The sequence below is a fragment of the Oncorhynchus masou genome, chromosome 12, assembly GCF_036934945.1.
Source record: "Oncorhynchus masou masou isolate Uvic2021 chromosome 12, UVic_Omas_1.1, whole genome shotgun sequence".
Lineage (NCBI taxonomy): Eukaryota > Metazoa > Chordata > Actinopteri > Salmoniformes > Salmonidae > Oncorhynchus > Oncorhynchus masou.
Window position 1 is genome coordinate 83,985,808 of NC_088223.1, and position 71,632 is coordinate 84,057,439.

The 71,632-nt window shown below is 42.7% G+C and overlaps 3 protein-coding genes across 6 annotated transcripts in view; 1 reads left to right on the plus strand and 2 right to left on the minus strand.

The window, feature by feature from the left end:
- Positions 1-6,740, minus strand: part of slc22a5 (solute carrier family 22 member 5) — a 9,231-nt gene extending 2,491 nt beyond the window's left edge. The window contains exons 1-10 of the mRNA XM_064979258.1: positions 6,308-6,740; positions 5,813-5,916; positions 5,370-5,524; positions 4,486-4,657; positions 4,223-4,349; positions 3,514-3,611; positions 3,050-3,264; positions 2,026-2,208; positions 148-283; positions 1-42 (exon numbers count right to left, since the gene is read on the minus strand). The exon at positions 1-42 is cut by the window's left edge and continues 2,491 nt beyond it. Coding sequence (XP_064835330.1) covers positions 1-42; positions 148-283; positions 2,026-2,208; positions 3,050-3,264; positions 3,514-3,611; positions 4,223-4,349; positions 4,486-4,657; positions 5,370-5,524; positions 5,813-5,916; positions 6,308-6,700 — 1,625 coding nt within the window. The 5' untranslated portion in view covers positions 6,701-6,740. The remainder of the gene's footprint in view (positions 43-147; positions 284-2,025; positions 2,209-3,049; positions 3,265-3,513; positions 3,612-4,222; positions 4,350-4,485; positions 4,658-5,369; positions 5,525-5,812; positions 5,917-6,307) is intronic.
- Positions 6,741-11,243: 4,503 nt separating this feature from the next.
- slc22a21 (solute carrier family 22 member 21) lies at positions 11,244-30,195 on the plus strand. Of its 3 annotated transcripts, none has more exons than XM_064982259.1 (10): positions 11,244-11,701; positions 12,670-12,773; positions 13,175-13,329; positions 13,471-13,642; positions 13,887-14,013; positions 16,557-16,654; positions 25,013-25,227; positions 25,483-25,665; positions 27,434-27,569; positions 28,054-30,195. In XM_064982259.1, the coding sequence occupies exons 1-10, from the start codon at positions 11,303-11,305 to the stop codon at positions 28,121-28,123; spliced, it is 1,659 nt and encodes a 552-aa protein (XP_064838331.1). In that variant the 5' UTR covers positions 11,244-11,302; the 3' UTR covers positions 28,124-30,195. The 3 variants fall into 3 exon arrangements, 2 of the variants coding, with proteins under 2 accessions (XP_064838331.1, XP_064838332.1); XM_064982260.1 differs by having other exon boundaries at positions 25,510-25,665; XR_010457162.1 differs by lacking the exon at positions 28,054-30,195 and having other exon boundaries at positions 25,483-25,729; positions 27,434-27,524.
- A 643-nt stretch (positions 30,196-30,838) lies between these two features.
- On the minus strand, positions 30,839-45,376 carry LOC135550957 (organic cation/carnitine transporter 2-like). 2 transcript variants are annotated; one of them, XM_064982257.1, is made up of 10 exons: positions 44,711-45,376; positions 35,308-35,411; positions 34,857-35,011; positions 34,566-34,737; positions 34,208-34,334; positions 33,919-34,016; positions 33,091-33,305; positions 32,663-32,845; positions 32,369-32,504; positions 30,839-32,205 (listed from the first exon to the last, which is right to left on the minus strand). In XM_064982257.1, exons 1-10 carry the CDS (start codon positions 45,101-45,103, stop codon positions 32,127-32,129), a joined length of 1,662 nt encoding a protein of 553 aa, XP_064838329.1. In that variant the 5' UTR covers positions 45,104-45,376; the 3' UTR covers positions 30,839-32,126. The 2 variants fall into 2 exon arrangements, with proteins under 2 accessions (XP_064838329.1, XP_064838330.1); XM_064982258.1 differs by having other exon boundaries at positions 32,116-32,205; positions 32,700-32,845.
- Between the last annotated feature and the right edge of the window lie 26,256 nt (positions 45,377-71,632).

The following is a 71,632-nucleotide window of genomic DNA, read 5'->3' on the forward strand; positions in this document are numbered from 1 at the left end:
TTCTTCAGGATATTGGCATTCCGTGGCTCTTTTTTGCACAAACTGTGAAGATATTAAAGTTGGATTTAAAATTCATATTTGTTATTATCATAAAATACATTTAATTGAAATGAACATTCCAATGCTGTATTTCAGAGTAGGGCATACCCTTTGCATTGCTGCATATGCTCTACAGTCTCTGGTAGCTCTTTGCGGAATGTCTCAGGCAGGAAGAGGTTCACAGCGGACGAGGTGACAGTCAGACTTCCCATTATAATGTAGGGGAGGTACTTGTTAATGCTCCCTGAGAACACCAAAGAACATTGTCCATGAAGACAGAGAGACCTTATTAACTGATGAAAATATTTTTTATGAAAAACATTCATTGTAAAACATGATTTTGGGTACAATGAATGCATGGATGACGTGCAATGAAATTGTAATGGGGTTTGTACTCTGTAAGTATCCAATTGTGTATACAGGGCATTTGGAGAGTATTCAGACCCTTTGACTTTTTCCAAATTTTGTTACATTACAGCCTTATTCTAAAATGTATTAAATGTGTTTTTTCCTCATCAATCTTCACACAATACCCCATAACGACAAAGCAATAACTGTTTTTTTAGACTTTCGTCGCTAAAAAAAAAATTTAAACATTTATTCAGACCCTTTAATCAGTACTTTGTTGTTGCACATTTGGCAGTGATTTCAGCCTCGAGTCTTCTTGGGTATGACGCTACAAGCTTGGCACACCTGTATTTGGGGAGTTTCTCCCATTCTTCTGTGCAGATCCTCTCAAGCTCTGTCAGGTTGAATGGGGAGCGTCGCTGCACAGCTCTTTTCAGATCTCTTCAGAGATGTTCGGTCCGGTTCAAGTCTGGGCTCTGGCTGGGCCACTCAAGGACATTCAAAGACTTGTCCCGAAGCCACACCTGCATTGTCTTGGCTGTGTGCTTAGGGTTGTTGTCCTGTTGGAAGGTACATTTTGGCCCCAGTCTGAGGTCCTGAGCGCTCTGGAGAAGGTTTTCATCAAGGATCTCTCTGTACTTTGCTCTGTTCATCTTTCCCTTGATCCTGACTAGTCTCCCAGTCTCTGCCGCTGAAAAACATCCCCCGCAGGATGATGCTGCCTCCCATGCTCCACCATAGGGATGATGCCAGGTTTCCTCCAGACATGACACGTATTCAGGACAAAGAGTTCAATCTTGGTTTCGTCAGACCAGAGAATCTTGTTTATCAAGGTCTGAGAGCACCTTTAGTTGCCTGATGACAAACTCCAAGTGGGCTGTCATGTGCCTTTTACTGAGAAGTGGCTTCCATCTGGCCACTCTACCATAAAGAACTGATTGGTAGAGTGCTACAGAGATGATTGTCCTTCTGAAAAGTTCTACCATCTCCACAGAGGAACTCTGGAGCTCTGTCAGAGTGATCATCGTGTTCTTGGTCACCTCCCTGACCAAGGCCCTTCTCACCCGATTGCTCAGTTTGCCCGGGCAGCCAACTCTAGTAAGAGTCTTGGTGGTTCCAAACTTCTTCCATTTAAGAATGATGGAGACCACAATGTTCTTGGGAACTTCAGTGCTGCAGAAATATTTTGGTACTCTTCCCCAGATCTGTGCTCCGACACAATCCTGTCTCGGAGCTCTACGGATAATTCCTTCGACCTCATGGCTTGGGTTTTGCTCTGACTTGCGCTGCCAACCCGTGGGACCTTATATAGACAGGTGTGTGCCTTTCCAAATCATGTCCAATCAATTGAATTTACCACAGGTGGACCCCAATCAAGTTGTAGAAACATCTTAAGGACAATCAATGGAATCAGGATGCACCTGAGCTCAATTTTGAGTTTCATAGCAAAGGGTCTGAATACTTATGTAAATAAGGTATTTCTGTTTTTTACTTTTAATACATTTGTTTTTCCTTGATGAGGAAAAACATTAATTTAATCAATTTTAGAATAAGGCTGTAACATAACAAAATGTGGAAAAACTCAAGGGGTCTGAATACTTTCCAAATGCACTGTATAAACACTAGGTGTGATTGTACCTAGGTAGATGACGTATGGGGCTGCAATAGTCCCGATCCGAGCAGCTGAAGAACAGACCCCGACGCCAGCACTCCTGACAACAGTAGGGTAGATCTCTGCGGTGTAGATGTAGACCACGGTGAACGACATTGTGAAGGCAAACTTCCCAACCATCTCCACAGCTATAGCAACACCTTGCAGATCTACAGGACAGAGAAAGACATCGAGATACATGTGAGCATACAAGCTTTTTTTCAGAGTGTGATTGACCTACGTATTCACCCAGTGCTCAGCAGATCTTCCCCATTCTCTGTATGAGGTTGGCGTGCCCTGGGAAGAGGGGAGGGGTGAATGTGCATGCAGTTCAAATGCCAGTAGTAGCAGTTCTGGTAGCGAATCAGAAGTTGCTCAAGCGTGCCCATTTCGCCAAGATCTGCTCTCCTTCTCCCTGGGCATGCCCTTCTTAAATTTTATGCTTCTGTTTGTGAACTTGTTGATAGGATTGTTAATATTGCATTGTAACTTGTTGTGAGGGATCACTGCAGGACTGCTGTAGGAGCGCTGACGCTGAAGATGTTAACTGTTGTGTATGGAGCTCTCCGTTTTCAACCTTGAATATTGATTGAATCATTTAGGCTATGTAAGGCTATTAAATACATCAATAAAACAAGCTGTACTTTGCAGTCTCTGTTTGCTCATTTCCATGCTTCACACAGGATGTATTGAACCTGTGTGCTTATTAGTAATATTGTTTTTCATCACAGGACCTCACCTTCATAAAAAGGTGGCAAAGTTCTGCATCACAGTTCTGCATCACAGTTCTGCATCACAGTTCTGCATCACAGTTCTGCGGTCACATTTTCGTTTGTTGATTTACAATTATTACAATTAAAACACTATATCTGTAGAAAAAAATATCTAACTTGATTACCAAGTAGTCACGTAGGTAATCAGTTACGTTATTTTTGATTATCTTTTATCGTCTAGCGATTTGATCTTATATAACATTATACAATTTTAAACAATCAAAATTCAAAGTCTTACTCTCAGGGATGAGTTGGATCATGAAAAGCATTCCTCCTCCTATTAAGAGGAAAGCTGACAGTAGGGGTCTTCTCTGACAGTTCCTGAGGAGCACTGTAGATACTACATATGCTGGGACTTCAGTAAGAGCTGATAAGAAACTATTTAGATAAGGATCTCCACTCAGATTGGATGTGTTTAGCGAGAGTCCATAATATCCCATGTTTACTGCCATCCTGAAAAGATACAACACAGATGGCTTGAATGAAACTCAAAACGATCAAGTAAACACCAGTTTATTCATTACAAATTATTGTGTGTGTGTGTGTGTGTGTGTGTGTGTGTGTGTGTGTGTGTGTGTGTGTGTGTGTGTGTGTGTGTGTGTGTGTGTGTGTCAAAGTGCTTCAAACCAAAACATTATGCTATAACCTAATATGATATAAATCCAATCTATTATTATTATTATTTCTGATAATAACACTCACCATAAAAACAAACACATCAATGTAACACATCTGATGTTGCTGGTTCTCAGAACGTCAATCATGCTATATTTGTTTTTCGGTGCAGATGCCACGTCCAACTGTTGAAATTATGAAATAAGCATCCATTAAGTACAGTAATGAGCCTAGTTTATACCTGGTTCTAATATGTGCCCTGATCTTGTCCACACTCTGATTGTGCCCATATTTTCAAACATGCGTCTACACATGGTATTAAAATTTGTCTCTTGTCCATCCACTATGTCTGCAATGTGACCAGATTTCCTGGTTCCTTACTGTATGCAAGTTATTTGACAGGTATTCTTAATATAATAAAATAATATTTATTTTGAAACATTGATGCCATAAGTCAATGGTGGCACCTGTCAATGATTTTAGAGGGAGGCTATATGCATGATTTAAATGGTTTCAGTGTCCAGATCTGTCTACACTTGTAAGACATCCAGACACATGTGCCCCTGACTCCCTCTGGAGGTGGTAAGGAAGATCGAATCACAATCAGATCACAATATGTCCTTTGATTGTCTACACCTGTCTAAAAATGTTGACACAATCAGATCGGAACAAAGGATGCATGTTAGCACCAGGTGTAAACGGGCTACAGAGATGCTCTTTGGGCCATGTTGTTTCTTTCTTATAAGCTGAATTACTGAACTATATTTATTTCACAAACACAAATGGTGAAACTGACCTTAGTGTCTTTAAAGATGACCTCTGGTGCTGTGACTCTGTTTCTCTTGGCAGCGTCTCTCAGTATGGCCTCAGCCTCCTCTACTCTTCCCTGAGAGTATAGCCAACGTGGAGACTCTGGGATGAACCTGACAAAGACAGTGTTTATAGTGAGGTGAGTAACAGTGCTTGTATTTTTATGGCGTTATATTTTTGGTTAAGTTTTATAAATACTTCTTTAGACATACAGAATATTATAACATACAATTTTTACTGAGAACATACCACCACAATGGGATATACACTACGGACACACTGGACAGGATTATGAGAAGTGTTCTCCATTCCCTCATTGCGTAAGCGATCCAGGGCAGTGTCATGTAGCCGATACAGTAGTGCAGAAAAGCCCCCAGAGTAGTGAAAACTTCACGCATGGACTTACTCAACACCTCTGTTCCTGTTGAAGAGAATTTATATGAAATTATTATTTAGATGTTTTTTAAATGTCTGCTGAGATCAAGTTTAGTCTATGATTTAGCAAAACAATTGAACCAAATATTATCCCATCTTTGTCCTCTTTTAAAAGTAAATAGGCATAGATGAGGTCCTAGTGTAAACAGTACTTGATTTGTCAAGGGGTACAACAAGGACGTCCACTCTCTCCTCTATTGTTCAATTTCTAAACCTTAATCAGATATTTAGCCTTGTTAGAGTAGTCCTTCTATTCCACAAAAATAAATAGGCTAATAAACAAATGAACAGGGCATTTAAAGTCACGTATGGTTTTACTCCAAATACGGTATATGTAATCTGAGATTTCTACATGCTGTCATTTGTTATATGAATATTACTTGGCACAAAGTCCAACGAATAATCAAACATCAAGCTAATTTCACTGAGGTTTACAATGTCTACTGATTCATTCACTACCAGCCATTCTGTAGGCATGCTGTTCGAAAGAAACACCATTAGTGACGGAAGCAATGCCTAGCATAACTTTCAAATGATACCTGGGTGTTATGGAATGTACTTGATGGCCAGCTAATTAAAGTTGACTGTGGTCTGTATTTATGATCATGGTCACCGTTACATTGCTACAAGTTATTCAATGAATTTCATAGATTATAACAGTTTGTGTTTGTATAAAATTAGTTAATGTCAATGCTTACCTAGTACAAATGCACTGATATAGAGGGATATCTGAGAGGCTCCAACAAATGTGAACATAATGCAGAAAACCTCCCATGAGGGAGAGAAGGCCTGAATGAGCACAGAGACCAACTGGGCTACAAGAGAGCCGAAAATAACTTTCTTCCTCCCAAACCTAAATGGAAAATAAAATAATGTTCAATGAAACAAACATTTCATAGAGAAAAACAATTTAAAAAATGTATCAGACATAATCAATCCGGTTACCAGTTACGAATGATCAGGTTACCAGTTTTGATTGAATAGGGTTGTCGATGTAAGACAAGTCTATGCTTTGACAGCAGAGGGCGCTACAATCATAGGACAGCAGTTTAGTCGGCAGAGGTAACAGATAATGTATGACTTTCCACATGCAATCTACAGGTCGAGGACGGAACACAGTGATTGCAGGGAGAAACAGTACCTGTCAGAAAGCTGTCCAGACAACAGGGATCCAATCAGGAAACCCACAAAAAGAGTCGACGAGGCAAAAGGAGTTTTCCACTCATTGTCACATACAAGGTCCCACTGCAGGAAAACAGACCCATTATTCCTGAAGTGACAGCACCTGTGGCAGCAGAAGGCTCTAGTAACAAACCCATGCTGAAAAACAACATTTAATTTGCCCCAAAAGTGTAAGAGAAGGACCGGAGCTGGGGATGTTGCACATTTTCACTGATGCCAATGGAAGTTTCAGGCAATTACCAAAGCCGTTAACACCTCCCCAGTGACGATGATCACTCAACAATTCCCAATACTGTAATTCCAAATCAAATGTCAGTGGCATGCATGTTTGATTAGATACACATGATTCTGGTAATTATCTAAGCAAGAAACATACTAGGTGTAGTACTACCAATTCACTACTTCATGGCCAAATGTTTGTGACACATGACTGCCCTGGGCAACATATACTCACCTCAGTGACTATGGTGGACTGGTATATATCTTTGCTGTAGCTCCATCCATCCACACAGTACTCCTGCTCCACCCCAGTGAGGTTGACGTCCAGGCCGGGGATGTAGCCCAGAGCAGACAGGTTTCTGACCACATCCAGCCTGTATCTGCTGCACTTGCTCTCCTTCTCCTGTCCGTTCACCACCTCTATGGGAATGATGGCCTTCCTCCATGCCTCGCTCAGGTTGCCCGTGTCTGGGATAAAGCAGTGGTGCGGGGGAGTTGCTCCAACAAATACAATGAACAGACCAAAGAATCCAGTGGAGATGAAAAGTGTGTTCAGAAGAAAGAAAGTCCTATAGAAATAAGGTCCTTTCTGACCCAGGAAGGCAGTAACGTCATCATAATCCCCCATTCTTATGGCAGTAAGAGGAAAAGTGGAGCACCTGGAACGGTTTGATACGTGTGTCTCAGATATGTGGAGGGAAGTGAAGAGTTAAGTTCTCTTCTAGCAAATGCTCAACAGGACAGAATTACAACTTCCAAGCTGCAGTATACAGACATGGGTAAGTCCAGGGCCCCTTAACAACAAGCCACAGAGCACAGCTGTTCCATTCGCCCCGTCCCAGAGAGTTGATCCCAGTGTTAATCCCCAGCAGGGAACGGTTGTATCCACCTTTCTCTGTTCAAAAAGTGGTAGAGAACATAACCTGTTAAACATCAGTGAATGACTTCTAACTCATATTTCTGATTGAGCTGAAATACATAGTTGATCATCAAAGACATACTGACCATATTAAAGTGGCAGTTCAGTTAAATATTAGATGTTTAATGAGGTCGAAATAACAGTCTGAAATTGTGAAAATTATGATAATGCCCTTTTTGTGTAAGAGCTGTTTGGGAAAAAATGTCTGGAATTTCAGAGTTTTTGGCCCAGATCATGACAATCTGATCTGATCATTCTGATTATTATTCATATTTTATTTGCATATGTATCCTCCTACTTTGATGGGGTAAGTGGGGTAGGCCCTAGTGCATGAGGTGTCAAACTCATTCCATGGAGGCTCTAGAATCTGCAGGTTTGAGTTTTTTTCCTTTTAATTAAGACCTAGACAACCAGGTGAGGGGAGGTCTTTACTAATTAGTGACCTTCATCTATCAAGTACAAGTGAGGAGTGTGAACCTGCAGACACTCGGCCCTCCATGGAATGAGTTTGACTCCTGTTCTAGAGTCTAGACCCCTCAACCTCAACTCTGGACCTCGAAGCCATTGCCACTGTGTTTTTTAATTGTTCCCCTCCAATCAGGGACTGATTTAGACCTGGAACGCCAGGTATTTGCAAATTATTATCAGGTAAAACAGAAAACCAGCAGGCTCTGGACCTCGTAGGGTAAGAGTTGAGTACCCCTGGTCTAGGTGATCCTATCCGCCACTCAAGGCTGTGTATGTAAATATATTTTAAATATGTATTGATAAGTCTACATGATCAGACTGAGCATTTCAATGGCAAAGGAGGCTCAGGGAAATAAATGATAAAAAATATATTTGTAGTTATTTTCATTAAATTAACAAACACGGTGATTTATTATACATACAGTGATGATGTCAAAATAAGATGTTAAAGACTGCATGGGGGTTTAACTGCCATTTTAATGTGTATATAAAGTTAGTCCTGGTACTAAATGCCTTGTATCATTTTCTTTAAACATCATTCCTTTCTCTCACAAATACCTCCAGGAATTGCATGAGATTGTACTGTGAACGGCTTAGATAGCATTAAAAATTGACAAACTTTTCTAAAGCTGACAAGTTGAAATGTAATTCACTGTATGTCAACACATGTAATTCATGGCACAATAATGTACTTCAGTAAAATACATAATGAATGGTTGGTAGCATACTGAACATTTTTGTCTATTCAAATAGCTAATACTTCCAGAAAACAAGGTGGTTTTGAAGTCGCCATTGGAAAAGCTACATCTAGGGTTAGGGTTAGTTAGGGCACCAAGCTTTGATATCAAGGAATTTCAACTGTACTTACATTCTTGTTTCTTGTCTTTTTTTGAGATCGTACTCAATCATATGTGCTCAGTCGGGTTACAGACCTGATTTAACCTCCCTAGCTGGAGTGTGGAGATTTTTATTCTCTCTTACAATCAGTGATTAAATTAATTAATAGCTGACAAGATTATTTCCCTGGGTAATCAATTGTTGAAGTACATCAACATCATTAGAGTTGTCCCCTGACTCAACAGATTTGAGTTGATTGTGGAAACCCTTTTTCAGGGGGGGTCAGAGTGCTGGGAAGGAGCCTAATTGTTATCTGTTTAAACAACTCTTCAACTGATTCTCTACATTGAGGTGACTCCCGCTGATGGAATGTAAAGACCCATGTTCTTAGCACCAGATATAATTGTTCCTTGAATTATGTTTATTTCGATATCCAATAGACACAACATATAGTAAATACATGGTAGCTATCTTTGACATGTGGAAGTGATGCTTTTGACTGTTGACTGGTTCAATCAACACCAATGAGAGGGCAGATAATGAATGGACTTCCTTGAGTAGCAATATGACTAGTGTAACGGCTTGGTTGATCATTGATTTGATGGACTTTGTTTATGTATTGTGCCACATCAGCATTTGCATACTATTGGTCTTCAAACAAAAAGAGACTGTTTCGTTGTATAATGCCAAATGTTAATTATTTCATGTTTTTTGGGGTCATTTAGAGGTATGTCCCTTTAAGTTATTCTACTTGTATTGGAATCCTGTCATTTGCTTTTCTAAATTTTGAAAAATACAAACAAAAAGACATCTAAAAACATATCACTTGTCATAGTACATTTCATAAAGTCATGTTATATTACATCGACAGTTCAGTTTGTTAGATCCCCTCAAGTTATCCCCCTAGAGTCCATTGACGCACCGATAATCAAAGTTACATACGGTATGTAAAAAAAAAAATGCACGAACATGATGGTGTTCTCCGTTTTATCAATATTTTATACTTCTTTTGATACCTAAAGGGGTCCTAAAATTCTAAATCATATAGCTAAATGATCCATATGTAGTATGACCATCTTAAAACAATATCATATGCCAGCTTAGCACCTCGCTCCCCAACATCTTAAAATCTTGCACGTCATTATTACATTTGAGTAATTTAGCAGATGTTCTTATCCAGAGTGACTAACAAGAGCAATTAGGGTTTCACATGTCAGTGCCTTGCTCCAAGGGCACATCTGCAGAAGTTTCACCTAGTCGGCTCAGGGATTCAAACCAGGAACCTTACAGTTACTGGCCCAATGCTCTTAACCACTAGGCTACCTGCCTCACTACAAATATTACATAACGCTATACATAATAGAAGAAGTGTTTTTCCTTTGTCATATATAATCAGATATGTGGATTAGGTCATTATGGGGTCGTTACTATAATTATCACTTACAAATATATTATACAATCAGGGTTTTATCTTTCCTGTTTGTTCAGGTCTTATGTAGTCCTAACCTTTTCTCCCTTTGGCACAACCTGGGGACACGATGCAGTTATATTAGGATGAACTCATAAAGGTGTTGTGACCTTGAATGTCAGGACATACCCTTTTGACTGGATCTGCTCCACTGCTCTGCTAGCTCTTTGCGGAACATCTCCAGCAGAAAGAGGTTCACAAGAGATGAAAAGTTGACAGAAGGGGTCTCCTTCTGAAAGGCCATGTAGATACGAGATATGCTAGGACAAAACCCTAGTTGACAGTATGGCCCCTGATTGGCAGTTGGCGTGAGTTCCTGAGAAGCAAAGTAAAGAAGCCAGCTGTTACCTCAGAAACATCTTTATTACAGGTTCTCTACTCCATTCCTTTGCTTACCCAGTACACATGTAGTGGCATTATGGGATATCACAGAGGCACCAACAGAGAAGGAAACAACACAGAAGACCTCCCACGAGGGAGATAAGGACTAGATGAGGATGAGGAAAAACACAGCAGAAAGAGGGACGAAGAGGACTTCCAAAGTGGACATTGTATTGATACAGTACAATAGATACTTAAGGTTATTTTAAATATTATATGATCTACCCTTGAGCAGTGTAATCTAATCATGAATTTTATCTCAAATTACTGTGCATAACAGACTTAATGCCGTATATATAACTGTCAGACAGCTGGCCTGGGACCAGGGAACCAACCAGAAACTCAAAGTACAATGTCGAGGAGGCATTAGGATCTTTCTGCACCTCTTTAATGATTCCGGGTGAGATATCATGCTGACCACATGGTCATCCTAAACACAGACAGTGGTCAACTGTTCAGAAGAAAGAAAACCCTCCAGAAGTAAAGTCCATTCTGCCCCAGGAAAGCAATGACTTCAGTGTAATCTCTCATTCTTCTGTCAGTGTGCTTGGTAAAGAGAGAGGAGAACATTTGAATTTAACACATCTAAAAAAAAAAAATTGATACCACTCAAATAAATGCATAGGAAAAGGTGAACGCATCACTTCAGTCACCAACAGTTCTTTGGAGCAGCATGCTGGATATATTAGCCAAGCATAAAACAAGCATTTCCCTTTAATCTTTAACCTTTAGTCATTGTACACAGATTAGGTTCGAGATACACCATACAACCGCTCTTACAGTCTCCAAAAGAATGCCATTTACTTACACAACCTGGGGAGGTCTTATCATAACTATTTAGAGTTATGAATGCAATGATAGCTCTGTGAAAATGCATTATGTGTAAATACACATTTGCCTGTATTATTAGACTCCGTGAGTGTTATAGATTTACCTACCCTCTTAAAGATGATGGATTTAGCTGATGCAAAATGAAACCAACAGCTAAATACCAGGGTGAGAGAACAAGTGAGCCTTGAGAAATAACAGGGTCATATGTCGCTCTTTTGACGTTGGAGTTCACATGTGAGGTACTCCAACCCCAAATTACTCCCCCTATAAAGGACAAGCTGTTCTCTCCACTGGGCCGCACTAATAACCCACTTCCAATCTTTATAATGACTGAGAATGGCTATGAGGATAACACTGCCTTTCTTGGGGAATGGGGACCGTTCCAACAGATGGTGTTCTTTCTCTTATGTTTGAGTATCATCCCTAACGGCTTTACAGGTATGTCTATTGTGTTCATCGGTGATACACCATCCCACCATTGCCTCATACCAGCAAATGCGAACATTACTGGCGAATGGAGAAATCACAGTATTCCTTTGGAGGAGGAAAGCGGGACTGTTGTGCTCAGTAAATGCGCCAGATACAAACTCGATGTCATAAAGAGTTTCTCAGAAAGAGGTTATGTCCCAGGAATTGATGTCAACGTTTCTGAAATACAACACGAGACCTGTTTGGATGGCTGGGAATACGATCGGGGGACGTACATCTCCACTATTGTGTCCGAGGTATGATTAGATGCGACGGTTAAAACGGGTGGGGTTTTTGTTTTATTTCGGTTGTCTGTCTGGATACGATGTTTTTTAATGGGAGTCAAACATTGTTGCAGCGAGTGAAACAGTGTTGCATTGCTTCCACTCACTTTATAGCTAGCTATACTGTGACACATTTTGTGGGAGTAAAATGTTGTTGCAGCGAGTGAAACAGTGTTGCGTTGCTTTCGCTGTAATTTTGTAGCTATTCCGTGGCAAATTAACTAAGTACTTGGCAAAGTATTAATTTATGCATCACTGCACAGTTGTTAGCATATTCCATCATCAACGTTTGGGAATGTAGGCTATTCACCATACGGGTTCCAACTGCATATTGCATAGGCTATACGATGAGCTCACGTTCTGAAATGTTTGCCTTCACAAAAGGCTATTGATCTCAGATGAACAGGCATCCTCCATGTGGTCCACAGTAGGCCTAGATGAAGAACGTAATTGTACAACCTACCAATAATCCATAACGACAAATTACTTGTTTTTTAAACTAAATCTATTCACCTGATCTTCCCAAACTTCTCACCTATATGTTATTTTTTTTACGATTTAGCCCAATGATTGTTCATATTGCCCAACTACTATGTCCACTGTATGTCCAATTATTTTGCCCATCATTCTGCAGTGATGGGGCGGCAGTGTAGCCTAGTGGTTAGAGCATTGGACTAGTAACCGAAAGGTTGCAAGTTCAAATCCCCGAGCTGACAAGGTACAAAATCTGTCGTTCTGCCCCTGAACAGGCAGTTAACCCACTGTTCCTAGGCCGTCAATGAAAATAAGAATTTGTTCTTAACTGACTTGCCTAGTAAAATAAAGGTAAAAAATAAATAATTCATTATCCCTTATTGTGTTCATTTTATCGGCCTAATGCTCTCTCTCTCTCTCTGTGTGTATGTGTGTGTGTGTCTGTGTGATTGTTTGTATGAGTGTAGTGGGACCTGGTGTGTGCTGATAAGTGGAAGAACCCATTGACTTCTTCTGTGTTCTTCTGTGGTGTCCTCACTGGCTCCTTCCTCTCTGGCCAGCTCTCTGACAGGTAATGGATGGCCTGTAGTCCCAAGTGGCACACTTTTCCCTACATAGTGTGCACTATTTTGACCAGGTCCAATAGGTCTCTGTTCAATAAGAGTGCACAATCTAGGGAAAATGGTGCCATTTGGAACAAACCCTGTCACATGTTTAGCTTTGCTGTCATCTTTATTTTGGACACTTCCTCCCCAATGCTTGGCTATGCGTTTTCTGTTTTTCATAATTTCCTTGGAGATTAGTTTTAGCAGTAAGCACAGACAACTTTTACACAGTGTCCCATAAAAACATTTTATATCCTTACTTTATTGGAGGATCATTTAGAATTCTTCACCTGATTGAAGATGTTTAGGAAAAGCCTACTCATAATCTGCATGTGGATGATTTCAACCTAACTTTTATTTCTCTCAGGTTTGGGAGGAAAAATGTTCTCTTTGCCACCATGGGAGTTCAGACTGTGTTCACATTTATCCAGGTCTTCTCTCCAACCTGGGTTGTATTCTGTGCCTTATTCTTTGTTGTCGGGATGGGGCAAATCTCAAATTATGTGGCTGCATTTGTGCTAGGTATCTTTATTTATCTTGATCATTCATTCATGATTTTATCCAATGTCATTATTACACAGTTGTTACTGTGCACAATGTTTTCTTTACGCCCGATGCACCATTTAACTTCTCATACAATTTAGAAATTCTTCTCATCTACAGGAACTGAAATTTTATCTCCATCCAAACGGATAATCTACTCCACTCTTGGAGTTTGTATGTTCTACACCATTGGCTACACGCTCCTTCCAGCAGTGGCCTTCTTCATCAGAGACTGGAGGATGCTGATGCTAGCCCTCACCCTCCCAGGCTTCCTTTATGTCCCTTTTTGGTGGTAGGTGTGTGTAATATACTGTATGCAGGGTATTCAATCCTTCACTAAAGCCCATTCAATTACTTGACTTTGATATAGCATGAGTGCCAGTCTGTCTGTGCTATCATCCTAACTCCATGTCACTCATTGTCATGCCAATTCATTTTGGCTTGATAGTAACGGCAAGGGAGTTTGCAAGAGCAGAAACAGATCTGGGACCAGGCTAGCTTTGATATGAACCTGGTTATTTTTTGTGATGTTGCAGGTTCATCCCAGAGTCTCCCAGATGGCTGCTCTCTCAGGGAAGAGTGAAGGAGGCTGAGGCCATACTGAGAGATGCTGCCAGGAGGAACAGAGTCACAGCACCAGAGGTCATCTTCCGGCCTGTACAGGTGATTTCTTCACTCCCAATCCCAGATCAACCTTTAGCTTTTACCGTTATGCACATACTGAAGCTCTGACAATATTGTGAAGGTAATAACAATAAGGCTATAGCCATGCTCTCTAGATTATGTGGAATTCTTACCATATTGATCACATAGAATCCTCTCAGTCACACAAAAGTAATTTTGTGTGAACTCACATAAACCGCCACAATGACAGCCTATGGACCTGGTCAAGATTCAAAACACTCTTATGTCATTGGAATTGTTCCGCTACTTGTTCATTCATCTCTCTCCATTTGTGTGATTTATGATTATTAGCAGCCTACTGATAAGAACAAAAAAATAAAAGAACCCCATGGTGTTTGGAATGTCTGTCTGTCTGTTTACTAATCTCACTGTGAATTCGACTAGTCCAGTCAAGGTTTCTCACTGTGAACTCGACTAGTACAGTCAAGGTTTCTCACTGTGAACTTGATTTGTCCAGTCAAGGTTTCTCACTGTGAACTCGACTAGTACAGTCAAGGTTTCTCACTGTGAACTTGATTTGTCCAGTCAAGGCTTCTCACTGTGAACTCGACTAGTACAGTCAAGGTTTCTCACTGTGAACTTGATTTGTCCAGTCAAGGCTTCTCACTGTGAACTTGATTTGTCCAGTCAAGGCTTCTCACTGTGAATTCAAATAGTCCAGTCAAGGCTTCTCACTGTGAACTCAAATAGTCCAGTCAAGGCTTCTCACTGTGAAGTTGAATAGTCCAGTCAAGGCTTCTCACTGTGAACTCAAATAGTCTAGTCAAGGCTTCTCACCGTGAACTCGACTAGTCCAGTCAAGGCTTCTCACTGTAAACTTGATTTGTCCAGTAAAGGCTTCTCACTGTGAACTCAAATAGTCCAGTCTAGGCTTCTCACTTTGAACTTGAATAGTCCAGTCAAGGCTTCTCACTGTGAACTCGAATAGTCCAGTCAAGGCTTCTCACTGTGAACTCAAATAGTCCAGTCAAGGCTTCTCACTTTGAACTTGAATAGTCCAGTCAAGGCTTCTCACTGTGAACTCAAATAGTCCAGTCAAGGCTTCTCACCGTGAACTCGACTAGTCCAGTCAAGGCTTCACACTGTGAACTCGACTAGTCCAGTCAGGGCTTCTCACTGTGAACTCAACTAGTCCAGTCAAGGCTTCTCACTGTGAACTTGAATAGTCCAGTCAAGGCTTCTCACTGTGAACTTGATTTGTCCAGTGAAGGCTTCTCACTGTGAACTCAAATAGTCCAGTCAAGGCTTCTCACTGTGAACTTGATTTGTCCAGTAAAGGCTTCTCACTGTGAACTCAAATAGTCCAGTCAAGGCTTCTCACTTTGAACTTGAATAGTCCAGTCAAGGCTTCTCACTGTGAACTCGACTAGTCCAGTCAAGGCTTCTCACTGTGAACTCGACTAGTCCAGTCAAGGCTTCTCACTGTGAACTTGACTAGTCCAGTCAAGGCTTCTCACCGTGAAGGTTTCTCACTGTGAACTGATAGTCCAGTCCAGTCAAGTCAAGGCTTCTCACTTTGAACTTGAATAGTCCAGTCAAGGCTTCTCACCGTGAACTCGACTAGTCCAGTCAAGGCTTCTCACCGTGAAATCGACTAGTCCAGTCAAGGCTTCTCACTGTGAACTCGACTAGTCCAGTCAATGCTTCTCACTGTGAACTTGAATAGTCCAGTCAAGGCTTCTCAAGCTTTTGTTTCTGAGTTTCTAACCTTTTCTGGAGGTATCATGCATTGCATTGCAGGCCTACAGGTAGCTAGTACTTTCCTCCAGGGAGTTGTAAGACAAAGGAAAGGAAAGGGGGGATACCTAGTCAATTGCACAACTGAATGCATTCAACTGAAATGTGTCTTCCGCATTTAACCCAACCCCTCTGAATCAGAGAGGTGCAGGGGGCTGCCTTAATGGACATCCACGTCATCGTCGACCGGGGAACAGTGGGTTAACTGCCTTGCTCAGGGGCAGAATGACAGATTTGTACCTTGTCACCTTGGCCTTTATTAAAGCATCTCAGAGTACAGGTACTGATCTAGGATATTTAATGGACACGGTGACCTGATCCTAGATCAGCACTCCTACTCTAAGATTATTAATGAATACAATCCAGTGTGTTTGACCTGATGTGGTGTACATGACCTGTAAAATTACCTCCAGGCTAACTTGTGTTATGTGTATTTGCGTATCTTATCTGGGGTGGCAGGGTAGCCTAGTGGTTAGAGCATTGGACTAGTAACCGGAAGGTTGCAAATCTGGTACAAATCTGGTACAAATCTGTCTTTCTGCCCCTGAACAGGTTGTTAACCCACTGTTCCTAGGCCATCATTGAAAATAAAGAATTTGTTCTTAACTGACTTGCCTAGTTAAATAAAGGTAAATAAAATATCTCCTTCACTTCCCAATGTGGCTTGCTGTCACATAAATTGTATAACTGTCCTTTGAAACTCTTGGCTGGGCCTGTAGGTCAACCCATTGCACAAGTTTAATTAAGCATGCCTGTTGTGACAAGTGTGCTTTACTGTACTGCAGTTAGAGGCCAAGGCTGGGAAGTTGGTGGTCCACAACATCTGTGATCTGGTGAGGTCCAGCAACATCCGTTGGGTGTCCATCACGCTGTGGCTGGTCTGGTGAGTCTTGTCCATCCCCTGACACCCTGCATCGCCAATAACAAACAAAACACCTCTGCCCCATAAACCCAGATACGTGGTCAAAAATGCTTATATAACTGACTTTTTTATCCTCATCTTGGTTTCCAACCTCATACAAGAATTACTCCCACACAGATAATGTTATCTAGGGGTTCCCACACAGATTCTGTTACCTCGGGGTCATTCATTTTGTTGAAGTTTTGGTCGACTAAATGCCTTTTACAGTCTGACTTCTTGTATGAGGAGCTAAGTAATGGTGCTTGAATTGTTGCTTTCCTTCACTGCACCGTTATGACAGAGGGTTTCATTCCCTGCACCGTTATGACAGAGGGTTTCATTCCCTGCACCGTTATGACAGAGGGTTTCATTCCCTGCACCGTTATGACAGAGGGTTTCATTCCCTGCACCGTTATGACAGAGGGTTTCATTCCCTGCACCGTTATGACAGAGGGTTTCATTCCCTGCACCGTTATGACAGAGGGTTTCATTCCCTGCACCGTCATTCCCTGCACCAGTTTCATTCCCTGCAACATAACAGAGGGTTTCATTCCCTTCACCATTATGACAGAGGGTTTCATTCCCTTCACCATTATGACAGAGGGTTTCATTCCCTGCACTGTTATGACAGAGGGTTTAATTCCCTGCACCGTTATAACAGAGGGTTTCATTCCCTTCACCATTATGACAGAGGGTTTCATTCCCTTCACCATTATGACAGAGGGTTTAATTCCCTGCACCGTTATGACAGAGGGTTTCATTCCCTGCACCGTTATGACAGAGGGTTTCATTCCCTGCACCGTTATGACAGAGGGTTTCATTCCCTGCACCGTTATGACAGAGGGTTTCATTCCCTGCACCGTTATAACAGAGGGTTTCATTCCCTGCACCATTATAACAGAGGGTTTCATTCCCTGCACTGTTATGACAGAGGGTTTCATTCCCTGCACCGTTATGACAGAGGGTTTAATTCCCTGCACCGTCCCTTCACTGTAATGACAGAGGGTTTCATTCCCTTCACCGTTATGACAGAGGGTTTCATTCCCTTCACCGTTATGACAGAGGGTTTCATTCCCTGCACCGTTATGACAGAGGGTTTCATTCCCTGCACCGTTATGACAGAGGGTTTCATTCCCTGCACTGTTATGACAGAGGGTTTCATTCCCTGCACCGTTATGACAGAGGGTTTCATTCCCTGCACTGTTATGGGTTTCAGAGGGTTTCATTCCCTGACACTGTTATGACAGAGGGTTTCATTCCCTGCACTGTTATGACAGAGGGTTTCATTCCCTGCACTGTTATGACAGAGGGTTTCATTCCCTGCACCGTTATGACAGAGGGTTTCATTCCCTGCACTGTTATGCAGAGGGTTTCATTCCCTGCACTGTTATGACAGAGGGTTTCATTCCCTGCACTGTTATGACAGAGGGTTTCATTCCCTGCACTGTTATGACAGAGGGTTTCATTCCCTGCACTGTTATGACAGAGGGTTTCATTCCCTGCACCGTTATGACAGAGGGTTTCATTGCCTGCACCGTTATGACAGAGGGTTTCATTCCCTGCACTGTTATGACAGAGGGTTTCATTCCCTTCACCATTATGACAGAGGGTTTCATTCCCTTCACCATTATGACAGAGGGTTTCATTCCCTTCACCATTATGACAGAGGGTTTCATTCCCTGCACCGTTATGACAGAGGGTTTCATTCTCTGCACTGTTATGCAGAGGGTTTCATTCCCTGCACTGTTATGACAGAGGGTTTCATTCCCTGCACTGTTATGACAGAGGGTTTCATTCCCTGCACTGTTATGACAGAGGGTTTCATTCCCTGCACCGTTATGACAGAGGGTTTCATTCCCTGCACCGTTATGACAGAGGGTTTCATTCCCTGCACTGTTATGCAGAGGGTTTCATTCCCTGCACTGTTATGCAGAGGGTTTCATTCCCTGCACTGTTATGACAGAGGGTTTCATTCCCTTCACCATTATGACAGAGGGTTTCATTGCCTGCACCGTTATGACAGAGGGTTTCATTCCCTGCACTGTTATGACAGAGGGTTTCATTCCCTTCACCATTATGACAGAGGGTTTCATTCCCTTCACCATTATGACAGAGGGTTTCATTCCCTTCACCATTATGACAGAGGGTTTCATTCCCTGCACCGTTATGACAGAGGGTTTCATTCCCTGCACTGTTATGACAGAGGGTTTCATTCCCTGCACTGTTATGACAGAGGGTTTCATTCCCTGCACTGTTATGACAGAGGGTTTCATTCCCTGCACTGTTATGACAGAGGGTTTCATTCCCTGCACCGTTATGACAGAGGGTTTCATTCCCTGCACCGTTATGACAGAGGGTTTCATTCCCTGCACCGTTATGACAGAGGGTTTCATTCCCTGTTATGACAGAGGGTTTCATTCCCTGTTATAACAGAGGGTTTCATTCCCTGCACCATTATAACAGAGGGTTTCATTCCCTGCACCGTTATGACAGAGGGTTTCATTCCCTGTACTGTTATGACAGAGGGTTTCATTCCCTGCACCGTTATGACAGAGGGTTTCATTCCCTGCACCATTATGACAGAGGGTTTCATTCCCTGCACTGTTATGACAGGGGTTTCATTCCCTGCACCGTTATAACAGAGGGTTTCATTCCCTTCACCATTATGACAGAGGGTTTCATTCCCTGCACCGTTATGACAGAGGGTTTAATTCCCTTCACTGTAATGACAGAGGGTTTCATTCCCTTCACCGTTATGACAGAGGGTTTCATTCCCTTCACCGTTATGACAGAGGGTTTCATTCCCTGCACCGTTATGACAGAGGGTTTCATTCCCTGCACCGTTATGACAGAGGGTTTCATTCCCTGCACTGTTATGACAGATGGTTTCATTCCCTGCACCGTTATGACAGAGGGTTTCATTCCCTGCACTGTTATGCAGAGGGTTTCATTCCCTGCACTGTTATGACAGAGGGTTTCATTCCCTGCACTGTTATGACAGAGGGTTTCATTCCCTGCACTGTTATGACAGAGGGTTTCATTCCCTGCACCGTTATGACAGAGGGTTTCATTTATGCAGAGGGTTTCATTCCCTGCACTGTTATGACAGAGGGTTTCATTCCCTGCACTGTTATGACAGAGGGTTTCATTCCCTGCACTGTTATGACAGAGGGTTTCATTCCCTGCACTGTTATGACAGAGGGTTTCATTCCCTGCACTGTTATGACAGAGGGTTTCATTGCCTGCACACCGTTATGACAGAGGGTTTCATTCCCTGCACTGTTATGACAGAGGGTTTCATTCCCTTCACCATTATGACAGAGGGTTTCATTCCCTTCACCATTATGACAGAGGGTTTCATTCCCTTCACCATTATGACAGAGGGTTTCATTCCCTGCACCGTTATGACAGAGGGTTTCATTCCCTGCACTGTTATGACAGAGGGTTTCATTCCCTGCACTGTTATGACAGAGGGTTTCATTCCCTGCACTGTTATGACAGAGGGTTTCATTCCCTGCACTGTTATGACAGAGGGTTTCATTCCCTGCACCGTTATGACAGAGGGTTTCATTCCCTGCACCATTATGACAGAGGGTTTCATTCCCTGCACTGTTATGCAGAGGGTTTCATTCCCTGCACTGTTATGCAGAGGGTTTCATTCCCTGCACTGTTATGACAGAGGGTTTCATTCCCTTCACCATTATGACAGAGGGTTTCATTGCCTGCACCGTTATGACAGAGGGTTTCATTCCCTGCACTGTTATGACAGAGGGTTTCATTCCCTTCACCATTATGACAGAGGGTTTCATTCCCTTCACCATTATGACAGAGGGTTTCATTCCCTTCACCATTATGACAGAGGGTTTCATTCCCTGCACCGTTATGACAGAGGGTTTCATTCCCTGCACTGTTATGCAGAGGGTTTCATTCCCTGCACTGTTATGACAGAGGGTTTCATTCCCTGCACTGTTATGACAGAGGGTTTCATTCCCTGCACTGTTATGACAGAGGGTTTCATTCCCTGCACCGTTATGACAGAGGGTTTCATTCCCTGCACCGTTATGACAGAGGGTTTCATTCCCTGCACTGTTATGCAGAGGGTTTCATTCCCTGCACTGTTATGACAGAGGGTTTCATTCCCTGCACTGTTATGACAGAGGGTTTCATTCCCTGCACTGTTATGACAGAGGGTTTCATTCCCTGCACTGTTATGCAGAGGGTTTCATTCCCTGCACTGTTATGACAGAGGGTTTCATTCCCTTCACCATTATGACAGAGGGTTTCATTCCCTGCACTGTTATGACAGAGGGTTTCATTCCCTTCACCATTATAACAGAGGGTTTCATTCCCTGCACTGTTATGACAGAGGGTTTCATTCCCTGCACTGTTATGACAGAGGGTTTCATTCCCTGCACTGTTATGACAGAGGGTTTCATTCCCTGCACTGTTATGACAGAGGGTTTCATTCCCTGCACCGTTATGACAGAGGGTTTCATTGCCTGCACCGTTATGACAGAGGGTTTCATTCCCTGCACTGTTATGACAGAGGGTTTCATTCCCTTCACCGTTATGACAGAGGGTTTCATTCCCTGCACTGTTATGACAGAGGGTTTCATTCCCTTCACCGTTATGACAGAGGGTTTCATTCCCTTCACCGTTATGACAGAGAGTTTCATTCCCTGTACTGTTATGACAGAGGGTTTCATTCCCTTCACTGTTATGACAGAGAGTTTCATTCCCTTCACTGTTATGACAGAGGGTTTCATTCCCTGCACTGTTATGACAGAGGGTTTCATTCCCTTCACCATTATGACAGAGGGTTTCATTCCCTGCACTGTTATGACAGAGGGTTTCATTCCCTTCACTGTTATGACAGAGGGTTTCATTCCCTTCACTGTTATGACAGAGAGTTTCATTCCCTTCACTGTTATGACAGAGAGTTTCATTCCCTGCACTGTTATGACAGAGGGTTTCATTCCCTGCACTGTTATGACAGAGGGTTTCATTCCCTGCACTGTTATGACAGAGGGTTTCATTCCCTGCACCGTTATGACAGAGGGTTTCATTCCCTGCACTGTTATGCAGAGGGTTTCATTCCCTGCACTGTTATGACAGAGGGTTTCATTCCCTGCACTGTTATGACAGAGGGTTTCATTCCCTGCACTGTTATGACAGAGGGTTTCATTCCCTGCACTGTTATGACAGAGGGTTTCATTCCCTGCACCGTTATGACAGAGGGTTTCATTGCCTGCACCGTTATGACAGAGGGTTTCATTCCCTGCACTGTTATGACAGAGGGTTTCATTCCCTTCACCATTATGACAGAGGGTTTCATTCCCTTCACCATTATGACAGAGGTTTCATTCCCTTCACCATTATGACAGAGGGTTTCATTCCCTGCACCGTTATGACAGAGGGTTTCATTCCCTGCACTGTTATGCAGAGGGTTTCATTCCCTGCACTGTTATGACAGAGGGTTTCATTCCCTGCACTGTTATGACAGAGGGTTTCATTCCCTGCACTGTTATGACAGAGGGTTTCATTCCCTGCACCGTTATGACAGAGGGTTTCATTCCCTGCACCGTTATGACAGAGGGTTTCATTCCCTGCACTGTTATGCAGAGGGTTTCATTCCCTGCACTGTTATGCAGAGGGTTTCATTCCCTGCACTGTTATGACAGAGGGTTTCATTCCCTTCACCATTATGACAGAGGGTTTCATTGCCTGCACCGTTATGACAGAGGGTTTCATTCCCTGCACTGTTATGACAGAGGGTTTCATTCCCTTCACCATTATGACAGAGGGTTTCATTCCCTTCACCATTATGACAGAGGGTTTCATTCCCTTCACCATTATGACAGAGGGTTTCATTCCCTGCACCGTTATGACAGAGGGTTTCATTCCCTGCACTGTTATGCAGAGGGTTTCATTCCCTGCACTGTTATGACAGTTGGTTTCATTCCCTGCACTGTTATGACAGAGGGTTTCATTCCCTGCACTGTTATGACAGAGGGTTTCATTCCCTGCACCGTTATGACAGAGGGTTTCATTCCCTGCACCGTTATGACAGAGGGTTTCATTCCCTGCACTGTTATGCAGAGGGTTTCATTCCCTGCACTGTTATGCAGAGGGTTTCATTCCCTGCACTGTTATGACAGAGGGTTTCATTCCCTGCACTGTTATGACAGAGGGTTTCATTCCCTGCACTGTTATGCAGAGGGTTTCATTCCCTGCACTGTTATACAGACAGGGTTTCATTCCCTTCACCATTATGACAGAGGGTTTCATTCCCTGCACTGTTATGACAGAGGGTTTCATTCCCTTCACCATTATAACAGAGGGTTTCATTCCCTGCACTGTTATGACAGAGGGTTTCATTCCCTGCACTGTTATGACAGAGGGTTTCATTCCCTGCACTGTTATGACAGAGGGTTTCATTCCCTGCACTGTTATGACAGAGGGTTTCATTCCCTGCACCCGTTATGACAGAGGGTTTCATTGCCTGCACCGTTATGACAGAGGGTTTCATTCCCTGCACTGTTATGACAGAGGGTTTCATTCCCTTCACCATTATGACAGAGGGTTTCATTCCCTTCACCATTATGACAGAGGGTTTCATTCCCTTCACCGTTATGACAGAGGGTTTAATTCCCTGCACTGTTATGACAGAGGGTTTCATTCCCTGCACCGTTATGACAGAGGGTTTCATTCCCTGCACCGTTATGACAGAGGGTTTCATTCCCTGCACTGTTATGCAGAGGGTTTCATTCCCTGCACTGTTATGCAGAGGGTTTCATTCCCTGCACTGTTATGACAGAGGGTTTCATTCCCTGCACTGTTATGACAGAGGGTTTCATTCCCTGCACTGTTATGCAGAGGGTTTCATTCCCTGCACTGTTATGACAGAGGGTTTCATTCCCTTCACCATTATGACAGAGGGTTTCATTCCCTGCACTGTTATGACAGAGGGTTTCATTCCTTCACCATTATAACAGAGGGTTTCATTCCCTGCACTGTTATGACAGAGGGTTTCATTCCCTGCACTGTTATGACAGAGGGTTTCATTCCCTGCACTGTTATGACAGAGGGTTTCATTCCCTGCACTGTTATGACAGAGGGTTTCATTCCCTGCACCGTTATGACAGAGGGTTTCATTGCCTGCACCGTTATGACAGAGGGTTTCATTCCCTGCACTGTTATGACAGAGGGTTTCATTCCCTTCACCATTATGACAGAGGGTTTCATTCCCTTCACCATTATGACAGAGGGTTTCATTCCCTTCACCGTTATGACAGAGGGTTTAATTCTGCACCGTTATAACAGAGGGTTTCATTCCCTTCACCGTTATGACAGAGGGTTTCATTCCCTTCACCGTTATGACAGAGAGTTTCATTCCCTGTACTGTTATGACAGAGGGTTTCATTCCCTTCACTGTTATGACAGAGAGTTTCATTCCCTTCACTGTTATGGCAGAGGGTTTCATTCCCTGCACTGTTATGACAGAGGGTTTCATTCCCTTCACCATTATGACAGAGGGTTTCATTCCCTGCACTGTTATGACAGAGGGTTTCATTCCCTTCACTGTTATGACAGAGGGTTTCATTCCCTTCACTGTTATGACAGAGAGTTTCATTCCCTTCACTGTTATGACAGAGAGTTTCATTCCCTGCACTGTTATGACAGAGGGTTTCATTCCCTTCACTGTCATGACAGAGGGTTTCATTCCCTTCACTGTTATGACAGAGAGTTTCATTCCCTTCACTGTTATGACAGAGGGTTTCATTCCCTGCACTGTTATGACAGAGGGTTTCATTCCCTTCACCGTTATGACAGAGGGTTTCATTCCCTGCACTGTTATGACAGAGGGTTTCATTCCCTTCACCGTTATGACAGAGGGTTTCATTCCCTTCACTGTTATGACAGAGAGTTTCATTCCCTTCACTGTTATGACAGAGAGTTTCATTCCCTGCACTGTTATGACAGAGGGTTTCATTCCCTTCACTGTTATGACAGAGGGTTTCATTCCCTGCACTGTTATGACAGAGGGTTTCATTCCCTTCACCGTTATGACAGAGGGTTTCATTCCCTGCACTGTTATGACAGAGGGTTTCATTCCCTTCACCGTTATGACAGAGGGTTTCATTCCCTTCACCGTTATGACAGAGAGTTTCATTCCCTGCACTGCTATGAAAGAGGGTTTCATTCCCTGCACCAGCATGGTACAGTAATGTGTGTTGATTGTCACTTCAAAACGGGCCCTGGTCAAGGGTAGTGCACTGTATAGGGAATTAGGTGGGACGCAAACAATGATGGATGCAACCCATGTTTTTTTCTCTTCAGGACCATTCTGTCCATCGGGTACTTTGCCTTGTCACTGAACACGTCCAACCTGGCAGGGAGCTCCTATCTGAACTGTTTCCTGTCTGCTGCCATTGAGGTCCCTGCCTATACCATGGCCTGGCTCATGTTCCGCTGCTGCCCCCGGCGCCTGTGTCTCTTCTCCACTCTGTTTCTGGGTGGGGTGGTGCTGCTCTGCATAAACCTCATACCACCAAGTAAGACTCAAACAAATATAGAGGTGATAACAGAATGCCTTTATGAATACATCTCCCTTAACAACAGAGAGAAATAGACATGCAGATTAAAATCAGATTGAATCAACAATATTGAGTTTGAAACCGGACAATTGATGACATAGAATGGTGACAAGAGTTCAGGTATAGAATAGTATATTACAATAACAAATGAACCCTTCTATAAGAATCTATGACATGACCTTCCTTGGCCCTCCATTGCTGTGTCCATGGCAGATCTGAGCTCTGTGTCCACTGCACTAGAGATGCTGGGGAAGTTTGGTGTGACTGCAGCTTTTTCCATCGTGTACGCCTACACTGCTGAGCTCTACCCCACTGTCGTGAGGAACACAGCCATAGGGGCCTGTTCTATGGCCTCCAGAGTGGGGAGCATCTCTGCCCCATACTTCATCTATCTGGGTGGGTAGGACTCCAAGCAAAGCTGAAGGAAAGACAGATGTGCACATGGAAGCACTACAGAGCAGTAATAACACCCTTTTGTCTCTTTGTTATTGTTTAGCCTATCACTGTCATGCGGAAGTTTAGTACTTTTTACTTTGTATTTTCTCAGAAACTACATGGAAAAATGTGTAATTACATACAGTAACTAGAAATTAACTATGGTGTTGAGTCTTGTGTAATGAACAACGGCGAGTCTAAGAGCAAGTGTACACAATCCCCATCACTTAAACAAATGGATTTTTATGTACTGCTTGTTACCGTGTAGTTTCTCGATAGGAAAATGAATAACGAACTGCAAGTATTGCTTGTTACCATATAGTTTCTCAATTAATACAAAACATTTAGTAGTAAAAAATATAGTGCTATCCTATCAACTCCTCTCCTCTCTCCTCTGTCCTCTCTGTCTGTTGGGTAGACACACATTCCCCTCCCTCTCTCCTCTGTCCTCTCTGTCTGTTGGGTAGACACACATTCCCCTCTCTCTCTCCTCTGTCCTCTCTGTCTGTTGGGTAGACACACATTCCCCTCTGTCCTCTCTGTCTGTTGGGTAGACACACATTCTCCTCTGTCCTCTCTGTCTGTTGGGTAGACACACATTCCCCTCCTCTCTCCTCTGTCCTCTCTGTCTGTTGGGTAGACACACATTCCCCTCCCTCTCTCCTCTGTCCTCTCTGTCTGTTGGGTAGACACACATTCCCCTCTCTCTCTCCTCTGTCCTCTCTGTCTGTTGGGTAGACACACATTCCCCTCTCTCTCTCCTCTGTCCTCTCTGTCTGTTGGGTAGACACACATCCCCTCCCTCTCTCTCTGTCCTCTCTGTCTGTTGGGTAGACACACATTCCCCTCCCTCTCTCCTCTGTCCTCTCTGTCTGTTGGGTAGACACACATTCCCCTCCCTCTCTCCTCTGTCCTCTCTGTCTGTTGGGTAGACACACATTCCCCTCCCTCTCTCCTCTGTCCTCTCTGTCTGTTGGGTAGACACACATTCCCCTCCCTCTCTCCTCTGTCCTCTCTGTCTGTTGGGTAGACACACATTCCCCTCCCTCTCTCTCTGTCCTCTCTGTCTGTTGGGTAGACACACATTCCCCTCCCTCTCTCCTCTGTCCTCTCTGTCTGTTGGGTAGACACACATTCCCCTCCCTCTCTCCTCTGTCCTCTCTGTCTGTTGGGTAGACACACATTCCCCTCCCTCTCCCTCATTAGTCAGATGTGTGTGATGGCTCTGTCCCCTCTGCCACTTCCTGTCCTGTCCAGTCTAGTCTGTATGAGTTTGGAACCCTTCCATCCCCCTCTCTCTCTGGCAACTGGGGCTTCCTCTTACCTTCTTACATTTACTCTTTACTGTATCCAGTCCTGGTCAAACTTGTTCAATGCAGTCAAACCAGGTGATTTATGCATCCAGACATCAAAGGAGCCTGGTGGGCGGAGCTATAGGAGGACGAGCTCATTGTAATGGCTGGAATGCAGTTAATGTAACGGAGTCAAACATGTTGTTTCCATATGTTTGATCTGTTTGATACCGTTATATTTATTCAATTTCAGCCATTACAATGAGCACACCCTCCTATAGCTCCTCCCACCAACCCCCTCTGCCAGACATACAGGCAGAAGCAGAGCATAAAACACTCTTGTCTCTTCACCTTTTGTTCAAAGCATTGTTTTGAGCTGATCTAATTGAAAACAATGTTTTCCACTCTCTCATGTATTGCTGCTGTCTTTGACACAGGAGGCTGTTCCAAGTCGCTGCCATACATTCTAATGGGGAGTCTTACAGCTCTGTCTGGGTTGCTTAGCCTCCTGCTGCCTGAGAGCCATCGTATGCCTCTTCCAGACACCATCACTCACATGCAGACCTTCCCAGGGTAAGGCCATCTAATACCAAGGCTGCTGTATGTGTGATGCTCTCTGCTGGCAGGGTAGTGTAACAGTGCCACAGGGACAACAGGGTTGTATTCCTTAGTGCACACCGTAGCAAACCCTTTTGCAATGGAAAACAAGAGTCTTAAATGACAAGTTCAGGATGTTTTGGTCCGTTTTCAGTTTGTTGGTTTCTAGGGACACAACCCAGCTGGTCAAAAGGGCACGGGGCACTGGAGTTATAATACATGAGCTCTACAATTGTACAGGTGGAAACATTTCATGTCGCATATTTAACAGTTTATATTCAAGAAGTTTGAACCCAAAACTTTGAGAATGTGAAAAGCATTTTTATCAACTTAGTTTATCAATAACCAACCATTATTTGAAGCTTACTTGAAACCAGAATCACACACTTGCAGAGATGATGTTTCTGAGATGATGATAAATGTCTATGTCAATGGTCTATTGTTTTTGCCTATCCCTTAGATGCAAGAAGAGATCCGTGTATAAACTGAGCCAATCTACAGGAGAGGAAGATGTGTCCCATACTTGGTGACAGCTACTGGACACCTCAGTTGTTCTTTCAACGTGTACTTGTATTACCTACCACATTGTGGAACTAACCAAGATGCTTATAAAGCACTTTTTCTATGCATTTTCTATGTATGAAGTATCAGTATTGTTTTGCATATTTTGTACTTAAAGTTGAAGTCGGAGGTTTACATACACCTTAGCCAAATACATTTAAACTCAGTTTTTCCACAATTCCTGACTTTTAATCCTTGTAAAATTTCCCTGTCTTAGGCCAGTTAGGACCACTTTATTGTAAGAATGTGAAATGTCAGAATAATAGTAGAGAGAATGATTTATTTCAGCTTTTACTTCTTTCATCACATTTCCAGTGGGTCAGATGTTTACATACACTCAGTTAGTATTTGGGAGCATTGCCTTTTAAATTGTTTAACTTGGGTCAAACGTTTTGGGTAGCCTTCCACAAGCTTCCCACGATAAGAATTGCATTTTGGCCCATTCCTCCTGACAGAGCTGGTGTAACTGAGTCAGGTTTGTAGGACATCTTGCTCGCACACACTTTTTCAGTTATGCCCACAAATTTTCTATAGGATTGAAGTGAGCGGCCTTTCAGTTTGTGTTGATATAGGACTCATTTTACTGTGGATATAGATACTTTTGTTACTGTTTCCTCCAGCAACTTGACAAGGTCCTTTGCTGTTGTTCTGGGATTGATTTGCACTTTTTGCACCAAAGTATGTTCATTTCTAGGAGACAGAACGCATCTCCTTCCTGAGCGGTATGACAGCTGCGTGGTCAAAAGCTGTTTATACTTGCATACTATTGTTTATACAGATGAACGTGGTACCTTCAGGCATTTGGAAATTGCTCCCAAGGATGAACCAGACAATTAGAACCAGACAATTAGACTATCAGAAGCTTCTAAAGCCATGACATCATTTTCTGGAACTTTCCAAGCTGTTTAAAGGCACAGTCAACTTAGCATATGTAAACTTCTGACCCACTGGAATTGTGATACAGTGCATTAATCTATCTGTAAACAATTATTGTAAAAATGACTTGTGTCATGTAGAAGGTAGATGTCCTAACCAACTTGCCAAAACAATAGTTTGTTTACAAGAAATATGTGGAGTGGTTGAAAAACAAGTTGTCATGACTCCAACCTAAGTGTCTGTAAACTTCCAACTTCAACTGTACTTTATTTGTACTTGCTGATTTTATAACTGCACATGTTTTATTTTTATATAGACTCTTGCCAGGATTTTGTACCTCACAGAGTAAGAGGACAACAACACATGTCCTAACAAAATAATGAATTCATAGTAAAATGCAGAGATGAGCCCTTTCACAGCTTCTCATAGAAATGTTAGCAACATAAACATTTATATATTAAGGTTGAACCAACAGATTACATGTAACAAAAATTATATACAAAATGATTATGTGAAATTGAATGAAACAATAATGTATGTTGATGCTAATATGATGTACAATATTCCATTATGTTTCTATATGATAACAATAGCATAATATATTTAATATGCCATATACTACTTTTTTAACAGTTTCATTCATTTTAATTAACTTAAACAACTTAACCAATTTTAATTAACTTAACTATGACACACCCCTCACTATTGTCATTGGTTACACTAATTGCACTGTTTGTCTACATAACCTGGTTCAAGTATTGATGACATTACCATGAGGAAGGCACAGTGATGCCGAAACGTTGGTAAATATCCATTAAATTGCTGGGAGTTTATACGGAGTGTGCAACTTATTTTATTTTTATAGTTTATTAGCCGTTAGTCAGCACCTCCACACAAACTATTGTTCTGGGTGTGCGCCAGCTCATGTTTTTTTTGTTTTTTTTTATCAACATAAAGACAGCAAATATATATTTGTAATATATAAGTACCAGTACCAGTCAAAAGGTTGAACACATCTACTCATTCAAGGGTTTTTATTTATTTTCACTATTTTCTTTCTACATTGTAGAATAGTGAAAACATCAAAACTATGAAAGAACACATATGGAATCATGTAGTAACCAAAATATGTAGAAAATAGTCAAAATAAAGAAATACCCTTGAATGAGTAGGTGTGTCCAAACCTTTGACTAGTACTGTATATATTAGAGTTTGAACAGAGTTTTTGTTCTTACATTGAGAATTGGTGTAAGTGTCTTAAAAAATGTTGTGGTATCCAATTGGTAGTTACAGTCTTGTCCCATCGCTGCAACTCCTATACGTACTCGGGAGAGGCGAAGGTCGAGAGCCGTGCATCCTCTGAAACACAACCCAGCCAAGACGCACTGCTTCTTGATACAATGCCCGCTTAACCCGGAAGCCAGCCGCACCAATGTGTCGGAGGAAACACTGTACACCCGGCGACCGTGTCAGCGTGCATTGCGCCCGGCCCGCCACAGGAGTCGCTAGTGCGCGATGAGACAGGAACATCCCTGCCGGCCAAACCCTCATGAAGATGGGCCAATTGTGCACTGCCCCATGAATCTCCCAGTTGTGGCCAGCTGCGACAGAGCCTGGACTTGAACCAGTATCTCTAGTAGCACTGTGATGCAGTGTCTTAGACCACCACTCAGGAGGCCAGGAGTGTTTTCTTGGCTTTTTGATAACCAAATAACAAATTCAAAATTGCATTGGTAGGCTCTTGGTATCAAAGCCTCTCCTCGAAAGATGTCTTTCATTTAACTTAAAATTACTCTTTTTCCTTCATCTAGGTTAAGCAAAGTGTCACATTTTTTTTATTAACACGCTATGAAGACATTCATATGAAAGCCAACAATAAACACTTGTCTTATACAATATATGGCATGATCAATGCAATGAAAATAAAAAATGTAAGAAAAATTATGTATATATACACTGGACAAAACACCAAATAAAAATACACTGTATGGCCAAAAGTATGTGGACACTTGCTCATTGAACATCTCATTCCAAAATCATGGGCATTAATAGGTAGTTGGTCCCCCTTTGCTGGCATAACAGCCTCCACTCTTCTGGGGAGGCTTTCCATTAGATGTTGGAACATTGCTGCAGGGCTTCTATTCAGCCACAAGAGCATTAATTAGGTCGGGCGCTGATGTTGGGCGATTAGGCCATGGTCGCAGTCGGCAGTCCGATTAATCTCAAAGGTGTTCGATGGGGTTGACGTTAGGGCTCTGTGCAGGCCAGTCAACACCAATCTCAACAAACCATTTCTGTATGGACCTCACGTGGTGCACAGGGACATTGTCATGCTGAAACAGGACAGGGCCTTCCCCAAACTTGACACAAAGTTGGGAAGCACAGAATTGTCTAGAATATTATTTTATGCTGTAGCGTTAATATTTCCCTTCACTGGAACTAAGGGGCCTAGCGCAAACCATGAAAAACAGCCCCAGACCATTATTCCTCCTCCACCAAACTTTACAGTTGGCACTATGCATTGGGTTAGGTAGCATTCTCCTGGCATCCGCCAAACCCAGATTCGTCTGTCGGACTGCCAGATGGTGAAGCGTGATTCATCACTCCAGAGAAAGCATTTCCACTGCGCCAGAGTCCACTGGCGGCGACCTTTACACCACTCCAGCGACGCTTGGCATTAAACATGGTGATCTCAGGCTTGTGTGCAGCTGCTTGGCCATGGAAACCCATTTCATTAAGCTCCCGACAAACAGTTATTGTGTGGCTTACCACTTCGCGGCTGTGCCGTTGTTACTCCTAGACATTTCCACTCCACAATAACAGCACTTACAGTTGAACAGGGCAGCTCTAGCAGGGCAGAAATTTGATGAACTGACTTGTTGGAAAGGTGTTATCCTATGACGGTGCCACGTTGAAAGTAATTGAGCACTTCAGTAAGGGCCATTCTACTGCCAATGTTTGTCTATGAAGAGTGCATGGATGTGTGCTCAGTTGTATACACGTGTCAGAAACCGGTGTGGCTGAAATAGCCATATCCACTCATTTGAAACGGTGTCCACATACTTTTAGTGTATTTTCAAAGCAGTTATAAAGTAATTACAATCTAGTGTCATTTGGCTTCATCATTGGGCTTTTCAGATGGTCTCTCATCCTCTTCAGAGATGGGCACGTTAGCCTGTAGGAAAGATTAGCACACTATTAAAGGATTGTTTTCACTCATAATCAACATCAGCTGAGTCATTCAGTGTTTTTAATTACAACTGTTTCATAAATAACCTGTAATAATGCTGAAAGACCAATAAGCTAAACTACAGTATGAGGTGATGCGTATTGCTCACCACTTTCGTTTGTGCATCTGCTTAATGGTCTCTGGTAGAGGATGGCCAAAGCTCTCTGGTAAAAGAGGAATGGCCATAGCTGACAGCACAAGAAGACTCCCCAGTAAAATGTATGGCAAATACTTATAATAGGTACCTTCAGAGAGAAAGAAAGAGAAAGAGAACACAATTATTAATCTATTTCAAACATTGCAAGGGACTTGACATAATAGTTACCCAGAAAAGCAGAATATATATGTGGCTCTTTTAAGCACCACCGTGTGGTCAATTGTTGCATTGACAATAAACACTCACTCAAGGCCATGATGTAGGGAGCGATGATACTGCCTACCCGAGAGATCATGGCACAGGAGCCTAGCGCAGTGTTCCTGATCACTGTGGGATACAGCTCTCCAGTGTAGGCATACATCAGTGCAGTACCAATGGCCATGCCAAATTTACCCAACATCTCCAGGGCTATGGATAGGCTAGGTAGACCTGGGCCAAAGAGATACATATGGTATTGTTCATCAAAGCCTAAATCTTTTTTTGTGTGCCTTTTTGTTATTTGTGCACTATTGGTGATCTTTTTCATGGTTATGACACTGTATTGTGGGACCAAGAACTGAGAGTCAGGCTAGTTTCTGCATGCATCCCAAATGACACCCTATTCCCTTTATAGGGCACTCCTTTTGACCAGAGCCCTATGGGGAAATAGGGTGCCATTTGGTACACAGTCTTACTTGGTGGTACCAGCTGGATGAAGTAGAGAGCTCCCCCTCCTAGCAGCATGCTAGCGGAGGCAGATATCCTCCTGGGTAGGTAGCGCAAGAAGAGCCAGCTGATGACATAAGCAGGCACCTCGATGGCAGCAGAGATGAAACAGTTCACGTAGGGGTCTCCATGGAGACGGGATGTGTTCAGGGATATGGCGAAGTAGCCCATACTCAGGGTGAACCTGGATGGCACATTGAGAGGCAGAGTGAAGTGGTATGGTCAAGGATGCTTCGTTAACCAGGTTTTGCATAACTTTTTGGATAACATTCTTTTGTTTCTTAGTTGCCCCTTCAACCTGATCTTTCGAACTGTTGAAACACATTAACATTGTTACTATCTGTTAACCTCGTCAAACATTGACCTGTGTAGTTAAGTGTCTCTCAACATATGCACTTCCACATGCAAACCCCCTGTTGTCAAACATCTGTCCTGGGATGAGCTGGTTGGGTAAAGTAAATACATAATGTTACAATCATGTTACTATCATGTATTATTGTAAGTTGGTGTACAATTCAGTCTATGACTCCGAGAAACCAAGAACAGCTTCTACTGTTACATCATGCTATGGTAACCATGGCTACTTTGGCTGTGGTCAAAGATATTCACAGACTGAAGATCATGGCAATAGGCCAGTCAGTTAGAAGTGGATCCTAACTTTCGCTGCAGGTATAACTTCCCTGTAAATAATGCTTTACATATGTCTGAATGGCATGCCATGATCACGAGATAGGTTTCAAAAGAGTAGACTTCGGGAGTGTCCCAGTGTGATCGTGTGAGTTTTAATGGATGCTCACCACACTAGAGCCAATATGAGGGTGATTTTACGAATGTTGCTAGTCTTCAGGAGGTCCAGAGGACTGTGATGTTCCTCTGGTTTAGGTTTCTCTTCACCCTGTAAATCAGTGTTAGTAGCACACATTCATCTGCGTTACCGAGATTAATTCTATGTTAACTCAGACAGACTGCATACCTTTCCAAATGTGAAGGATTAAAAAAATGCCACAAAATGAATCATTTATTCCATCTCATAGAGATTATGATGTCAGTCAGGTGCACCTGCTTAGTATTTTAATAAGGAGGTACCTCTGACTCCTCAAAGATGACCTCTGGTGCTGTGACTCTGTTCCTCCTGGCAGCGTCTCTCAGTATGGCCTCAGCCTCCTCCACTCTTCCCTGAGAGAGCAGCCATCTGGGAGACTCTGGGATGAACCTGTTGCACAATGAATTTAAAGTAAATGTTCAAAACAATACACTTGGTTTCATAAACATGATTAAAATAAGCCAAGAATGAGGAAAGGTCATAGTATAGCCTATTTCAGAAGTATTTTCTCATGTACAGTTTATTTCTCATGTAAAGATGTCTGCATTTTGTGACCGTTTATGAATGAAGACTGTTGCCTGTGACCTTTGGTTGATGTCTAAGGTGTTACCCATGACCTACCACCAGAGGGGGATGTATACCAGGCCAGGCACAGACATAACCAGAAGGAGCGACCTCCAGTCCCGGATGAAGAATGCCAGGAGAGGCAGCATCATGTAGCCGAAGGCAAAAAACAGACACACCCCCAGTGTAACGTATAGGACACGTACGGTGGCCGTCAAGATTTCTGTGCCTGAATAAAGCAATAAATAAACAAAGAAATCCAGACTTGAGGCTTATTTACAGTTTTACTATATTTCACCCAAGATTGTATGAATGGCATCACTTAAACCTGTGATTTGCATGACTCACCCAATACGAACGCTGCCACATAGTTGGATATTTGCCCCAGTCCCACAATGAAGAAGAGGACTGAGAACATTTCCCAGGACTGAGAAAAGACTTGAACAAAGGTAAAGAGTGTCTGGACTGCCATGGTCACAAAAAGGACAGGCTTTCGCCCAAACCTATAAACACACAAGGGACTTAGAGATCAGAAGAGAGGGGACTTTCTTCAGTCAAAGAGTTAGTATTCCAAAGATGTTATTGTGGATTTTATGAAGCTGCAAATAGGTCTAGTCAGTCCATCCATACAGATCAACAAAGATTAGGCTGCACCCCATCCCACTTTATTCCTTTATAGTGCACTATGAACTAGTGCACTGTGAACTAGTGCACTATGAACTATAGTGCACTATAAAGGTAAAAGTGTTCCATTTGGGATGCGTCCTTACTGTTTAGTGATCATCATGAGGTGGAGTACCGGTCAGAGAGCTGTCCAGAGAAGAAGGAGCCACACAGCACCCCAAGGAAGTACACAGAGGAAGTGAATGGCTGCTTCCATTTGTCATTGCACACCAAGTCAAACTGAAACACAACAGCATTCAGGGAATAGTGCGAAAAAATGATTGATTGTTATACATATTGGGCGAACAGTCGATGGTGCAAACTTCAGTGCATCAACATACAACAGAAAATTCTTATCAGACAAATCAAGTTGAGAAATGCTGGTTCTACTAAAGGCTTCTATGAAGTGAGGGGGGGGGCAATCCAACTTTATTTTTGTTGTCTGTCTAGGTGTTGTTACTCAGGCTTGCATTTCTCTTTGTCATGTGATGACCTAACTGACTTTGGTCTGTTGAGGAACCTCTTCACACCTCACACTGATGTTATGGTCACATGGTTTTGAACATAGACAATCATTCTGTGAGTAGAATGAGATACTTGAGTAGTACAGTCAGTCATTTACCTGAGATCATGCTGATTTTTTAAAGCATAAGCAGAGCAGAGCTTTGATACATCCCAATAGAATCGTAGGGGACAATTCCCACTTAGGAATTCACCCCTTTCGGTAACACTTCATTTTAATGGGTCCTTATTACAGTCAAAATCTCTACTCAATGTTGTTGCTAGCACTTGCCCCCAAAAAGTGAACTATCTGGGTTAGCTTGGTTGAATTTACAAAAACAGATCAGATATACAGTAGGTCAATCTCACTGACTGGGGTCTACCATACCGCTGTCATCCCAGATTATAATTTAAATAATCATTTCTAATTAATGTGTACATTACCCATTATGACAACCTGAACCTCGTTACCATCCAAGTGAGAGGATAAACCCTCAAGTACAACACAGAATACATGTAATATCTGCATATGTACAATGTAATTACTACATGTTACACAGTATTTAGCTTGTTAAAATGAAGTGTATCTTGAGGGATACTTACTTGTAATTAATGTGTACTTATATAGTACATTACCCACCCTGACAACCTGGCCCTTATTTGAAGGATTCAGGAAGCGCCATCCAAGTGGGAGAATAAACACACTAGTACACCACTGAGTACATGTAATACCTGCAATGGTACAATGTAATTACTAGGTGTTACACAGGATTTTGCTAGTTAAAATGAATTGTATCTTGAAGTGTACTTACTTGTAATTGTTGTGTACCGACAAAGTATGTTACCCATTCTGACAATCTAAATCGTCAACTTCTGAAAGGAATATCCAAGTGAGAAAATATACACACTAATACACCACAGAGTACATATCTGTAATATCTGCATAAATACAAGTTTGTCGCTAGTTGTTACAAAGAACCTATATCAATTTCTATATAATTACTTATTACTCGTTACCAAGTGTAAATATCTACAAACAAATTGTTCAAATCAAACTTTATTTGTCACATGCGCCGAATACAACAAGAGTAGACCTTACCGTGAAATTGTTACTTTCAAACTCTTAACCAACAGTGCAGTTCAAGAAGAGTTAAGAAAATGTTACCAAATCAACTAAAGTGACTAAAAGGTGAAGTGAAAAGGTGAAGGTGAACTTGAAAATGTCAGTGAAGACACTTGTCAGTTGGTCCGAGCATGCTTTGAGTACACGTCCTGGTAATCCATCTGGCCCCGCGACTTTGTGAATGTTGACCTGTTTAAAGGTCTTGCTCACATCGGCTACCACACAGTCATCCAGAACAGCTGGTGCTCTCGTGCATGCTTCAGTGTTGCTTGCCTCGAAGCGAGCATAAAAGGCATTAATCTCGTCTGTTAAGCTCTCGTCACCAGGCAGCTCGCGTCTGGGTTTCCCTTTGTAGTCCGTAATCGTTTTCAAGTCGTGCCACATCCGAGTGTCAGAGCCGATGCAGTAGAATTAAACCTTAATCCTGTATTGATGATTTGCTTGTTTGATGGTTCGTCTAAGGATTTCTTATAGGCGTCCGGATTAATGTCCGGCTCCTTGAAAGCGGTTGCTCTAGCCTTTAGCTCGATGCAGATGGTGCCTGTAATCCAAGGCTTCTGGTTGGGATATGTACGTACGGTCACTGTGGGGACGACGTCGTCGATATACTTATTCATGAAGCCGATGACTGAGGTGGTATACTCCTCAATGCCATTGGATGAATCCCGGAACATATTCCAGTCTGTGCTAGCAAAACTGTCCTGTAGCGTAGCATCCACGCCTTCTGACCACTACCGTATTGAGCGAGTAGCTGGTGCTTCCTGCTTTAGTTTTTGCTTGTAAGCAGGAATCAGGAGGAAAGAATTATGGTCAGATTTTCCAAATGGAGGGCGGGGGAGAGCTTTGCACAATTGGTTACAGGCACGAAAACGTCAGCCATCCTCTTCGGCGCCATTTTAATTGAGCTTCTACTTTTTTGTCAACTTTATTGCAACATGTAAAATACATTTCTTACAAAATAATAAGGATTTGTATTGTTAAAAAGCTTTCGGGATACTCAAAAACATAAAAATAACTATTCTAAGGGATTACTCAAATCTGTAGCCTATTTTTATTTATTTTTATTTTTATTTCACCTTTATTTAACCAGGTAGGCTAGTTGAGAACAAGTTCTCATTTGCAACTGCGACCTGGCCGAGATAAAGCATAGTAGTGTGAACAGACAACACAGAGTTACACAGGGAGTAAACAATTAACAAGTCAATATCACAGTAGAAAAAAAGGGGAGTCTATATAAATTGTGTGCAAAAGGCATGAGGAGGTAGGCAAATAATTACAATTTTGCAGATTAACACTGGGGTGATAAACGATCAGATGGTCATGTACAGGTAGAGATATTGGTGTGCAAAAGAGCAGAAAAGTAAATAAATAAAAACAGTATGGGGATGAGGTAGGTAAAAATGGGTGGGCTATTTACCAATAGACTATGTACAGCTGCAGCAATCGGTTAGCTGCTCAGATAGCAGATGTTTGAAGTTGGTGAGGGAGATAAAAGTCTCCAACTTCAGGAATTTTTGCAATTCGTTCCAGTCACAGGCAGCAGAGTATTGGAACGAAAGGCGGCCAAATGAGGTGTTGGCTTTAGGGATGATCAGTGAGATACACCTGCTGGAGCGCGTGCTACGGATGGGTGTTGCCATCGTGACCAGTGAACTGAGATAAGGCGGAGCTTTACCTAGCATGGACTTGTAGATGACCTGGAGCCAGTGGGTCTGGCGACGAATATGTAGCGAGGGCCAGCCGACTAGAGCATACAAGTCGCAGTGGTGGGTGGTATAAGGTGCTTTAGTGACAAAACGGATGGCACTGTGATAAACTGCATCCAGTTTGCTGAGTAGAGTGTTGGAAGCAATTTTGTAGATGACATCGCCGAAGTCGAGGATCGGTAGGATAGTCAGTTTTACTAGGGTAAGTTTGGCGGCGTGAGTGAAGGAGGCTTTGTTGCGGAATAGAAAGCCGACTCTTGATTTTCGATTGGAGATGTTTGATATGAGTCTGGAAGGAGAGTTTACAGTCTAGCCAGACATCTAGGTACTTATAGATGTCCACATATTCAAGGTCGGAACCATCCAGGGTGGTGATGCTAGTCGGGCATGCGGGTGCAGGCAGCGATCGGTTGAAAAGCATGCATTTGGTTTTACTAGCGTTTAAGAGCAGTTGGAGGCCACGGAAGGAGTGTTGTATGGCATTGAAGCTCAATTGGAGGTTAGATAGCACAGTGTCCAAGGACGGGCCGGAAGTATATAGAATGATGTCGTCTGCGTAGAGGTGGATCAGGGAATCGCCCGCAGCAAGAGCAACATCATTGACATATACAGAGAAAAGAGTCGGCCCGAGAATTGAACCCTGTGGCAACCCCATAGAGACTGCCAGAGGACCGGACAGCATGCCCTCAGATTTGACACACTGAACTCTGTCTGCAAAGTAATTGGTGAACCAGGCAAAAAAAAAACGACAGTCATCCAAAACCGAGGCTACTGAGTCTGCCGATAAGAATATGGTGATTGACAGAGTCGAAAGCCTTGGCAAGGTCGATGAAGACGGCTGCACAGTACTGTCTTTTATCGATGGCGGTTATGATATCGTTTAGTACCTTGAGTGTGGCTGAGGTGCACCCGTGTCCGGCTCGGAAACCAGATTGCACAGCGGAGAAGGTACGGTGGGATTCGAAATGGTCAGTGACCTGTTTGTTGACTTGGCTTTCGAAGACCTTAGATAGGCAGGGCAGGATGGATATAGGTCTGTAACAGTTTGGGTCCAGGGACTCTCCCCTTTGAAGAGGGGGATGACTGCGGCAGCTTTCCAATCCTTGGGGATCTCAGACGATATGAAAGAGAGGTTGAACAGGCTGGTAATAGGGGTTGCGACAATGGCGGCGGATAGTTTCAGAAATAGAGGGTCCAGATTGTCAAGCCCAGCTGATTTGTACGGGTCCAGGTTTTGCAGTTCTTTCAGAACATCTGCTATCTGGATTTGGGTAAAGGAGAACCTGGAGAGGCTTGGGCGAGGAGCTGCTGGGGGGGTGGGGGGCTGATTGGGGGGGGGGGGGCTGATTGGCCGAGGTTGGAGTAGCCAGGCGGAAGGCATGGCCAGCAGTTGAGAAATGCTTGTTGAAGATTTCGATAATCATGGATTTATCGGTGGTGACCGTGTTACCTAGCCTCAGTGCAGTGGGCAGCTGGGATGAGGTGCTCTTGTTCTCCATGGACTTCACAGTGTCCCAGAACTTTTTGGAGTTGGAGCTACAGGATGCAAACTTCTGCCTGAAGAAGCTGGCCTTAACTTTCCTGACTGACTGCGTGTATTGGTTCCTGACTTCCCTGAACAGTTGCATATCGCGGGGACTATTCGATGCTATTGCAGTCCGCCACAGGATGTTTTTGTGCTGGTCGAGGGCAGTCAGGTCTGGAGTGAACCAAGGGCTGTATCTGTTCTTAGTTCTGCATTTTTTGAACGGAGCATGCTTATCTAAAATGGTGAGGAAGTTACTTTTATAGAATGACCAGGCATCCTCAACTGACGGGATGAGGTCAATGTCCTTCCAGGATACCCGGGCCAGGTCGATTAGAAAGGCCTGCTCACAGAAGTGTTTTAGGGAGCGTTTGACAGTGATGAGGGGTGGTCGTTTGACTGTGGCTCTGTAGCGGATACAGGCAATGAGGCAGTGATCGCTGAGATCCTGGTTGAAGACAGCGGAGGTGTATTTGGAGGGCCAGTTGGTCAGGATGACGTCTATGAGGGTGCCCTTGTTTACAGAGTTAGGGTTGTACCTGGTGGGTTCCTTGATGATTTGTGTGAGATTGAGGGCATCTAGCTTAGATTGTAGGACTGCCGGGGTGTTAAGCATATCCCAGTTTAGGTCACCTAACAGAACAAACTCTGAAGCTAGATGGGGGGCGATCAATTCACAAATGGGGTCCAGGGCACAGCTGGGAGCTGAGGGGGGTCGGTAGCAGGCGGCAACAGTGAGAGACTTATTTCTGGGGAGAGTAATTTTCAAAATTAGTAGTTCGAACTGTTTGGGTATGGACCTGGAAAGTATGACATTACTTTGCAGGCTATCTCTGCAGTAGACTGCAACTCCTCCCCCTTTGGCAGTTCTATCTTGACGGAAGACGTTATAGTTGGGTATGGACATCTCAGAATTTTTGGTGGCCTTCCTGAGCCAGGATTCAGACACGGCAAGGACATCAGGGTTAGCAGAGTGTGCTAAAGCAGTGAGTAAAACAAACTTAGGGAGGAGGCTTCTGATGTTGACATGCATGAAACCAAGGCTTTTTCGATCACAGAAGTCAACAAATGAGGGTGCCTGGGGACATGCAGGGCCTGGGTTTACCTCCACATCACCCGCGGCACAGAGAAGGAGTAGTATGAGGGTGCGGCTAAAGGCAATCAAAACTGGTCGCCTAGAGCATTGGGGACAGAGAATAAGAGGAGCAGGTTTCTGGGCATGGTAGAATATATTCAGGGCATAATGCGCAGACAGGGGTATGGTGGGGTGCGGGTACAGCGGAGGTAAGCCCAGGCACTGGGTGATGATGAGAGAGGTTGTATCTCTGGACATGCTGGTTGTAATGGGTGAGGTCACCGCATGTGTGGGAGGTGGGACAAAGGAGGTATCAGGGGTATGAAGAGTGGAACTAGGGGCTCCATTGTGAACTAAAACAATGATAACTAACCTGAACAACAGTATACAAGGCATATTGACATTTGAGAGAGACATACAGCGAGGCATACAGTAATCACAGGTGTTGAATTGGGAAAGCTAGCTAAAACAGTAGGTGAGACAACAGCTAATCAGCTAGCACAACAGCAGCAGGTAAAATGGCGTTGACTAGGCAATGGGGCCGACAGATAAAACATAAACAAGCAGAATGGACTTGATTAATGGATTAATGGACAGTATGGTTTAATGGATTGTATGGTGAGTAGCCTAGATTGCTAATTTAGAAAAATGGGATTGTCTTTATCGTCCATGTTTAACATTACAAGTAACATTGGAAATCGCCAACTTTCTTTGTCCGTTTCTTTCTTGTAAGCATTTTCCCATCCTGGAGTCTGAGACTTGTGGGAATATGTGGTAGAGAAGTATAATAATATGACTCTTTAACATAAACACTCTTCAAAGTTATCATCATCATCATCATGATTTCTTTTGTTCAGGCATATAGCTTAGCTAGGCCTTAGCTAATGTTACCTAGCTAGTTGTTGGATTATCCAGCTAGCAATAATAGTGTTTGCTAACACTAATTAGTTAGCTACATTGAAAAGGAACTAACGTTACTTATAGTGTGTTGACACAAGTAGCTAGCTAGCTGGCAAGCTATGCTGGGTGTGTCTCAAGTAATACCCTTGGGTAACGGATAACGTTACCAAGAGAACAGGGTTCTGGGAAGATGCGAGTTTGTTGCGAGTGCTGAAGCGAGCTTCTGCGAGCTTGTTGCAGATCTAGACACGATGCCTTAATTCCTTGGATAAATAAATAAATTCACCATTGCATCCCATCCAAAAGTGGGAATGTTTGTGAAACCCTTGCAATGTTGCATGATGGAAAGAGTTTGTCTTATGACCATTTTAAGTGGATTTATAAATCATTATTCAACCAAGCTTAGTAATTTGTGCATGTCCAAGTGTAAGCCTGAACGTGTCTAAAATAAAATGTTTTTGCCATTTGGCCAGGGCATCAGACTCCAGAGACCTGGTTGTGTTTCAAACACTTATCCCCTCAGCCCTCAAATTAAATGGACACTTCTAATAAGTATTATGATGTCCGAATGGGTTAGGGCGAAATGATTTTTAAAAGGACCGCCCTGGCCCGGAAATCCGTCAACCCCGAGATGATTGTGTTTTCAGCCACCGGTAGCTTGTGGGTGCTTTATATGCGCTACAGTCAATTATGATTACATGTCTACTTATATTAACTATATCATTATTAATATACGCCTACTGTTTGATAGCTAGCAAACTAACGTTAGCATGCCTAGCTACTTCTGAAAAAGGAAAATGTTTTATTTCTACAATTTCCAAAAGCTAATCAAACAAAAACATCATTACTTTTACAAGACGTTTTTGTGCATTAGTAGCACAATTACCAACGCATTTACATTTGTTTTACTTACACTTGTATGTTGACTCCATATTTACATTGAGGTTTTAAGTTTTGGCTGACTTTTCCTAGTACCAAAAACTTTCTGCAGCATTGAAGGTCCCAAAGAACACAGTGGCCTCTATCATTCTTAAATCAAAGACGTTTGGAAGCACCAAAACTCTTCCATGAGCTAGCTGGCTGCCCAGCCAAATTGAGCACATTACACAGGGCTCTGTGTAAGGTCAGTCATGTACTTCCACACTGATCCTCGACACCCTTTCTGTATGGACCTCTATTTGTGCAAGGGGCCATTGTCATGCTGAAACAGGAAAGGGCCTTCCCCAAACTGTTGTCACACACAGTTCGTCTAGAATGTCATTGTATGTTGTGGCGGTAAGATTTCCCTTCACTGGAACTAAGGGGCCTAGCCCGAACCATGAAAAACAGCCCCAGACCATTATTCCTCCTCCAACAAGCCTTTAGTTGGCACTTTGCATTGGGGCAGGTAGCGTTCTTCTGGCATCCGCCAAACCCAGATTTGTCCATCGGACTGCCTGATGGTTGATTCATCAATTCGAGCGCGTTTCCACGGCTCCAGAGCTTTATACCACTGGCGACGCTTGGCATTGCACATGGTGATCTCAGGCTTGTGTGCGGCTATTCGTGGAAACCAATTTCATGAGGTTCCCGACGAACAGTTCTTGTGCTGACTTTGCTTCCAGAGGCAGTTTGGAACTCAGTAGTGAGGACAGACGATTTTTACGTACTACGAGCTTCAGCATTCGGCGGTCCCGTTCTGTGAGCTTGTGTGGCCTACCACTTTGTGGCTGAGCTGTTGATGCTCCTAGCTGTTTCCACTTCACAATAACAGCACTTACAGTTGACCAGGGCAGCTGTAACAAAGCAGAAATTTGATGAACTGATTTGTTGGAAAGGTGGCATCCTATGACGGTACCACGTTGAAAGTCACTGAGCTCTTCAGTAAGGCCATTCTACTGCCAGTGTTTGTCTATGGAGATTGCATGGCTGTGTGCTCGATTTTATACACTTGTCAGCAACGGGTGTGGCTGAAATAGCCGAATCCACTCATTTGAAGTGGCGTCCACATACATTTGTATATATAGTGTATTTAGCAAAGGTGGGAGAGGTCTACATTTTGTTATTTTGTTTCTGTAAGCCATTTAACAAACTAAAATGGACTAATGTTGGAATTGTACTTGATTCCAATGCAATACATAAGACTGTAAATACACAACCAGAAGCAACTACATATTTCTCCATAGAGCATGTTCTGATTGGCCAGTGAGGGGCCAAGCCTCAAAACACCCACAAGTTGTTTATTCATCAAATCCCATCCCTTTTGCACGAATGCCAGCAAGTGTGCCGATAATTGTGATAATGAAAATAGCACAAATTTTCCTGACGCACTCCTGAACCTATGGCCTGCGCTTAGATTTACCATTGTGTTAGGTTTGTTAAAATATAACCTTTTTTTAAGCAAGAGTAGTGGCAACCAGGGACAGAGTTGTGAGAAAAAAATGTGGTTTCTGTGGGAAGTACAGGCAGTTACTTCCTTCAAACTGCACACAGAGACATACAAATGGAATCCACAAGTTAATCTGACTCTGAGAAAGTAGATAAAGGGCTTGATTGCCAAAATCCCAATGTATACCTTTATGTTCATGGTCAGAATAGCATGGAGAGAAACGTGCATAAATTGGGATTTACCTTCCATCTAAGCACGCATCACTCGGGTCAGAATCGGCCCCCAACTGCCCTGGGCATTTTCAGGAGCAGCTTATAGAGAGAGAATGTCTGTATACTCACCTCAGTGACTATGGTGGACTGGTATATATCTTTGCTGTAGCTCCATCCATCCACACAGTACTCCTGCTCCACCCCAGTGAGGTTGACGTCCAGGCCGGGGATGTAGCCCAGAGCAGACAGGTTTCTGATCACATCCAGCCTGTATCTGCTGCACTTGCTCTCCTTCTCCTGTCCGTTCACCACCTCTATGGGAATGATGGCCTTCCTCCATGCCTTGCTCAGGTTGCCCGAGTCTGGGACAAAACAGTGGTGCGGGGGGCTGTCCCCTAGAAAGATGACGGAGAAGGCGCTGAATCCGTTGGGAATGGTGCTGGCACAGAGCAGAAAGAAGACAGTCTGTTGAAAGGGTCCCCACTCCCCCAGGAAGGCTGTGTTATCCTCATAGCCTCTCATGCTGAGCCAAGGCCTCCTCTTACGGCTGGGTGTTGTAGCGGAGTAAAGCTGCAGCTGTAACCTGTAAACTTGTAAGCTCCTCCCCTCAACACTGTTGATCTCTAGGATAATAATGAGTCAATGACATAAGTCAGCCTCTTTTCATTCTCTGCTCTGACCTTTGTCTACATAAACCATAACACTAAAGATTTACAGCCTCTAGCATTGACTAACTGTCCACATCTGTGTGACTGACTGACTGGTACTCCCGCAAACACTATCAGACTGGGACCAAAACACCCAAACTTAAACCAACCTGGCTTGAATCTAAAAACTTCCTCAACTAGAATGACTCATTTTTAGAAGTGTAAACTGCGCCAAGATATAAAATAGGTTGTTTAATATTGCCGAATCAGAGTCTTATTACTGTACCTAGCTGGCCTAGACCTTCCCACAGTGAGACTACAGTCAAGTGAGCCGACACTGTTCTTCGGTTTGCAGTGAATGTTTGTGCGTGAATACACAACACTTTACGGTACAGAGTGTTTTCTGTTTTGGAAACTGAGTCAGATGCACTCTCATGCAAGGTAGCTGCTAATCATTCCAAGCAAACAGTTTGAAGCACACTTATTCAATGTTCCTTCATCAAAATGATACCAAATTCATTTTCACGCTTAATTAAAAAATACTTTGATATCACTGGTAGAGTGAGGCAGTAGCCTAACGGGGTAATATTTTGCAAACATGCACACTCACAACTTCACAGCAAGATCTAAGAGAGATTGATATGATAAAAACATTTTTTTTGGGGGGGTATTTCATTAAAGAAACATTACACATTTTAAAAAGTGTTAAATAACTACATTTTCTTGCTCCATCCCAATATTCCTTATTTTAAGTATTTATATTAGTGAACTTTGACGACCCCCTGTGTGAGAAAAATATCACTGTAAAAATGACTAGTATAGCCACTAGCAGATTAATAATCCATTGTCATTAACATTGCAAAACATAACATTCCCATATTATGCCAGATCCAACATTGGAAAATAAATGTGTACTGTATATTAAAATGAAATGTTAGGGAACCTTATTCAATTTTAACACCGTAAAAATGTATGGTAAACATTGTCATGTTTTCTACTGGTGGATCACTAGTCAATGTCATTAACATTGCAAAGCACAATATTGGAAAAACTCTAGTTTATTGTATATTACACAGAAATGTTATGGAACCTAATTCGATTCTAACACAGTAAAAATGAATGGTAAACATATTGTCACTTGTGACACTAGTAGATCAATAATACAGTGTGATTACATGGCACACAATTGCTTCCTTGTGAAAGTGGGGGAGAAGTTGAAAAAGAGGAAAGGAGAGGGGGATGTACACCACTGAAGCCAACGAATAGAAAAGAAGAGACTCCAACCAGACTGCTGGAAGAGAAACCAATTCGTGGGGACAGGACACACACACATTCTTTGTAGCCTCTTGCATGGTGTTCATTTCAATAATTGGCCCTTAGAATTGTCCCAAAGATTTTAACCTCTCATGTCTCTCTATTTCCCTGTCTTAAAAGTTTTCAAGCAGATGACAGGAGAAAAGAGAGGGAGGGGATAGAGGGGAGGACAAACAGAGAATAGGTGTTTCCCATATCCTTCTATCCCTCTGATTCCAGCTTACAAGCAAAAACTAATGCAGGTAGTACCAGTGACAAGCTCAATACGGAAGTGGTCAGATGACGCGGCTGCTACGCTACAGGGCTGTTTTGCAAGCACAGACTGGAATATGTTTCGGGATTCATCCAATGGCATTGAGGAGAATACCACCTCAGTCACCGGTTTCATCAATAAGTGGGCCGATGATGTTGTCCCCACAGTGACGGTACTTACATATTCCAACCAGAAGCCATGGATTACAGGCAACATCCGCAACGAGCTAAATGCTAGAACTGCTGCTTTCAAGGAGTGGGACGCTTATAAGAAATCCCGCTATGCCCTCAGACGAACCATCAAACAGGCAAAGCATCAATACAGGACTATGATTGAATCCTCCCACACCGGCTCTGACTCTCTTCGGATGTGGCAGGGCTTGCAAACTATTACAGACTAGAAAGGGAGACCCAGTCGCGAGCTGCCCAGTGACGCGAGCCTACCAGACGACCTAAATGAATTTTATGCTTGCCTCGAGTCAAGTAACACTGACACATGCATGAGAGCACTAGCTGTTCCAGATGACTGTGTGATCACGCTCTCCATAGAAGATGTGAGCAAGACCATTAACCTCTTGAAACTCCCCATCCCGGATCCGGGATTGTGACTAAGCCTCAGGCTCATTAGCAAAACGCAACGTTAACGATTTCTGAAAATCGCAAATAAAATTAAAATAATGCGTTTGCTCTCAAGCTTAGCCTTTTCTTAACAACACTGTCATCTCAGATTTTCAAAATATGCTTTTGAACCATAGAAATTGACTAATTTGTGTAAGAGTATGCTAAGCTAGCATAGCATTTTGTGTAGCATGTAGCACGCAACATTTTCACAAAAGCCAGATAACCAAATAAATAAAATCATTTACCTTTGAAGAGCTTCTGATGTTTTCAATGAGGAGACTCCCAGCCACATACCAGATGCGCAGTGTTTCCTGAAAGCGTCTGTGTGTAGGAGAAATCGTTCCGTTTTCTACATTGCGCCTGGCTACCGAAACGAACCGAAATGCAGTCACCTACAACGTGAAACTTTTTCCGGATTAACTACATAATATCGACCGAAACATGGCAAACGTTGTTTGGAATCAATCCTCAAGGTGTTTTTTCACATATCTCTTCATTGACATGCAGTTCGTGGAAGCTTGCTTCTCTCTGTGCCCCATGGAAAAATACTGGCAGGTGACTTTTGCGCACCAATTTCGGCGCAGGACACCGGGCGGACACGTGGTAAATGTGGTCTCTTATGGTCAATCTTCCAATGATCTGCCTACAAATACGTCACAATGCTGCAGACACCTTGGGGAAACGACAGAAAGGGCAGACTCATTCCTCTTGCGTTCACAGCCATATAAGGAGATCATGAAAGACAGAGCCTCAAAAATCCTTGTCATTTCCTGGATGCCAAGTCATCTTGGTTTTGCCTGAAGCTCACGTTAAAGGGCACGCACAGAGAAGATATTTGTATTTCTGGACACGTCAGAGTGTTTTCTTTCGAACAGTAGCAATTATATGCATAGTCGAGCATCTTTTTGTGACAAAATATCTTGTTTAAAACGGGAACGTTTTTCTTCCAAAAATGAAATAGCGCCACCATAGGTGTAAGAGGTTAAACACGTCAACATTCACAAAGCCGCAGGGGCAGATGGATTACCAGGACATGTACTAAAAGCATGCACGGACCAACTGACAAGTGTCTTTACTGACCGAGTCTGTAATACCTACAGATATATATTTAAAAAAATCTCAGTTTACATTAGCGTGTTACTTGAAGTAATGTTTTGATTCCAAACATCTGGTGATTTTGCAGAAATACTCACAATAAACATTGATAAAATATGTTTTGGAATCAAGTGTTATTCACAGAATTAAAGATAAATGTATCCTCTATGCAACCCCTGTGTCAGATGTTTTTTTTATTACGGAAAAATAATAATCTGAGAACGTATTCACTTAGCTTTGAATATCTTCATCAGAAAGCAGTTCCAGGAATCCCAGTTCGACAATAAATGACTGATTTGTTCCATAAAGTTCCAAAAAGCCCATAATTTAGCCACTTGTTGTTAGCTTGTTCAGCCCAGCATTCAATCCTCAAAAAGCACAAGCAATTCCTCCAGACAAAAACTCAAAAAGTTCCGTTACAGGTCGTAGAAACAAGTCAAATGATGTATGAAATCCAAATTTAGGATGTTTTAAACATTAATCACCAATAAGGTTCCAACCGGAAAATTTCATTGTCTGAAGAAACGCATTGGAACGCAAGTACACTCTCTCGTGACCGCGCGCAACGAGACCGAGGCTTTCTACCAGACCACCCACCCAAAGAGCTATTATAAGCCCCTCCTTCATAGTAGAATCATACAACCAGAATCTAAAGACGGAGACATCTTGTGGAAGCCCTAGGAAGTGCATGCTCATCCATATCTAACATGGACATCCAATGGCATTGTTTTCTAAATTGAGTTCTCACTTCCTGTTTGGATTTCTTCTCAGGTTTTTGTCTGCCATATGAGTTATGTTATACTCACAGACATAATTCAAACAGTTTTAGAATCTTCAGAGTGTCTTCTATCCACCAGTAATAATACTATGCATATATAGTAGGAGGCTGTTGAGTGAGTTGGGTGGGTTGTCTATGTTCGTTTTTCTATGTTGTGTTTTGAGTTTGGCCTGGTATGGTTCTCAATCAGAGGCAGATGTCGTTAGTTGTCTCTGATTGAGAATCATACTTAGGTAGCCTTTTCCCACCTGTGTTTCGTGGGTGATTGTTTCCTGTTTTGTTGTTTGTGTCACCACTCAGGAATGTTTCGGTTTTCATTTCAATTCACTTTGTTATTTTTATATTGAGTCGTGTTCAGTTATAATTAAAGTATCATGGACACTTACCACGCTGCGTATTGGTCCGATCCTTGCTACTCCTCCTCAGTGTGCTGCCAGGACAACAACATTTTCCTCAATGTGAGCAAGACAAAGGAGTTGATGGTATACTATAGGAAAAGGAGGGCTTGGTACGCCCCCATTAACATTGACGGGCCTGAAGTGGAGCGGGTCGAAAGTTTCACGTTCCTTGGTGTCCACATCACCAACGAACTAGCATGGTCCAAACACACCAAGACAGTTGTGAAGAGGGCATGACAACACCTTTTCCCCCCCAGGAGACTGGAAAGATTTGTGTCCCCAGGTCCTCAAAAAGTTCTGCATCTGCAGCATCAAGAGCATCCTGACCGGTTTTATCACTGCCTGGTATGGTAACTGCTCGGTCTCTGACTGTAAGGTACTACAGAGGGTAGTGCGTACGGCCCAGTGCATCCCTGGGACCAAGCTTCCTGACATCCAGGACCTATATACTAGGTGGTCAGAGGAAGGCCCAAAAAATGGTTAAAGACTTCAGTCACCCAAGTCATAAACTGTTCTCTCTGCAAGCGGTACCAGAGCGTCAAGTCTAGGACCAAAAGGCTCCTTAACAGCTTCTACCCACCAGCCATAAGACTGAACAATTAATCAAATGGCCACCCGGACTGTTTACATTGAGCCCCCGCCTATATTTTTACACTGCTGCTACTCGCTGTTTATCTATGCATAGTCACTTTACAAATTACCTCAACTAACCTGTACCCCCACACATTGACTCCGGTGCCATACCCCTCCACATAGCCTCTTATTGGTATGTCATTTTATGTAACTTTCCCGTGTTACTTATTGATTTTATTTTTTTACTTTAGGTTATTTAGTAAATACTTTCTTCTATTTCTTGAACTGCACTGTTGGTTAAGGGCTTGTAAGTAAGCATTTCACAGTAAAGTCCACGCTTGTTGTATTCGGCCCATGTGACAAATAACATTTGATTTGATTTGATTTGATCTGCACTCCTGATCTGAGGACGGACACACACGTTAATGATTTCTTCATGTTTTAGTTTGTCTGGTGTAATAGAGTTCTTCACATATCTAGAACGGTATCATGTTGTGGGTTAAGACAATGGGATAATACTTTAAGCTGTTCCAGAAAGCACATTTTCAGAAAGTGTCCCACTTTGCAAATATTCACCCTACTTATGGATGTAAATTCTCGTATTATAAGTAGACTAATAGGTGATCATTATGTTAATCATACTGCTACTACTAATAATAATTATTGACCCCTATGAAAAGGAACAAAGTCTTTATACCTGTATATTTTATTATTCATTTGTTTTTCTAGCCATTTACCAACGCTGTGTTGATAATTTATTTGTCGTAGTGACGATTTTAATATTTGTGAAGGATTGAGGCTGGACTTTTCAGTTGTCAAGAAGTTAGAAACAGCATTGTCCATTTAGGTTTTAACTAACGGGTTGCCTCCCACAATGTAAACAATGGCTGTTGAACAGTATGATTAAAGATCAAATCATACTGAATGTTATTTGTCACATGCACCGAATACAACAGGTGTAGACCTTACAGTGAAATGCTTACTCACAAGCCCGTAACCAACAATGCTTTAAGAAGGTTTAAGAAAAAGAAGTATTAAGTAAAAATGTTTAAATAAAAGTAACAAATAATTAAACAGCAGCAGTAAAATAACAATAGTGGGGCTATATACAGGGGATACCGGTACAGAGTCAATGTGGAGGCTATATACAGGGCGTACCGGTACAGAGTCAATGTGAAGGCTATATACAGGGGATACCGGTACAGAGTCAATGTGGAGGCTATATACAGGGGGTACCGGTACAGAGTCAATGTGGAGGCTATATACAGGGGGTACCAATGTGAAGGCTATATACAGGGGTATCAGTATTGAGTCAATGTGGAGGCTATATACAGGGGTACCGGTACAGAGTCAATGTGGAGGCTATATACAGGGGTACCGGTACAGAGTTAATGTGGAGGCTATATACAGGGGGTACAGAGTCAATGTGGAGGCTATATACAGGGGTACCGGTACAGAGTCAATGTGGAGGCTATTTACAGGGGGTACCGGTACAAAGTCAATGTGAGGCTATATACAGGGGGTACAGAGTCAATGTGGAGGCTATATACAGGGGGTACCAGTCAATGTCAATGTGGAGGCTATATACAGGGGTACTGGAACAGAGTCAATGTGGAGGCTATATACAGGGGGTACCGGTACAGAGTCAATGTGGAGGCTATATACAGGGGGTACCGGTACAGAGTCAATGTGGATGCTATATACAGGGGTACTGGAACAGAGTCAATGTGGAGGCTATATACAGGGGGTACTGGTACAGAGTCAATGTGGAGGCTATATACAGGGGGTACCGGTACAGAGTCAATGTGGAGGCTATATGGTACAGAGGGGAGGCTATATACAGGGGGTACAGAGTCAATGTGGAGGCTATATACAGGGGGTACCAGTACAGAGTCAATGTGAAGGCTATATACAGGGGGTACCAGTATTGAGTCAATGTGGAGGCTATATACAGGGGTACAGCATTGAGTCAATGTGGAGGCTATATACAGGGGGTGACCGGTACAGAGTCAATGTGGAGGCTATATACAGGGGGTACTGGTACAGAGTCAATGTGGAGGCTATATACAGGGGTACCGGTACAGAGTCAATGTGGAGGCTATATACAGGGGTACTGGAACAGAGTCAATGTGGAGGCTATATACAGGGGGTACTGGTACAGAGTCAATGTGGAGGCTATATACAGGGGTACCGGTACAGAGTCAATGTGGAGGCTATATACAGGGGGTACTGGTACAGAGTTAATGTGGAGGCTATATACAGGGGGTACCGGTACAGAGTCAATGTGGAGGCTATATACAGGGGGTACCGGTACAGAGTCAATGTGGAGGCTATATACAGGGGGTACTGGAACAGAGTCAATGTGGAGGCTATATACAGGGGGTACCGGTACAGAGTCAATGTGGAGGCTATATACAGGGGGTACCGGTACAGAGTCAATGTGGAGGCTATATACAGGGGGTACCGGTACAGAGTCAATGTGGGGGGGCACCTGTTAGTCAAGGAAATTGAGATAATATCTACATATAGGTGGAGTTAAAGTGGATATGTATAGATAATAACAGAGTAGCAGCAGCGTAAAAGAGGAGGTGGCCATTTGATTAGCTCGACAGGAGCCTTTTTGCTTGGGGGTAGAAGCTGTTAAGAAGCCTTTTGGACCTAGACTTGGTGCTCCGGTACCGCTTGCCATGTAGTAGCAGAGAGAACAGTCTATGACTAGGGTGGCTGGAGTCTTTGACCATTTTTAGGGCCTTCCTCTGACACCGCCTGGTATAGAGGTCCTGGATGGCAGGAAGCTTGGCCCCAGTGATGTACTGGGCCATATGCACTACCCTCTGTAGTGACTTGCGGTGGGAGGTCGAGTAATTGCCATACCAGGCAGTGATGCAACCATGCTCTCAATGGTGCAGCTGTAGAACCTTTGAGGATCTGAGGGCCCATGCCAAATCTTTACAGTCTCCTGTGGGGGAATAGGCTTTGTTGGGCCCTCTTCACCACTGTTTTAGTGTGTTTGGACAATTCTAGTTTGTTGTTGATGTGGACACCAAGGAACTTGAAGCTCTTAACCTGCTCCACTACAGCCCCGTTGATGAGAATGGGGACGTGCTTGGTCCACCTTTTCCTGTAGTCCACAATCATCTCCTTTGTCTTGCTCACATTGAGGGAGAGGTTGTTGTCCTAGCACCACACAACCAGGTCTCTGACCTCCTCCCTATAGGCTGTCTCATCATTGTTGATGATCGGGCCTACCACTGTTGTGTCATCGGCAAACTTGATGATGGTGTTGGAGTCATGCCTGGCCATGCAGTCATGAGTGAACAGGGAGTACAGGAGGGGACTGAGCATGCACCCCTGAGGGGCCCTTGTGTTGAGGATCAGCGTGGCGGATGTGTTGTTACCTACCGTTACCACCTGGATCCTGGAAGTCCAGGTTCAGTCCCAGGGTCCTTAGGCTTAGTGATGAGCTTTGAGGGCACTATGGTGTTGAACGCTAAGATGTAGTCAGTGAATCGCATTCTCACATAGGTGTTCCTTTTGTCCAGGTTGGAAAGGGCAGTGTTGAGTGCAAAAGTGATTGCATCATCTTTGGATATGTTGGGGCCGTATGCCCCAACAGGGGAGTGGGTCTAGGTTTTCTGGGATAATGGTGTAGTGAGCCATGTCCAGCCTTTCAAAGCACTTCATGGCCACAGATGTGAGATCTACCGGTTGGTAGTCATTTAGGCAGGTTACCTTAATGTTCTTGGGCACAGGGACTATGGTGGTCTGCTTGAAACATATTGGTATTACAAACTCAGACAGGGACATGCTGAAAATGTCAGTGAATACACTTGCCAGTTGGTCAGCGCATGCTCGGAGTACGGCCTTGTGAATGTTGACCGGTTTAAAGGTCTTACTCACATCGGTTACGGAGAGCGTGATCACACAGTTGTCCGTATCAGCTGATGCTCTCATGCATGCTTTAATGTTACTTGCCTCGAAGCGAGCATAGAAGTCATTTAGCTCGTCTGGTTTGCTCGTGTCACTGGGCAGCACATGGCTGTGCTTCCCTTTGTCGTCTGTAATAGTTTGCAAGCCCTGCCACATCCGACGAGCTTCGGAGCCGGTGTAGTACCATTTTAGTCTTAGTCCTATATTGACGATTTGCATGTTTGATGATTTGTCGGAGGGCATAGTGGGATTTCTTATAAGCTTCCAGGTTAGAGTTCCGCTCTTGAAAATGTCAGCTCTACCCTTTAGCTCAGTGCGGATGTTGCCTGTAATCAATGGTTTCTGGTTGGGGTACATACGGTCACTGTGGGGAAGACGTCATCGATGCACTTATTGATGAAGCCAGTGACTGATGTGGTGTACTCCTCAATGCCATCGGAAGAATCCCAGAACATATTCCAGTCTGTGGTAGCAAAACAGTCCTGTAGCTTAGCATCTGCTTCATCTGACCACTTTCTTATTGACCTAGTCACGGGTGCTTCCTACTTTAGTTTTTGCTTGAAAGCAGGAATCAGGAGGAAATAATTATGGTCAGATTTGCCAAAAGGAGGGTGAGGGAGAGCTTTGTACACGTCTTTGTGTGTCGAGTAAAGGTGGTCTTGAGTTTTTTTCCCCCCTGTTTGGACATTTAACATGCTGGTAGAAATTAGGTAAAATGGATTTGAGTTTCCCTGCATTAAAGTCCCCGGCCACTAGGAGCGCCGCCTCTGGATGAATGTTTTCTTATGGATGAATGTTTGCTTGTGGCCGTATACAGCTCATTGAGTGCAGTCTTAATACCAGCATCGGTTGTTGGTGGTAAATAGACAGCTATAAAGAATATAGATGAAAACCTTCTTGGTGTGGTCTACAGCTTATCATGAGATACTGTACCTCAGGCGAGCAAAACCTCGAGACTTCCTTCGATTTTGTGAACCAGCTGTTGTTTACAAAAATACATAGACCGCCACCCCTTGTCTTACCAGAGGCCACTGTTCTATCCTACTGAAATAGCTTAAAACCCGCCAGCTGTAGATTATTCTGGTGCTGCCCCTGCTGGAAGCAGCATTGGGCCAGTAACCAAAAGGTTGCTAGATCGAATCCCCGAGCTGACAAGGTAAAAATCTGTCATTCTGCCCCAAGGCAGTTAACCCACTGTTCCTAGGCCGTCATTGTAAATAGGAATTTGTTCTTAACTTTATGTCTAGTTCAATAAAGGTTAAATAAAAAAATTAAAATGTATCTTGTCGTTCAGCCACGACTCTGTGAAACATAAGATATTACAATTTTTAATGTCCTGTTGATAGGATATACGTGCTCGTAGCGCGTCTATTTTATTTCCAATGATTGTACCTTGGCTAATAGGACTGATGGTAAAGCTAGATTACCCTCTAGGAGATGGATCCTTACAAGGCACCCGGACCGCGTCCACGATATCTCAGTCTCTCATCTGACCAAACTTTGATTTGATTTCTCCAGTGAATGACAGGGATGAGAGCCTTGTCGGACATCTGAAGTAAATCCTTCCCATCTGACTTGTTAAAGAAAAAGTATTCCTCCAGTGCGGGGTGAGTAAATGCTGTGGTGATATCTAGAAGCTCTTTTCGGTCATAGGACATGGTGGCAGAAACATTATGTACAAAGGAAGTTACAAATAACGCGAAATAACACACACAATAGCACAATTGGTTAGGGGATCGTAAAGCGGCAGCCATCTCCTCTGGCACCATTATAATAGACACCATTGTAATAGACCCATATAATAGATGTTGTTTCAAGTTAAAACTGTTGTCTTTGTCTCAGGTCACATTTCCTTTAACGAATGAAACAATTTTGAGCTTTATGTTAGATTATAACACAAGAGCTTTGTGTGTGCAATAGTTTGAACTGCATGTACAGTTGAAGTCAGAAGTTTACATACACCTTTGACAAATACATTTAAACTCAGTTTTTCACAATTCCTGACTTTTAATCCAAATAAAAAGTCCCTGTTTTTAGGTCAGTTAGGATCACCACTTTATTTTAAGAGTGTGAAATTGTAAGGGTTTTCCTCTGATGAAGGAGAAGCGGACCAAAATGCAGTGTGGTGGTTATTCATGTTCTTTAATAAAGGAACTCGACATGAAATAACTAACAAAAACAATAAATGTGTGAAAACCTAAACAGCCCTATCTGGTGAAAACACAGAGACAGGAACAATCACCCACAAACACACAGTGAAACGCAGGCTACCTAAATATGGTTCCCAATCAGAGACAATGACTAACACCTGCCTCTGATTGAGAACCATATCAGGCCAGACATAGAAATAGACAAACAAGACATCCAACATAGAATGCCCACTCAGATCACACCCTGACCAACCAAAACATAGAAACATACAAAGCAAACTATGGTCAGGGTGTGACAGAAATATCAGAATAATAGTAGAGAGAATGATTTAATTCAGCTTTTAATTCTTTCATCTCATTCCCAGTGGGTCAGCAGGTTACATACCCTCAATTAGTAATTGGTAGCATTGCCTTGAAATTGTTTAACTTGGGTCAAACGTTTCAGGTAGCCTTCCACAAGCTTCCAACAATAATTTTGTTGAATTTTGGCCCATTCCTCCTGACAGAGCTGGTGTAACTGAGTCAGGTTTGTAGCCCTCCTTGCTCACACATGCCTTTTCAGTGCTGCCCAAAAATGTTCTATAGGAGTGAGGTCAGAGCTTTGTGATTGCCACTCCAATACCTTGACTTTGTTGTCCTTAACCTCTTACACCTATGGTGGCGCTATTTCATTTTTGGAAGAAAAACGTTCCCGTTTTAAACAAGATATTTTGTCACAAAAAGATGCTCGACTATGCATATAATTGCTACTGTTCGAAAGAAAACACTCTGACGTGTCCAGAAATACAAATATCTTCTCTGTGCGTGCCCTTTAACGTGAGCTTCAGGCAAAACCAAGATGACTTGGCATCCAGGAAATGACAAGGATTTTTGAGGCTCTGTCTTTCATGATCTCCTTATATGGCTGTGAACGCAAGAGGAATGAGTCTGCCCTTTCTGTCGTTTCCCCAAGGTGTCTGCAGCATTGTGACGTATTTGTAGGCAGATCATTGGAAGATTGACCATAAGAGACCACATTTACCACGTGTCCGCCCGGTGTCCTGCGCCGAAATTGGTGCGCAAAAGTCACCTGCCAGTATTTTTCCATGGGGCACAGAGAGAGAAGCAAGCTTCCACGAACTGCATGTCAATGAAGAGATATGTGAAAAAACACCTTGAGGATTGATTCCAAACAACGTTTACCATGTTTCGGTCGATATTATGTAGTTAATCCGGAAAAAGTTTCACTGCATTTGCATTTTCGTTTCGTTTCAGCCAGGCGCAATGTAGAAAATGGAACGATTTCTCCTACACACAGACGCTTTCAGGAAACACTGCGCATCTGGTATGTGGCTGGGAGTCTCCTCATTGAAAACATCAGAAGCTCTTCAAAGGTAAATGATTTTATTTATTTGGTTATCTGGCTTTTGTGAAAATGTTGCGTGCTACATGCTACACAAAATGCTATGCTAGCTTAGCATACTCTTACACAAATTAGTCAATTTCTATGGTTCAAAAGCATATTTTGAAAATCTGAGATGACAGTGTTGTTAAGAAAAGGCTAAGCTTGAGAGCAAACGCATTATTTTAATTTTATTTGCGATTTTCAGAAATCGTTAACGTTGCGTTATGCTAATGAGCCTGAGGCTTAGTCACAATCCCGGATCCGGGATGGGGAGTTTCAAGAGGTTAAGCCATTTTGCCACAACTTTGGAAGTATGCTTGGGTTCATTGTCCATTTGGAAGACCCAGTTGCGACCAAGTTTTAACTTCCTGACTGATGTCTTGAGTTGTTTTGATTCGATTTAGTTGAGAACAAGTTCTCATTTACAACTGCGACCTGGCCAAGATAAAGCAAAGCAGTTCGACACATACAACAACAACAGTGTTACACATGGAATAAACAAACATACAGTCAATAATACAGGAGAAAAAGTCTATATACAATGTGTGCAAACGAGGTCGGATAAGGGAGGTAAGGCAATAAATTGGCCATGGTGACGAAGTAATTACAATATAGCAATTAAACACTGGATTGGTAGATGTGCAGAAGATGAATGTGCAAGTAAAAATATAAAATATATCCCATTTAGCAGACGCTTTTGTCCAAAGCGACTTACAAGTCGGCTGGGGCCACTACTTTTACACATGGGTGGCCCTAGCGGGAATCGCACCCACGACGCTTGGCGTTGCAAGCGCCATGCTCTACCGACTGAGCCACACAGTAGAGATACTGGGATACTTGCCAGAGTCGAGGATCGGTAGGATGGTCAGTTTTACGAGGGTATGTTTGGCAGCATGAGTGAATGATGCTTTGTTGCGAAATAGGAAGCCAATTATAGATTTAATTTTGGATTAGAGATGTGTCGTGTCTTTGGCTATGCCGGATTAAGTGATATGACATGCTATTCTATAAAATAATTTCTCCGTAATTAATATTACCTGATTGAGCTAATCATGTAAATGGAATTAACTAGAGAGTCAGGCACCACGAAAGAATATTTATAGAGCTGTTATCTTCCGAATAAACTCTTAAAGACCTAGTAATATTTTACATCAATAGCAGTCAATATTAATCGTCATCTTAATTCAGTCTCATCTGAAAGTTGTAAATTCTTGGTTATCTGCACAAACCCTGGCTAACAAGTTGAATCAGCAATACAAAATTGGGTTTAATTATGTATTTACTAAATACCTAACTACTCACACAGAATTACTCATACACATATTTAAATCATAATTTGATTACAAATTACGTCATGAAGGAAAATGTCCCCAGCAGGCGGAACAGATATGACAGCTGGTTACACAAAAGAAAAGGCGCTGGGTTTGAGTGAAAGAGTGGGAAAACTGAGGAACAAAGGGCGAAGCTCTGCTATCGTTAATACAGTATCTTATGCATTCTAAATTACCGCTCATTTGGAAAAGGAAAATGCAATAAATATTTACTCTGAGCTGCGCTTCGGTAGGTTGGTGGTAGATGGAAGGCCGTGTTGCCCAACCGAGTCCTTTGTCCTTTGAAGAATGTCTCTGCTGGTAAATTGAATACGTTGTAGTAACGTTGTTTTGTGGTAGACGGGATTCTCTATCTGTTCCTTCCTAACCCTCCTTTGCAGCGGCTGTTGCTAACTCAACGGCTAGGAGGTATCACTTCTGTAGTGAATAAGAGTTCAAAGTTCATACCATTCGTAACCAAAGCTCACGCTGATGTTGGCTTCGTTCTGTAGTTATTATCTGAACCATTCTGACATCGGACCACCGTCCTCACGTCCTTGGAACAGGAGGTTATATTGTCGTCAAGGCTTTATATAGGAAGGGAGAGGAGGGCGTGTTTGAAAGATTTTATAGCCCATGTCCCTTCACAGGGGCGGGCCACTGATTGTGCAGAGCCCTACCTTGTAAAAACCCAAATCTCACATTTTAGAAGCTAAAATCACGTTTCATCCCATCACAAATAATTTCATATTCAAACGTTTAAATTGAACAACAATTCCATGTGAATCCGATAACTCTGATGTGTAGACTTTCCACTGTAGAGTTTATGTCATCTTATCATTAATGAGAATGTCTCAGAAGACAACCGAACTGACATCATATTCATTAACCTCTTGAAACTCTGGGGGCGCTATTTCATTTTTGGATGAAAAACGTTCCCGTTTTAAACAAGATATTTTGTCACAAAAAGATGCTCGACTATGCATATAATTGATAGCTTTGGAAAGAAAACACTCTGACGTTTCCAGAACTGCAAAGATATTCTCTGTGCGTGCCCTAGAACGTGAGCTATAGGCAAAACCAAGATGAAACGGCATCCAGGAAATCAGCAGGATTTTTGAGGCTCCGTTTTCCATTGTCTCCTTATATGGCTGTGAATGCGAGAGGAATGAGCCTGCCCTTTCTGTCGTTTCCCCAAGGTGTCTGCAGCATTGTGACGTATTTGTAGGCATATCATTGGAAGATTGACCAGAAGAGACCACATTTACCAGGTGTCCGCCCGGTGTCCTGCGCCGAAATTGGTGCGCAAACCTCAGCTGCAAGTATTTTTCCATGGAATTCAGAGAAGAAAGCAGGCTTCCACGAACGATATATCAATGAAGAGATATGTGAAAAAACACCTTGAGGATTGATTCCAAACAACGTTTGCCATGTTTCGGTCGATATTATGGAGTTAATTCGGAAAAAGTTTGACGTTGTTGGTGACTGAATTTTCGGTTCGTTTCGGTAGCCAAATGTGATGTACAAAACGGAGCCTCCTACAAAAGATTCTTTCAGGAAAAACTGAACATTTGCTATGTAACTGAGAGTCTCTCATTGAAAACATCCGAAGCTCTTCAAAGGTAAATGATTTTATTTATTTGGTTATCTGGTTTTTGTGAAAATGTTGCGTGCTAAATGCTACTCAAAATGCTAAGCTAGCTTTGCATACTCTTACACAAATTAGTGAATTGCTATGGTTCAAAAGCATATTTTGAAAATCTGAGATGACAGTGTTGTTAAGAAGAGGCTAAGCTTGAGAGCAGGCGCATTATTTTCATTTTATTTGCGATTTTCAGAAATCGTTAACGTTGCGTTATGCTAATGAGCCTGAGGCATTATTCACGATCCCGGATCCGGGATGGGGAGTATCTGTGAGTGGAAGGAGAGTTTACAGTCTTACCAGACGCCTAGAATATGTGGACAACTACAAATACCTAAGTCAGAACCGCCCAGAGTAGTGATGATGGATGGGTGGGCAGGTGCGGGCAGCGATCGGTTGATGAGCATGCATTTAGTTTTACTTGCATTTAAGAGCAGTTGAGGACCATGGAAGGAGAGTTGTATGGCATTGAAGCTCGTCTGGAGGTGTCCAAAGAAGGGCCAGAGGTGTACGGAATGGTGTCGTCTGCGTAGAGGTGGACCAGAGAATCACTAGCAGCAAGAGCGACATCATTGATGTATACAGAGAAGAGAGTCAGCCCGAGAATTGAACCATGTGGCACCCCCATAGACTGCCAGAGGTCCGGACAAAAGGCCCTCCGATTTGACACCATGAACTCTATCAGAGGAGTAGTTGGTGAACCATGCAAGGCAGTCATTTGAGAATACAAGGCTGTTGAGTCTGCCATTAAGAATGTGGTGATAGACAGAGTCGAAAGCCTTGGCCAGGTCGATGAATACAACTGCACAGTATTATCTCTTATCGATGGCGGTTAGGATATCGTTTAAGACCTTGAGCGTGACTGAGGTTCACCCTTGACCAGCTCTGAAACCACATTGCATAGCAGAGAAGGTATGGTGGGATTCTAAATGGTCAGTAATCTGTTTGTTAACTTGGCATTCAAAAACCTTAGAAAAGCAGGGCAGTATGGATATAGGTCTGTAGAAGTTTGGGTCTAGAATGTCTCCCCCTTTGAAGAGGGGGATGACAGCGGAAGCTTTCCAATCTTTGGGAATCTCAGACGATACAAAACAGAGGTTGAACAGGCTAGTAAAAGGGGTTGCAACAATTTCGGCAGGAAATTTTAGAGAGGGTCCAGATTGTCTTGCCCGGCTGATTTGTAGGGGTCCAGATTTTTCAGCTCTTTCAGAACATCAGCTAACTGGTTTTGGGTGAAGGAGAAATGGGGAGGCTTGGGTGAGTTGCTGTGGGGGTGCAGGGCTGTTGATCGGGGTAGGGGTAGCCAGATGGAAAGCGGAGTGGTTGAAAAACGATGACTCCAACTTAAGTGTATGTAAACTTCTGACTTCAACTGTACATTCACGTCCCAAAGGTATTTTAACATAATTATAATATAACACATCATTATTATATGGCCTATTACATAGTCACAAACCCAGTGCACTTGACTTGGGCAATAAAAGATATGCCCCATTACAAACCAAACCCTAGTGTACTGTAGATACTGTCACCTCAGAAATTATTGGCACTCTTGATAAAGAAGAGACTATTAAATAAATCATAAAAATACGGAGCTATATTGTATTATATTATTTTAAACTAATACATGTATTATTAGTTTATCTATAAAAAGATATAGTGCAAAAGTATTGCCACCTGTTTTCAATACTCCAGCACCCTCCACTTGCAAGGATAACAGCACTGTCACGCCGTGGTCGAAATATATTATGTTTATCTTCATTTATTTGGTAAGGCCAGGGTGTGACTTGGGTTATTGTGGTGTGTTTTCGTCTTGGGGGTTTGTGCGGTGTCTAGCGTAGTCTATGGCTGCCTGAGGCGGTTCTCAATCAGAGTCAGGTGATTATCGTTGTCTCTGATTGGGAACCATATTTAGGCAGCCATATTCTTTGAGTGTTTCGTGGGTGATTGTTCCTGTCTCTGTGTTTATATCCACCATCCGTCTGTTGTTTTTGTACATTTCAGTTATTTCATGTCTCGTCATTTTTCATCAATAAACATGAGTAACCACCACGCTGTATTTTGGTCCGCTCCTCCTTCAACAGAAGAACGTTGTTACAAGCACAGCTTTTTTATAAAACGCTTTATCAGGTTGGAGAACATATTGGAAAGGATCTTAGACTATTTCTTCATACCGGATCTTTCCAGATCCTTAACCTGTTGCGTCGCGCAATCCCAGATCCGGGATTCTATTTATAGCCTCAAGCTCATTAGCATAACGCAACGTTAACTATTCATGAAAATCGCAAATGAAATGAAATAAATATATTTGCTCTCAAGCTTAGACTTTTGTTAATAACACTGTCATCTCAGATTTTCAAAATATGCTTTTCAACCATAGCTAAACAAGCATTTGTGTAAGAGTATTGATTGCTAACATAGCTATAAGCCTAGAATTCAGCCAGCAACATTTTCACAAAAACAAGAAAATAATTCAAATAAAATAATTTACATTTGAAGAACTTCAGATGTTTACAATGAGGAGACTCTCAGTTAGATAGCAAATGTTCAGTTTTTCAAAAAAATATTATTTGTGTAGGACAAATCGCTCCGTTTTGTTCACGTTTGGCTATGAAAAAAACCTGTATACAGTTATAGCCTCAAGCTCATTAGCATAATGTAACGTTAACAATTTCTGAAAATCGCAAATAAAATGAAAATAATGCGCCTGCTCTAAAGCTTAGCCTTTTCTTAACAACACTGTCATCTCAGATTTTCAAAATATGCTTTTGAACCATCGCTATTCACTAATTTGTGTAAGAGTATGCTAAGCTAGCTTAGCATTTTGAGTAGCATTTAGCACGCAACATTTTCACAAAAACCAGATAACCAAATAAATAAAATCATTTACCTTTGAAGAGCTTCGGATGTTTTCAATGAGGAGTCTCTCAGTTACATAGCAAATGTTCAGTTTTTCCTGAAAGCATCTTTGTGTAGGAGAAATCGCTCCGTTTTGTACATCACATTTGGCTACCGAAACGAACCGAAAATTCAGTCACCAACAAAGTCAAACTTTTTCCGAATTAACTCCATAATATCGACCGAAACATGGCAAACGTTTGGAATCAATCCTCAAGGTGTTTTTTCACATATCTCTTCATTGATATATCGTTCGTGGAAGCCTGCTTTCTTCTCTGAATTCCATGGAAAAATACTTGCAGCTGAGGTTTGCGCACCAATTTCGGCGCAGGACACCGGGCGGACACCTGGTAAATGTGGTCTCTTATGGTCAATCTTCCAATGATATGCCTACAAATACGTCACAATGCTGCAGACACCTTGGGGAAACGACAGAAAGGGCAGACTCATTCCTCTCGCATTCACAGCCATATAAGGAGACAATGGAAAACGGAGCCTCAAAAATCCTGCTCATTTCCTGGATGCCGTTTCATCTTGGTTTTGCCTGTAGCTCACGTTCTAGGGCACGCACAGAAAATATCTTTGCAGTTCTGGACACGTCAGTGTTTTCTTTCCAAAGCTACCAATTATATGCATAGTCGAGCATCTTTTTGTGACAAAATATTGCGCTTAAAACGGGCACGTCTTTTTATCCAAAAATGATATAGCGCCCCTAGAGTTTCAAGAGGTTAACATCCGTCATCCATTTAGAAAAGAGCAAGAATCTTGGTTATAATCACATATCCCACCCCTCCCTGCCCTTATCCAAGTACAAAGTTAAAATATATTTTTCAATGCAATATACTTACTTATACAAATATAGGCATAAAAACCTGAAATCTTTTGAAATCACCTATACTCATTTCTGGTGGGAAAAACAGACATTTAGTTATCACCTCCACTATTCCCACTGAACAAGGCTCCATTTTTTTCCTAGCTATAACAAATGTATTACAATTCTTTAAAAAGACTGAAATTAAGTCAGTCAAAAAAACACATCATATTAAATAATATTCACACACAGCAAACATGTATATCGTCTTTCTTACATGATTATGTATTTGGATAGAAAGCAAGCCTATAGCTCTAGCTCTAGCATGTGTCCTTAGATCAGGAGTGCAGGGGGCTGGTCCCGGCGTGTGTCTTCAGCCCCTGTGCAACACTTTTCTCTGTTTGTCCTCCCTCCTCCCCTTCATCCTCTCCCTCTCTTTTCTCCTGTCATCTGCCTGATGCCTCACTCTTCTGTCTGCACCTCAGTTCCCCAAGGAGACCCGTAAGGGAGATGGAAATAGAGAGACAGGAAAGGTTATAATCTTATGGACAATTCCAAAGGGACAAGTATTGAAACGAACACCATGCAAGAGGCTTCAGTTTCCTCACCAAGTTAGTTCTCTCTTCCAGTAGTCAGGTTGGAGTCTCTTCTCCTCTTCTGTCTGTTGGCTTCAATGGTGTACATCCTCCACTCCTCTCATCTTCAACTTCTCCCCCGAGATCACGAATGAGGAGTGTATTATTGATCTACTAGTGTCACACATGACAAAATGTTTACCAACCATTTTTACTGTGTTAAAATGTAATTATGTTACCTTAAAGTTCACTGTGATATACAGTAAACTAGTGTTTTTCTTATTGTTGAAGCTCGCATTATATGAGCATGTTATGCCTTGCAATGTTAATGAAATGGATAAGTGATCTACTAGTGGCACATGTGACAAAATGTTTACCATCCATTTTTACTGTGTTCAAACCGCTTAAGGATCCAACCTTTTTTAAATTTTGGCCTAAAATGACATGTAACTCAGACTCTGAAGCAAGGATATGCATATTCTTGGCACGATTTGAAAGGAAACACTTTGAAGTTTGTGGAAATATGAAAGGAATGTAGGAGAATATAACACAATAGATCTGGTAAAAGATAATACAAAGAAAAAAACAATTGTTCTTTTGTATTTTTTTTGCACCATCTTTGAAATGCAAGAGAAAGGCCATAATGTATTATTCCAGCACAGCTGCAATCTCGAGTTTGGCCACGTGCAACGTTTTAGACTGATCCAAGGAAACATTGCATTTCAGTTCAACATTTTATATCAAGACTGCGCAAGTGTGCTTAATTTGTTTATTAATAACTTTTCATGTTCAAAACTGTGCACTCTCCTCAGACAATAGCATGGTTTTATTTCACTGTAATTGCTACTGTAAGTTGGACAGTGCTGTTAGATTAACAAGAATGTAAGCTTTCTGACAATATCAGATATGTCTATGTCCTGGGAAATGTTCTTGTTACTTACAACCTCATGCTAATTGCATTAGCCTACGTTAGCTCAACCATCCCATGGACGGGACAACAATCCCGAAAAAGTTCAAATTGAATTAGGTTCCCTAACATTTCACTGTAATATACATTTACATTACATTTACATTTAAGTCATTTGGCAGACGCTCTTATCCAGAGCGACTTACAAATTGGTGAATTCACCTTATGACATCCAGTGGAACAGCCACTTTACAATAGTGCATCTAAATCATTTAAGGGGGGGGGGGTGAGAAGGATTACTTTATCCTATCCTAGGTATTCCTTAAAGAGGTGGGGTTTCAGGTGTCTCCGGAAGGTGGTGATTGACTCCGCTGTCCTGGCGTCGTGAGGGAGTTTGTTCCACCATTAGGGGGCCAGAGCAGCGAACAGTTTTGACTGGGCTGAGCGGGAACTGTACTTCCTCAGTGGTAGGGAGGCGAGCAGGCCAGAGGTGGATGAACGCAGTGCCCTTGTTTGGGTGTAGGGCCTGATCAGAGCCTGGAGGTACTGCGGTGCCGTTCCCCTCAGAGCTCCGTAGGCAAGCACCATGGTCTTGTAGCGGATGCGAGCTTCAACTGGAAGCCAGTGGAGAGAGCGGAGGAGCGGGGTGACGTGAGAGAACTTGGCAAGGTTGAACACCAGACACGGGCTGCGGCGTTCTGGATGAGTTGTAGGGGTTTAATGGCACAGGCAGGGAGCCCAGCCAACAGCGAGTTGCAGTAATCCAGACGGGAGATGACAAGTGCCTGGATTAGGACCTGCGCCGCTTCCTGTGTGAGGCAGGGTCGTACTCTGCGGATGTTGTAGAGCATGAACCTACAGGAACGGGCCACCGCCTTGATGTTAGTTGAGAACGACAGGGTGTTGTCCAGGATCACGCCAAGGTTCTTAGTGCTCTGGGAGGAGGACACAATGGAGTTGTCAACCGTGATGGCGAGATCATGGAACGGGCAGTCCTTCCCCTGGAGGAAGAGCAGCTCCGTCTTGCCGAGGTTCAGCTTGAGGTGGTGATCCGTCATCCACACTGATATGTGTAAGAACTGTATGAATATACTTTCGTCCAATTTTATTATCATAATTTTCATTTTTATTTTTTATTTGCGCATAATTGCATGTGTTTTCTCCATTTGCAATATGATTTCATAGGAAGTCAGAAGTCAAAAATAGCTAAATTTTATAAAAAACTTCACACACCCTTAAAAAGTGGCATATGTTTTGTGGGGGCCAAATGTCATAAGAAATTTGACATGCTCAAAAATCCTGCAGAAATGCGAAATTGACTGGCCTGATGAACTCGGGATGGCCGGGCAGTGATTGTTGTTCCTTTCCATCACTCGTGGTGTTGATTTCATCATGTCCATTTGTTGATGTTTTCTCACTCTTGCAAAGTCACTGTGCATTTGCAATATGGTTAACTGGGCATTCACTATCACAAATTTGTCATGCTATAAAAATCGTGCAGGAATGCCAAATTGACTGGCCCGATGAACTCGGGATGGCTGGGCAGTGATTCTGGTACCTCTTGATTTCTCGTTAGGGTTGATTTCAGAATGTCACTTTTGGTGATCGTACCTCACCGTTTAAACATATTGCAAATGGACAAGAGTCACCAGCAAGTCACCGTCCATCAGTCAATTTGATATCATTCTGACACCAAACCCACTTTTCCCAACTCGTTTAGGAGCCAAGTATCACATACTTCAGAGCTGGCCCAAAATTCACAACGCCTTCGGTTCAAACCATAAAACAAAACATAAACACGTAGTTACGTTCTAGCTGCGGGTCCATTTCTTGTGTTATGTGTAGGCCTAGATGAGGCGACCCCGAATCCCAAGTTTCGGCTCGATAGGTCATTTGGTGTCCGAGTAAAACCCTAATTGGTGCTGAAAATCCACTTTTTTCAATTACTTGCTACGGGGTCCTTGAATGAGCTATCGGACAGAAACGTTGGGTTCTGTCTCTATGGGCCGAGACGGTCACAATGCACCTAGTCTTGTGACTCTGGGACATTTCTAAATGTCGCCATTTTCGTAATGGTCAAAATGAATTGAAGTCATTGCAAATGTACAAGGCTGTTTCTCGGTCCCAGAACCTACTAGAGCGCCGTAACTCACCACGCACTATCGACCTGAGGTCTAGAACAGGATTCTAAAGTTTCAGAACTCTAGGTCTGACGGTTCTTTAAAAGTTCCAACAAGGTTAACTAATGCAGGGAGTGTATGTCTCTACGCACCCCAATGGGTCCCTACTTCCAAGCTGTGTGTGTGTGTGATTTAGTTTTCCTTTGAAAATTTAAGGGAAAAATTACTGATTTACAGTTCATGGGGGTTGCCTAATCACATATGAAGTTTTGGAAAGATCAGATTTTTTTAACCCCTCGAAACAGCCCATGAGACACCAATTATGGCACTTCCGGTTGGCACAGGAAGCTATAACTCAACACACATCCTCATTGGGGTATTCTATTACAGAATCCTGAGTTTTAAGTCTTAACCATAAAAACTGACTGATTTACACAGGGTTGAATGCACTATGTCTATCAAACTGCAGGCAGGGTATGGGTATATACAGTAAACTAGTGTTTTTCCAATGTTGGAGCTGGCATAATACGGGATCTGTTGATCTGCTAGTGGCACACATAAAAAAGTATACCAGCTGGAGTCGTGGCCAAAGGTTGTGAGAATGACACAAATATTAATTTTCACAAAGTCTGCTGCCTCAGTTTGTTTGATGGCAATTTGCATATACTCCAGAATGTTATGAAGAGTGATCAGATGAATTGCAATTGATAGCAAATTCCCTCTTTGCCATGCAAATTAACTGAATCCCAAAAACATTTCCACTGCATTTCAGCCCTGCCACAAAAGGACCAGCTGACATGTCAGTGATTCTCTCGTTAACACAGGTGTGAGTGTTGACGAGGACAAGGCTGGAGATTACTCTGTCATGCTGATTGAGTTCGAATAACAGACTGGAAGCTTCAAAAGGAGGGTGGTGCTTGGAATAATTGTTCTTCCTCTGTCAACCATGGTTACCTGCAAGGAAACATGTGCAGTCATCATTGCTTTCCACAAAAAGGGCTTCACAAGCAAGGATATTTCTGCCAGTAAGATTGCAAAAGCTGGTTGAAAACTGTTTTCTGCAAAAGCAAATTTGTAGATAATTGCTGGGACTCACCCACAAACAGGAAAGCCTGACCTTGAGGAGTGACACTCCATCCTAAATCTTATCTACCAACATAGACAGGGCTCTAACTCCTCTAGCTCCACAATGAAATAGGGTGCAGGCAGCAGGCTGTTAGCCAGCCTGCCAGCATAGTGGAGTCTGCCACTAGCATAGTCAGTGTAGTCAGCTTATCACCATTGAGACCGTGTCTGTGCCTCGACCTAGGTTTTCTAAACATGGCGGTGTTCGCCTTAGCAATCTCACTAGGATAAAGACCAATTCCTGTCATTATTGAAAGAGATCATGATACACATCTCAAAATAGGGCTAAATGTTAGATCCCTTAAAAGGCAATGTCAATGAACTAATCACTGATCATAATCTTGATGTGATTGGCCTGACTGAAACATGAATTTACTGTGTTAAATGAGGCCTCACCTCCTGGCTACACTAGTGAATATCCCCGTGCATCCCGCAAAGGCGGAGGTGTTGCTAACATTTCGATAGCAAATTTCAATTTACAAAAAAAAAAAAGACGTGAGCTTCTAGTCATGAAATCTATGCAGACTTCACTTTTTATAGCTACTGTTTACAGGCCTCCTGGGTCATATACAGCGTTGACTGAGTTCCCTGAATTCCTATCGGACCTTGTTCATAGCAGATTATTCTAATCTTTGGTGACTGGAAAAGTCCAGGAGCCATCATCGACTAGTGGGTTTTGTCAACATGTCTCTGGACCCACTCACTGTCACAGTCATACGGGACCTAGTTTTGTCCCATGGAATAAATGTTGTGGATCTTAATGTTTTTCCTCATAATCCAGGACTATCGGACCACCATTTTATTACGTCAATTGCAACAAATAATCTGCTTCAAAAGTCGTGCTATAAATTCACAGACAACACAAAGATTCCTTGATGTCCTTCCAGATTCCCTCTGTCTACCCAATGACACCAGAGGACAAAAATCAGTTAACCACCTAACTGAGGAACTCAATTTAACCTTGCGCAATACCCTAGATGCAGTTGCACCCCTAAAACTAAAAACATTTCTCATAAGAAACTTCCTGGTACACAGAAAATACCCGAGCTCTGAAGCAAGCTTCCAGAAAATTGGAACTTCTTCCGTCTAGCTTGGAAAGACAGTCAGTAAAGAGCCCTTACTGCTGCTCGATCATCCTATTTTTCTAACTTAATTGAGGACAATAAGAACAATCCAAAATTCTATACGGTCTTAAAGCTAACTAAAAAGCAGCATTCCCCAAGAGAGGATGACTTTCACAGCAGTGATAAATTCATGAACTTCTTTGAGGAAAAAATTATGATTATTAGAAAGCAAATTACAGACTCCTCCTTAAATCTGCGTATCTTCAAAGCTCAGTTGTCCTGAGTCTGCACAACTCTGCGTGGACCTAGGATCAAGAGAGACATTGACACAATGATGAAAATAATCATGGCCTCTAAACCTTCAAGCTTCCTGTGGATGTTGAACATAATAAACGGCTCTTCCACCGGATGTTACCAAACTCACTAAAAGTGGCAGTAATAAAGGAAAAAGCCAAACCTGAAAATATAAAAAACTATCGGCCTATATCTCTTCCATTCCTGAAAAGGCTGTTGCTCAGCAACTCACTGCCTTCCTGAAGACAAACAATGTAATGAAATGCTTCAGTCTGGTTTTAGACCCCATCATAGCACTGAGATACTTGTGAAGGTGGTAAATGACATTTTAATGGCATCGGACAGGCTACTGCATCTGTCCTCGTGCTCCTAGACCTTAGTGCTGCTTTTGATACCATCGATCAGGAGAGATTGGAAACCCAACACGGTCAAGTTCTGGCCTGGTTTAGATCTTATCTGCGGAAAGATATCAGTTTGTCTCTGTGGATGGTTTGTCCTCTGACAAATCAACTGTAAATTTCGGTGTTCCTCAAGGTTCCGTTTTAGGACCGCTGTTGTTTTCACTATATATTTTACCTCTTGGGGATGTTATTCGAAAACATAATGTTAACTTTCACTGCTATGCGGATGATACACAGCTGTATTTCAATGAAACATGGTGAAGGCCCTCGCTAGAAGCATGTGTTTCAGACATAAGGAAGTGGATGGCAGCAAACTTTCTACTTTTAAACCGGATAAAACAGAGAAGGTCCCAAGAAACAAAGAGATCTTCTGTTGAATCTGACAATTAATCTTAATGGTTGTACAGTCATCTCAAATAAAACTGTGAAGGACCTCGGCGTCTTCTGACCCTGATCTCTCTTTGAAGAACATATCAAAGCTTTTTTCCATCTACGTGAAAAATCAGAAACTTTCTGTCCAATGATGCAAAAAATTAATCCATGACTTCTAGGTTAGACACTGCAATGCTCTATACTAAAGCACTAAATAAACTTCAGTTAGTGCAAGAATGACAGAACCAAAAAATTTGATCATATTACTCCAGTGCTAATGGCTTCCTGTCAAAGCAAGGGCTGATTTCCTGCTAACTGCATTGCATGGGCTTGCTCCTACCTATCTCTCTGATTTGGTCCTGCCGTCGCACGGTCACAAGACGGAATTGT

What these genes read in the sequence shown, in the direction of transcription:
- slc22a21 (XM_064982259.1), top strand. Translation starts at nt 11,303, where the DNA reads ATGACTGAGAATGGCTATGAGGATAACACTGCCTTTCTTGGGGAATGG. An exon ending in CATAAACCTCATACCACCAA is followed by an intron (nt 25,228 to 25,482) that starts GTAAGACTCAAA and finishes TGTCCATGGCAG; the next exon opens with ATCTGAGCTCTGTGTCCACT. An exon ending in CACATGCAGACCTTCCCAGG is followed by an intron (nt 27,570 to 28,053) that starts GTAAGGCCATCT and finishes CCTATCCCTTAG; the next exon opens with ATGCAAGAAGAGATCCGTGT.
- LOC135550957 (XM_064982257.1), bottom strand. Translation starts at nt 45,103, where the DNA reads ATGAGAGGCTATGAGGATAACACAGCCTTCCTGGGGGAGTGGGGACCC. An exon ending in TCATCTTTGAGGAGTCAGAG is followed by an intron (nt 34,017 to 34,207) that starts GTACCTCCTTAT and finishes ACTGATTTACAG; the next exon opens with GGTGAAGAGAAACCTAAACC. An exon ending in CAGATGCACAAACGAAAGTG is followed by an intron (nt 32,206 to 32,368) that starts GTGAGCAATACG and finishes TCTTTCCTACAG; the next exon opens with GCTAACGTGCCCATCTCTGA.